Source organism: Phaenicophaeus curvirostris, chromosome 1 (assembly GCF_032191515.1).
Source record: "Phaenicophaeus curvirostris isolate KB17595 chromosome 1, BPBGC_Pcur_1.0, whole genome shotgun sequence".
Lineage (NCBI taxonomy): Eukaryota > Metazoa > Chordata > Aves > Cuculiformes > Cuculidae > Phaenicophaeus > Phaenicophaeus curvirostris.
In genome coordinates this window covers 174946007-175018095 of record NC_091392.1, presented here as the reverse complement: position 1 = coordinate 175018095, position 72089 = coordinate 174946007, and positions in this window count along the sequence as shown.

Below are 72089 nucleotides of genomic sequence, written 5' to 3'. Positions count from 1 at the left end.
TATATGCCAGAAAAGTTTTGATTTATGGTAATATTTAAAAAAACAAACAAACAAACAAAAAACAAGTCTGTGAGGAAAGGCAATATATATTCAACAATGAATGTATAATTAAAATATGACAATAGATAACAGCTTACAAATCTGATTTGATTTGCAAATAACCTAGGGCATTGGCTACATATAACCTGAAGTTCTATGAAAAACAGAAGACTTATTATCAATGAAAATATTGGGTTTATGTCAGTTGAATTTCTAGACAACCAAATGACACATTTAAGAAAATTGTGTTCCACTGTTTCTTTAATAAAATGGGCCTGTTATGTCTCTTATCAGAGCATCGTATGTCATAAACACCGTGGCTTATACCTCTTTTCTACCTAGTACAAAACTGATATTTGAATTCAAATATTGCCACTTCCATGGGTTTTAGATATTCACTGTTCCCCCATAATGATGTAGTTATCAGGAATGGAATTCTGTTTCAAAATTCAGATGGGTGCTTTGGGCACGTGGAAGGCATAAGCTACAGCAACAATGAAGTGACCTTCATGTGATTTGCTCTTCAGTACAGAAGTTCTGCTTTGGATATAGGTTGTTTTGCAAGATGGCAGTGAAAAAAACTAAGGTACCTTTTAATAGTATTCAAAAAATAGTACTAGGTTTAGATTTGTTGTTGATGTTTTTGGTTTTTTATGTCACATGAAATAAAATTGAAACTTACATGCAGTGTTCCAATAAAGAGTAACATTTGTCTCTCAGTTAAAATCTGTAGCTTCAAACAAAATCTATTCTTGAACTCTCTTATTCTTGAACAGAGTTGTTCAAATGAAGTCCCAGATACAGACACTGTTTAAGTTACTGTAGACTTAAACTTTACTTAGAACTGCAGCCTTACTTAGGTCATTGAAGGTTTCACATGGAGTAGTAGGTGTTTCTACTTCCCAACTCCCACTAAAGAGTTTGTTTCATACAGCGCCTGAAGCTGCTCCCTGCTGACAATACATTTAGTAGAGGAGACTTCTGTGAAGTTACCGGTCTTGCTTTCCAGTTGAGCCTTATGACTGAGAAACAGATTAAATGAAATGAATTAAAGACACCATGGGAAAAGGTGAAAAAGAACAAGGACCTTGGTATAGACCCAAGAAATGTACACTCACAGGGATGTGATGGAAGTTCAAGAAGCATAAAGAATGCTTACAGTGGCCTGTAGAAATTTAACAAAATGAGGCTGAACATGAAAGAAAGGTAGGGAAAGAGGAAGTTTCTAGTTCATAGGAGTTCGGTATGCATTCATTCTAAAATGTATTTATTTCATACTATAAATGTTGTTCATTTTACCTAATTTGAGTAATCTAAAAATGAAATAGTGAATTGTCATGAAGTTATCCATGTCCACTTCCAGTTAATGAAGAAAACCAATTGTGATTGAAGTGATTAATTTGTTCAATTTTGAATACCCATCTTAGGATGCTACAAGTCACCTTTTGGAAGTCTTAAGCGGTTTTAAGTCTAAAACTAAGCCAGAGGTATTTTATTTAAGAAACAACCTATTTAAATAGACAAATGAATGGATAATTTAGTAACTAACTAGAATTGGGTCAAATCAACTACCTTAGACTTAGAAGTAAGTATTCCTCTATATCTTCACTGATCAAGATTTACTATTTAATCTGAGCTGTTCACAAAGAATTCTTCCCACAGAAAGTCAGTTTGTATCTTACACTGTTTTCTTCTACTGTGAAAAAAACTTTAAATATGAAGCAGTAAATAATCCCAGGTGACCAGTTTTAAGGAGACCAGAGGCAAACATAGGACTATGTGACATAAGCAGACTTATTTTTCATGTCTGCAAGGACTATCAGTTAAGAACTTTCAAAATTACTTTTTTTGCTCATTGACATGATCATGCTGAAACCCAGCCAATACTGTGAAAGGATATGACTAATAGTTTTGTAGGCAAGTATAAGCAAATTCAGAAGAATACTTATGCTTCTGGAAAAGGCTCATCAAAGGCACTACTTTTTTTATGCATCTTTGCATTTTTCAACCCTATATACTGACGTGAACAAATAATTGACTTGTCATATCAACTGTCTTGTGGCAATACCGCACCAGTTGGAGTTAAAGGGCAGATCTCTAGAGCTATTTGCCATTTGCAGTTCTTCTCCTTGAACCTCAGACTGTGGCTATGTGAGCAATGGGAACAAATCTGCATTCTGTTATTGTAAGCTTCCCAAAGAGCTTAAATGCAGAGCCATTCTCTGACTGTTGTGGCTGGAAATACATTTTCTCAGAATGTGAGACTTTGAAAATGTTTCTGGAGAATAAGCAAAGACAGGAGAGTGATGGACTGCAGAGGAATAGTCCTTCATATCTTGTACTATCACAACCTCACTTGTAAGAAGAATGTTTATTATTTCTCAATGATCTGTGCAGCAATAATGCCTGGAATTGCAGTCAAGGTTACACTCTTGCTGCAGTAATAGTGCTATCAGAATACTACAAGTTTATACTGAAGATAACTGAAGATTCTGGAGAGAGTTGGTTTTGTTTTGTTTTGTTTTTTTTTTATTTTGTCATTGCAATTTTTTGCAATTTTTTCTTTTTCTTCTGTTTTAATTATTTTTTTTTTCCATAATTGTAGTGCAACAATAAAGAAAAGGCAAAAATGTGTGGCCCTACAAGACAAGGTACCAAACTCTAACAGTGTAGATGTAGGAGGTTACTAACCACTCACAATTGTTGCCTAATCCTCTGCTGCTAGAACAACCTTGAAAAAAAGCATGATAGAAGTATATTCATTGATTCTCTGCTTCTATAAAGGAAGCAGAAAGCTAAAGCATATGAAAAATGGAAATCCTCTTTGTTTCTCATGCCTGGTTTGTACAAGGAAATATGTATATTACACGGAAAGACACTATGTGTTTAGACTCTGTTGAAATCCTTAATTCAAGGAAAAATTTTCCTTATGAAAACAGCATTGCTGCAATACTGGCAAGGTCAATGTCAGGTTAGATTTTCTGCTGTATCACTCAGGCAAATTAATCCTGCAATAGGGCTAGCCTAACCTGGACACCTAGACATCTAGTTTTCTGGACCCTTTTCCTTCCTGAATAAGCGTTTCTTTTGTTCACATGGCCTATCCTATCTGTTTCTATCCTTTCCTTGTTACTCCTGTTTTTTAACTCCACATCTTCTTCTGACGGACACACAAAAGCAGATTTATTTTTTCTTTTAATTTAAGCTGCTTACACAACTCTCATTGCCCTCATCTAATTTTCCCTTTTAATTCACCTACTATCACAATACGTCTGTAAAATAGGGGCCATTGCAATCACAAACGTACAAATGGGATATTTATGCACAGTGATTCCATGCTGTTGCAAATGAAGAGATACATTTCACTCTTAAAAGAGAAGCAGTAATATGTTTATTGATATAAAACAGATATTTAACAATGTTTGGTAGTAAATGTGACAGTGATTTAACACTCCATTGAAATCACCTTGAGCCAGATGCAGCCATTATGACTATCGCAGTGTGTTGTGACTACAACTGGTGGCTGTTGCTTAATCAGGATTACAGGAAAAGGTCAGGTTTGAGGGGAACACACCATCAGACATGCATATAAATAGATCCCTGGGAACACAGCAGAGATTAGGTGCTTCCTGATCATCTTTTGACTCAATACTGTTTAGTGAAAGAGATGCAAACAATCTATTTTTTTTCTTTCCTTCAACTATATGAGCACAAGGTCTCCCTTAAATCCTTAAAACAATTGAAACTTACATTCAAAATCAACCAGAAATATAAGCTAAGTAGCGGGAAAGAGTATGTGCACTGACTCTTCCAGTCATGATAAAGAGGTGGTAAAGAGCATGACAGTTATACAACAATATGTATAGCAATACTGGGGCAATTCATCTAAGGTAAACAATCTAAGTTTCTGTTTGCATTTCCCTGAATTTTTTTTTTTTTTTGTCAGATAATTGTAGTGAAAATAAATTTTCAAGAAAATAAATCTGAGGAAGATTTCTACTTTTTTTATATTCAGCTGGCTTACACGTACACAAATATGTCAGCAAACCTTCCATTCAGTGAAAAAAAGATCCCCTCAGATAGCAGCTCCTACTGTACTTCATGAAATCCCTGACTTCAGGGTTTATTACATTTAAGCGTGGTACCTTGCACCAAGCTTGGTACAATTACACACAGCATGCTTCCAGCATCTATGTGCACTGCTGTGGGAAACTGGAGACCAGTCCTGTGGTTGTGTCAATGGGGCAGGGGCTGATGGCACTTGGTGTCGAATATGGGGTCCTGGGCCATAGGTGCATGGGGGGAGCCACTGGGAGGCTGAGAAAGGACAGACAGCTCCTTCAGCGCCCTCAGGGCCATGAAAACTTATTCTGTAATGAAAACAACATATATTCAACATGCTTGTGGATAATGATGCTCCTCTCTTGTCCTACAGGGCTCTAGGTGGTCTAGACTGGGCAAAAGATTTTGACTAGGTGATCTTTTCCAGCCTTAGCCACTCTGTAATTCTGTGATACTGATGTTGCTGTTATCATAATTAAAACCTGGTTAATGGTCTAAAAAATCTGTGACTCTGTCTGGTCATTCAGATAATCTGAGGTACAGACATCCTGTTCTTTAAGGACAAGCAACAATTCAGAAAAAAAAATGGTAATCTATATCAGCAACTCTTTCAATGTTCAGGCCTCACAGCAACTATTTACAGTGCTATTTATTGAAAAAAAACCTATGACAGAACAATACACCTTTGTCATTTGACATCTATGGTTAATTTAATTATTTGCAGGGCCACCAGTAACAGGTTTAATGAATTTCAAAATTATTTGAGGTAACAGAAAGCAATGCACTCAAAGAAATTTCTAAACCAGGAAAGTACTTTTTTATACAAGCTCTGTATGGAAGAGTTGATCAGAGCCTAGCAGATTGAAAGGGCAGATTTATGATACATAAAATGAAATATCACTGAGACTGAAAGATCATTTAAGATGTATAATTTATTTAGTGATAGTGCCTTTATTTGTTGGTTGACATTACCTCTACAGTTCTGTCAGATTATAACTCATGACTCCCATTAAAAAACTTCTAATTATACATATTTGAAGTGTAGATTAGAAGTACCCAAAATGGCAGTCATGAAAGACACATTCTTTCTCCTTGACCTCTGAAAAATTAATTGCAATTTTTGCAATTTATCACCAATAGAGTGTACAATTCAGATTTTATATTCAAATTCAATTAATTAATTTTGTAATTTAATTATTGATTTTCATGGCAGGCTAATTACTTGCTTTTTGGCTTCATTACTATATGAATTTTTTAAACCAACAAGATTTCTTTTGTAAAGGAACGTAAAATCTATTTGAATGAGCAATGTGAAATAAAAAAGTGGAAAAGAATCTGTGGAATTATTACATATGACAGTAGCCTTCTTGTTGAATCCAATGACATAAAATTATCTCGTTCTCACAGAGAGCAATAGCCTAGTCATTGACAAAATATTGTTGACTACTACAATGTCTTATATTCTTTCAGGAGGCAAGAGAAAAGAAAATTAAGTATAAGTCTAAAAGGAGTCAGGATACCTGTTTGAGAGAGGGTATTGGGTTGAGAAGAGTCTGAAGTAACAGATTAAGGAAGACAGTACCTGGAGGAATCATTAAAAAAGAAAAAGTTATTTGACAAGACAGTAAAAAGTAATGGGAGTAGGAGAAAAATGAAGACATGTACACACTGAAAGAAAAATATGAAGTTAAAACCAGTATATTTGGGATATTTCTTAACTTTGATAAAGTATGATATTAAGCTACATATGAATTCTTTCTTCCAGCAAAAGATAGTCCTTAGATAACTGGATTTGCTGATCAACTACAGGGTATGTTATATGTTCTTTTTCTTTCCCTAGATCAACTTGACTAGCCACATATGTGCAGTCTTTTTATGCAAATTTAGCTGAAAAAATTTTTAGGCCATGAAATGCAGTGCCTAATGAAGACAATTTAATTATGAGAGCCCTCGGTTATGAATTTGTGGATTTTATTGAATAAATAATTTTGGTAGGGAAATCCTGCAAATGTATCCAGCTTTGATCATTGCAGGCAAGAATAATCTGCTATATTTTCAAGATTTTTTTTAATGTTTGATGACAGGCTTCATTTTGGAATCTATGGAAACTGAAAATTACTGAGATGTAGAGATAAGTTCAATGTTTCTACCTCATGAAATACATTAACTACAGTCAAAATGTCATCATTCATGTAAACTAAGTGTTAAAATGTCTACTTTTCATGTTGTCTGTGCGTCACACCTAACCTCTCTAAAGCAAAAGGATCCTTGATACTTTAGCAAATTAACTCAGTAGCACTTTCTGCTGATGATAAAATTTAGTTTGAGTGTTAGGAACATTATTCCCATATACGTTCTTTTTAGCAGCTTTTGTTTCTATTGGAATTTTTGAAGTAGTCTACCAGAGTGGATGGAATTCACCATCCCCTTTGTCATTAGATTATCCTCCTGAAGCCTAAGATATTCAATGTCCAGGGCTGAAAAACAACAACCGGAGCACCAACAGCCACACAGTTGCATCATAGAATTTACTTGATGATGCAAGAGGTCTTTTCCAACCTGGTGATTCTATGATTCTATGAAAAAAAAAAAAAATCACACAGAGAAAGAAAACCCCAACTCATTATGTGTAGAGGTCTTGAACATGGGACCTGCTTGGATAAGTATCCTGTTTACGTGCCCTCTTATTTCTGTCTGTTGTCTTTTTCTGTTATGCTGCTGGTAGGCTACATAGGTTTCTGAGCCTGATAAATAGATACACTGCAGTGCTATGCTTCAATGTTTGAGTCTAGTTTCTGCCCTAACTCATGCCTTACTTATCTACTTGGTCGTGTAGGGCTGAGACAGGGCGATATATTTGAACTCATTTTAAAAATATTAGTAGGTTATCTAAGAGTGTTGAAAGGCTGGATCAAATGTTACAGTCCACCAGCTGTTCTATTCCATAATATTGTACATCAGTTGAAGGAAAAGTCAGATTTCATGAGCAGCCTTCTTCATATCAAATCTCATAGAACCTTGAGTTCAAATTACGGATTCTACCAGCCTTGTAGATTTAAGAAATGCTTACATATAGAAATGAAAAATGACCCCCATCTCTCTTAATACTTATAAAATCAGGGAAAAAAAATCATTTTTGTGATGATTCCAGTGTTCTTATGCATGATATAACAAGATAAAACAAATTACATGAATACAAACAGAACAAAATTTGTGTGTGATAGATCTTAGACAATAAGCTTTAACTTTCGGATTACATTGCACGTTACATACAAAAGATGACAGTTGAAGATAGGTAAAATAAATAACCAAGGCCAAATGTGACAAAAATGCATGACTACTTTAGAACTGTAGGAGTTTATACCTTTGCCTAATGTTGTCCTCATGGGTTATGGTCAGTTTTGGATGATAACTTTTGCTGGTGCAATGTATAACTTCAGATGGTGATGTATACCTCAAATGTTAGAGCGCAACAGAGAAACTAAGTTCACTTTTACTATCCTTTCTCTGCCTCACTGTTTTCAAAACTCAAGGTAACAGCCATAATAAGTGTCTGTTCTGTGGGCATCTAACACAGCATGAACTAAAAGAGCCATAGCAGTTCTGGTTTCCACCCTAGAAACTGACCGACTTCCAAAATGGAGTTTTTGAAAACCAAGAAATATAAAAATTTTATAGCACAGGATCAGGGAGGAGTAAAGAAAAAGCTTGTAACTTTGTGAGCCAAGTTGGTTTTGTTAAAATATGACCTTATAACTTGTACGGTACACTTCTAATCCCTTCTGTCTATCATAAGGTGAATGCCTATTCTGAAGCCAGCAAAATATTTCTTTACACAGAAAATAGATCAAATCAAGCATGATCAGACTAAACCATCAGTAACAACAAAAGAAGTTTACAGTTGCTTTGAGAAGAGGAAGATTACCAATTACGTGACAATCTACCTTAATGAAATATTTCATGAATTGTCATGTAAAAGCCAGGAAATGAAGAAGCCAAATCAGTCTTCTGAGCAAAAACTATGATTACATATAGTAATAGGGGAAAAAAAAGTTACTTAGTTAGAATATCAAACATATACTATACAGTTAACCAAGATTTAAAATGAATAATATTGCTTTTAAAGAATAAAATTCTTTATATCTTATATATCTTAAATGCTCAAAAAGATTGTTTCTCTGACTTACATGATAATATATACTTACATGATATTATTAGAATGATTTTTATTTTCCTCATCTAACTTTCCAGTTCCTGTCCCAGAAAAGTTCTAAATTGCATTTTAAATGTGGATAATTTTATCAATTAATTAAATATTCTGCAATAAAATTTGTGAACAATATGACTACTCTTTATAAGCCATGGACATATCATTCTTGACATAAAACTGAAAAAGCAAAGTACATGTCATGGAATCATAGAATCACCAGGTTGGAAGAGACCCACCAGATCATCAAGTCCAACCATTCCCACCAGTCTCTAAACCATGCCCCTCAGTACCTCATCGACCTGAACTTTAAACACCTCCAGGGAAGGCAAGTCAACCATCTCCCTGGGCAGACCATTCCATTGCCTAATGAAGAATTTTTTCCTTATGTCGAGCCTGAACCTCCCCTGGCGGAGCTTGAGGCCATGTCCAGTAAGTTTTCTGGAATTAAAGTTTTAAAATTTATTTTCCTTTTAAAATAAGACATTCTGTAGACATTAGTAAGTAATTCCTTTATTCTTTGTTTTCTTGTTTTGTCTTTCTTCCTTGTTTTGTCTTTCTTCCTTGTTTTCTTGCTCATTTGCTTTCTTGTTTTCTTGCTTTCTCCTCTGTGTAGCCTTGTTAGGAAAGAAGCACTTTATGAAAACAAATTCAGAAAATAATTCCTTTTTAGCTTCTGTTTTACTGAAGATTGATCAAAAAAAAAAGAATATCTTCCTTCCTATTTCTTTCTGACATTTATGACTAGGCTTTCAATCGCATATTTTAGATATCTAATTATTCCTGCAGTGGTTCACTGTTCCTTCTCCTTGAATCTTTTTAGAGTAAAGGCTGAGAATGTTAATGTTCAGATGTTGGTGAATAAATCTTTCTATTTTAATAAAAGGAAATGGCTTATTTCCTTTTATACTAGACTGTCACATTTTCTTTACTGATGTTACTGATGTAACGTACACACTGACCTACGTAATTGCCACTACATATCTGAATACTTGGAGGTATTAGGATTAGGATCAAAGGTGCTTCTCCAGAGGTGCCAACATGTCCTGAAGACCTGTTAGTTGTGATGGCACTACTCACATACAGTTTTAAATTTCTTTTTTATTTCCTTGAGCAAGTGGAACTTTAACAAAGACAGTGATTGCATAGTTGTCAGCATGGGTTTCTACAAAGCTTCTATATCAATATTGATTTAAAAACAAGAAGGAAGCAAACTGATAGCACAAACACTTGGAAATAAAATGTCATTGCAGAAAAAAAAAGACTCCAAACTTGTTTTCTGGTTCTCTGGGCTATGTATTTCTTAGACTACTAGGTACTACAAGACAGTTATCTTTCTAGGAGTCTGTTATAGACTACTTGACCAAGATGAAGATGTAGATGAAGCATTCTACAAGTGACTGGCAGAATCTCACAATCACTGCTTTATTTGTGAGAGACTTCAACTTACCAGACACATGCTGGAAATACAACACAGCAGAGAGGAAATAGTCTAGAGGTTCCCTGAGTGTCTGGAAGGCAACAATTTGACACAAGTGAGCCTAACAATGGAGGTGATATGTTTGACCTGCTGTTCACAAACAGTAAAGGACTGGTAGGAGATGTACTTGTTGGAGGCTGTCTTGGGTTTAGTGAACATGAAATAATGGAATTTTCAATTCTTACTGAAGGAAGGAGAGAAGCCAGCAAAATCACTACTATAGACTTCTGGAGGGCAGACCTTAGATTGTTCAGGTCACTTGGGAAGGGAAAGAGGTCCTGAGAAGCTGGACATTCTTTAAGAAAAGCCTTACTGTATCTTATTTTTGAAAAAAAGTTACTGAAAAACACCTGAAAGACAACACAGTCATTGGTTCCAGCCAGCACAGGTTCATAAAGGGAAGGTCCTGCCTGACAGACTTAATTTCCTCCAATGAACACGTTACCCACCTAGCTGACCTAGAAAAACAAGTAGACATAATATTTCTGGATTTCAGCAAGGCCTTTAGTACTGTCACTCACAGTATCATCCTGAACAAAATGTCCAACATAACACTGCATAAACACATAATGTAGTGAACGAACAATTGGCTGATGGGTCGGGCTAACAGGGTCATAGTGACAGGTGTTACACTGGGCTGGCGACCAGTCACTACCTGGAATTTGCAGGGATTCATCTTGGGACCAGTACTCTTTCATATCTTCATAAATAACTTGGATGCAGGATTCAAAGGTTTACTAACGAAGTTTCATAGAATCATAGAATCATAGAATAACCAGGTTGGAAGAGACCCACTGGATCATCGAGTCCAACCATTCCTATCAAACCCTAAACCATGCCCCTTAGCACCTCGTTTTCCTGTGCCTTAAACACCTCCAGGGAAGGTGACTCAACCACCTCCCTGGGCAGCCTGTTCCAGTGCCCAATGACCCTTTCTGTGAAAAATTTTTTCCTAATGTGCAGCCTAAATCTCCCCTGGTGGAGCTTGAGGCCATTCCCTCTTGTCCTGTCCCCTGTCACTTGGGAGAAGAGGCCAGCACCCTCCTCTCTACAACCTCCTTTCAGGTAGTTATAGAGAGCAATGAGGTCTCCCCTCAGCCTCCTCTTCTCCAGGCTAAACAACCCCAGATCTCTCAGCTGTTCCTCGTAAGACCTGTTCTCCAGCCCCCTCACCAGCTTTGTTGCTCTTCTCTGGACTCGCTCCAGAGCCTCAACACCCTTCTTGTGGTGAGGGGCCCAGAACTGAACACAGTATTCAAGGAGCAGTCTCACCTCTGCTGAGTACAGAGAGAGAATAACCTCCCTGGACCTGCTGGTCACGCTGTTTCTGATATAAGTCAAGATGCCATTGGCCTTCTTGGCCACCTGGGCACACTGCTGGCTCATGTTCAGTCGGCTGTCAACCAACATCCCCAGGTGTTTCTAGACAGACTTCTCCTAGTCTGTAGCACTGCATAGGGTTGTTGTGCCCCAAGTGCAGGACCCGGCATTTGGCCTTGTTAAACCTCATGCCATTGGACTCTGCCCAGTGGTCCAGTCTGTTCAGATCCCTTTGCAGAGCCTCCCTACCCTCCAGCAGATTGACACTTCCACCCAGCTTAGTGTCGTCCGCAAACTTGCTAAGGGTGCACTCAATGCCTTCATCCAGGTCATTGATGAAGACATTGAACAGGGCTGGACCCAGCACTGAGCCCTGGGGAACCCCACTTGTCACTGGCCTCCAGCTGGATTTTGCACCATTTCCCACCACTCTCTGGGCCCGGCCATCCAACCAGTGTTCCACCCAGGAGAGTGTGTGCCTGTCCAGGCCAGAGGCTGACAGTTTCTCAAGCAGAATGCTGTGAGAAACTGTGTCAAAGGCTTTGCTGAAGTCCAGGAAGACCACATCCACAGCCTTTCCCTCATCCAGCAGCCGAGTCACTTTGTCATAGAAGGCGATCAGGTTACTTGTGCAAGACCTGCCTTTTGTGAACCCGGGTTGACTGGGCCTGATCACCTGGTTCCCTTGCATGTGCTTCATGATAGCACTCAAGATGACCTGCTCCATGACTTTCCCTGGCACTGAGGTCAGACTGACAGGCCTGTAGTTCCCTGGATCCTCCCTGCGACCCTTCTTGTAGATGGGCACATCATCAACCAGCCTCCAGTCCAGTGGAACTTCCCCAGGACTTCTTCCAGGTCTGTTGGAAGATGATGGAAAGGGGTTTGGCCAGCACATCCGCCAGCTCCTTCAATACCCTTGGATGAATCCCGTCCGGCCCCATAGACTTGTGGGTGTCTAGTCGGGCTCTGACCACCTCCTCTTGGATCATGGGAGCCTCATTTTGCTCCAATAGCTCCTGGCTTTGTACACAGATGGAACAACTTTCTTTACAATTAAAGACTGAGGTAAAGAAGGAATTAAGTACCTCAGCCTTTTCCTCATCCCCTGTCACTGTTGTTCCTTCTGCGTCCAATAGGGACTGTATGGTCTCCCTAGTCCTCCTTTTATTATTTATATATTTATAGAAGGATTTTTTGTTATCTTTCACAGACTTTGCCAATCTGATTTCTAGTTGAGCCTTAGCCCTTCTGATTTTTTCTCTACATAATCTCACTTCCCTCCTGTAGTCCACCCCAAGAGGCCTGTCCCCTCTTCCAGAGCCCATAAACATTTCTCTTCTTCTTGATATCACTCAAGATCCCTCTGTTCAACCAAGCTGGTTTTTATCCCTGATGGCTTTTTTTCCGGAACATGGGGATGGCTTTCTCCTGAGCTGTTAGGATTTCCTTTTTGAAGAGCTCCCAGCCCTCCTGGGCTCCCTTGCCCTTAAGGACTGTCTCCCATGAGACTTTGCCAACCAGCCTTCTGAACAGTTCAAAGTCTGCCCTCTGGAAATTTAATGCAACTGTCCTGCTAACCACCCTCTTCACTTCACCTAGAACAGAAAACCCTATCATCTCCTGATCACTTTGTCCTAGGCATCCACCTACTGCCACATCCCCCACAAGGCCTTCTCTGTTCACAAACAGCAGGTCCAGGAGAGCACCCTCCCTTGTTGGTTCATTCACCAGCTGTGCAAGGAAGTTGTCTTCCACGCACTCCAGGAACCTCCTAGACTGCTTCCTTTCTGCTCTATTGTACTTCCAGCAGATATCAGGCAGATTGAAGTCTCCCACCAGAACAAGAGGCATTGATCTAGAGATTAACCCCAGCTGTTTATAGAAGAGCTCATCAGCTGCTTCTCCTTGGCTGGGTGGTCTGTAACAGACTCCCATCACAAAATCTACCTTCTGGTGGGCTCCTCTGATTTTAACCCACAGGCACTCAATCTCCTCATCACCACAATCCATCTCAACAGTGTCCAAGTCCTCCCTTACAAAGAGGGCTACCCCGCCTCCTCTCCTGCCCTTCCTATCCCACCTGAAGAGTTTGTACCCCACCATAGCTGTACTCCAGTTATATGAGTTGTCCCACCATGTTTCCGTGATGGCAATGACATCATAGGCTCCTTGCCCTACGACAGCTTCCAGCTCTTCCTTCTTATTCCCCATGCTGCATCCATTGGTGTAAATGCACTTCACCTGATCTGCCGAGCCTTCAGCCCTCTTAGAGGGAACAGAGTTCATTCCCAATTGCCTGGTAACTGGAGTAGCTAGCTCCAGAGTGCCCATATCTCCCTTAGCACCCCCAGGTGTGTTCTCCCCCACTTTCTGTGTGGTGAGGTACTGGTGGTCCACACCAGCACACTCTCTCTGAATCACCATTGCCCCACGTCCAGGCCCGTTCCTGTCTAGCCTGGGCTCAACCCCCTCCCCCTTCACGTTTAGTTTAAAGCTCGATTTATGAGCCTAGGTAGGTTTTTAGCAAGGGCTTTAGTCCTCCTAGGAGACACGTGTCCCATCCTTAGCCAGAAAGCCTGGGGGTCCGTGAGCCACCCCATGATCAAAGAAGCCAAAGCCCCTCTCCTCACACCAGGCTCGGAGCCAGGCATTAATTGAATTCTTCTTCCTGACTTCCAGCTCCTCTCTATTTAGCCATGGGATGGAGCAGAATACTATTTGTGTCCCAGAGCCCTCCATCATTTTCCCAATGGCCCTGAAGTCATTCTTGATGGTTTTGGTCTTTTTGTTTACTAGAGCATCATTACCAGTTTGGACTACTATCAGAGGATAGTAGTCTGTCTCGTGGACCAGGGAAGGAAGTTTTCTAGCTACCTCCTTCACTGACGCCCCTGGTAAGCAGCAGAACTCTCTGTGGAGCAGGTCTGGTCTGCAAATGGGTCCCTCCGTTCCTTTTAGGAGGGAGTCCCCTACAACAATCAGCCTCCACTTCTTCTTGATGGAGGATGTTTTTATCTTTTTCTGAGGATGGTGCAGCCTAGGGAAGGATTCTAGGCTGTGGGAACCATCATCCTCATCCTCATGGTTAGATTCCACCTGCAGCACATGGGACTTGTTCACCAGGGGGATCTTGGGTTTTGATGTCTGGGTGAGGGGAGCAGGATTCCTTCGTCTGGCAGGAACTTGCTGCCATTCCCCATCTCTTGTAACCCCAACCTTGCAGTTTGCAGGTGGATGGTGTTTGGACACACCAGCTCCATCAGGCTGTTGAGTTAGTGAGAGGGCCCTGCTCCACTGGTCTATCTCCCTCTCACACTCCCTGATGGTCCTCAGCCTCTTTACCTCCTCCCTTAACTCCTCCACCATGTGAAGGAGTTCCCCCACTCGAGCGCAGCTTTCACAAGTGGAGCCAGGACCAGAGGCACGAGCTGGTGTGGGAGTGGGGCACTGCCTGCAGCCCAGGGTCTGGGTAGCTGCCTGCACCCACTGTGGCTCTGACTGAGTGGCAGCATCCACCCTGCCTGCTGCAGCACACGGAGCAGCTTTAATCTTCTGCCGGGTGGCCACCATGGTCCTCGGTGTCTTGTGTCTAGTCTCTAGGTCCTCTCTGCGCCCTGCCTTCTCGAACTGCCGCTCAAACTGCCATGCTCCTCTTCGCCACACTCCAGGTCGCGGTGCTCCCAGGGGACTGTTTAAATCTCCCGCGGCGGCCGCCGGGACCGCCCCCTCCCGTCAGGCACCGCGGGACCAGCGTGTGGGGCTGTCAGGACCCCCGCCCCCGGCTGGTTTTTTCTGGGATTTTCCCGGCTCCGGGAAGCTCCCACCGCCTCAAAAAGTCCACCCCACCACAGAACTCACCATCCTGCTGCCGGGTGCTGCCGAAGAAGCCGATGACATGAAACTGGGAAGAGCTGTTGATTCTCTGGAAGGCAAAGAGCCACTGCAAAGAGATCTAGACCAACTGGAAAACTGAGCAGTCACCAACATCATGAAGTTTAACAAGGGCAAGTGTGGGTTTTGTACCTGGGACATGGCAACCCTGGATATACATACAGACTGGGAAGTGAGAATCTGGAGAGCAGCCCTGTGGAAAGGGATCTGGGGGTTATGGTTTATGGCAAGTGGAACATGAGCCAACAGTGTGCCCTAGCAGCCAAGAGGGCCAACTGTGCCCTGGTGTGCACCAAACATGACATTGCTACCTGGTTGAGGGAGGTGATTGTTCTGCTCTACTCTGCACTGGTGCAGCCCCACCATGAGTATTGTGTGCAGTTCTGGGCATCTAGGTAAAAGAGAACGTCCAGAGGGGGACCATAGAATTGGCGAAGGGTCTAAAGGGGAAATTGTATGAGGAGTAGCTTAAGTCACTCAGTCTGTTAAGCCTAAAAGAGGTCCTCATAGCAGTTTACTGCTTCCTCACAAGGGAAGAAAGTGGAGCAGACGCTGATCTCTTCTCTCTGGTGACCAATGATAGGATCCAAGGGAATGGAAGGAAGATGTGCCAAGGGAGGTTTAGGTTTGATATTAGGAAAAAGTTCTTCACTCAGAGGGTGGTGGAACATCAGAACAGGCTTCCCAGGGAAGCAGTCATGGTGCCAAGCCTAACAATATTCAAGAAGCATTTGGACAATGCACTCAGAAACATGGTGTAAATTTTCGGGTTGTCTTATTCAGGGATAAGAGTTGGACTCGATGATACTCATGGGTCTCTTCCAACTCAGATCATTCTGTGATTTTGAGATTATGGGATTTCCTTTCACTAGCCATAAAAGTTTATGATGTATTTTGAATATCAGTAAGCAATGGGCCAATTTCAAACCTGAGGTAAACCTACACTCTACATTATATTCAACAATATTTTGGTTAAATGGTACTTGTTTCCCTGCCTTACATGATCTATTTAATGTGCGTATGCAGTATATGTACTAATATATACAGAGTAGAGAAATACAGTCAGAGTTTAATAGCTTGAAGGATCAACAACACACATAATCAGCGTCCCATGAAAAAGAGAACATTCAAAATACAAGCTGTATTCAGAGCAAGAGAGATCTTCATTAAATGATTATTTGCCTTTTTTTTTTTTTTTTATTCTCTGCTGTAGAGAAACAAATGTTTCCTTGTAAAGAATAGCAGGGCTAATTTTAAAATTAAGGCATACACATAAAATCACTAACTATGTACAAGCACATTGCTGTTTAAATGTGAAACTACAGCTTGTGTAGGCAAATACGAGGTCTCTTGGAAACAGACAGCTTAGGCACTAATGACAATATACAACAATAGCTACTTTATCTTCTTAATTTCCTTGAACAAGTGTAACTTCTGCACTTTAGGACTACAACACATCAGACATTATCCTCTGAATACTTATACAATATATAATAGTGCACTCACTCTAACATCTGTTATCTTGGTGAAACAGTTAGAAGTACCAGGCTTAGCTGGTTTGGCTTTTTCCTGACATGTTTACATGAACATCAGCTGCATCTTTGAAGTGCCATATAGACATACCTTTAGAAATTAAGTAAAAAAACCCCTGTGGCCTAGAATAGTACCAGCCTTTCTCTGAAGTAGTGTTGGGACAATCATAACCTCGGAAGCTGTTTAATTCTGTTGCCATATAATTAGTTTTGAAAATATATTAGTTTTCATAGGTGTATGGGATTAAACATTAAATGCTGCATTAATATATCAAAAGTCATTGTGTTTTGCATAGTAAATCAGGGTAGCTGAATATTCTTACACTACACATTGCAGTACCATGTATGTAGTGTTCAAACAACCTAGTATGTATATGAAGAACGGTGCAGCATTATATAGAGATATACACTTGGGTATTGGCATGGAAGTCGCCTCTTAACAGGACTAATTGTCTATGGCATTTCCTAGAGAGGGAATTTATACTTGTGCTACTAGATTTAAAAAATACAGGTCTTAAAACATTTAATACAAGTTTTTAAACATTATTTAAGTCCAAAGTGGGAGGCGTATTTCTTTGCAATCTTTGTTTATTTGCTTGGCTGATTTTTGACTCTATGTTTTGTGATCTGCAGAAGACTGTAAAGGCTGTATAAAAAAAACAAAAAAAAGAAAGAACACACTCTCCCCCCCAGTAAGATGTGATGGAATAATCTATAGAAGGAAGAGCAAAGCAAACAAATAATAATGGATCAGTACAAAATCCCTGCAAATTTTAGGCTTCTACTCTTTTTCCTGTCCTCTGAAACTCTCAGGGCAGAGAAAGTCTAACAACAAGCTTGTAAAAGTGATTCATGGAATTGTAGAATAGTTAGGGTTTGAAGGGACCTTAAAGATCATCCAGTTGGAACCCCCTGCCATGTATTTTGGACGCTTACTTGCTGTATTTTGGAGGCTATTGCTGGCATTTAGTATCCAGCCTCAGCTTTATAACTTGCTTTTTTTAATTTTTTTTCATATCAAAACAAATAATTTCACTTCTATTCAGTAACAAGATAGGTTGTTTTTTTTTCCTGTTTTGATCATGTTGCATGTGTTATGAATTTACTAGTGGCAAGTATCTGTCACTAGAACATGACGAAGCACCTGTTCTACTGCAGAATGGTATGGTGATAATTTAATACCAATAATCCTCCCAGTGTAAGAAATCAAACAAATCAAAATACTGTTGCTATCTTGAAGGCCTCTCGACAAGCACTCTTTAACCTTTGTAAAATCTCTCATGTTTACTATGTATCAGCTTTAAAGATCTAGATAAATGAATTAATTCAACTTTATCCCCTTGCAAAATACTATTGATTTTTATGAAAATGAATTAAGCATTCACTATCAATTAAGATCTGTGTTTGCTTTTTTAGAAAAACTATCTTCTCACTGAATGAGCAATTTACCTGCCAGCAAAAACGATAGACTGTTGCACTGTCCACATATTGGCATATATATTGGATAAACAAAACACAATTACACTCCTGCTTTTACTGCATCAAGATTACACATTATTTCCAGACCTGTTTTACCAAGGAGCAATGCCCAGCTTAATTGCATCATTTATCCTAGGTTCCTTTATTGCTTAAACGTGTAGAAAATTAAGTTATTGAGAAGCTTGGTCTTGCAAAATAGAAATAAAACAAGAAATATCCAAACTCTTTATGGCTAGATGTGGTTTAAATTTTATTTTTGCCCACTGACCACATCAGTTTCCCTTTTCCATTTTCTGTGATGACAAGTAATGCTTTCCTAGAGCTGGCTTTGCAGCAGTTCTGAAGGATTCCTTTGGACAATCATAAGCACTTCTTTCTATTCTTTTTCTCCTTTGATTTATACTATTAAATGTGATCCTAGATACCACTTTTGCTTGTTGTTGTGTTTGAAGTAATAGTGTATAGAAATCTGGATGCAAACCAGAAAATCAGTATTGCTTTTGAGAGAAGATGAATAATACAAAAATGGAGACCAGAAAGAGACAACAACTTTTAAGACCAGAAAATATTGTATACTAAAAAAAATTACACAACTCTGATAGCAGAATAAGTGGTAGGGTAACCTCAATGAGTGAGACATGAGAAGATATGAAGTAAAAACTCTTGGGATGAGTATGTACTGAACATGGACAACACTACTTAAATAGTTTTCAGAACTACTAACTTTTACAAGAAAATCTTTTAGTAAGTAATTTAAATAATTTTCTCTTCAATTTTGACTTATCCTGAACAATCATATTCTACCATTTATTATCAGATTAATCTGATATGGATATGGAGAAGGCTGAGGGGCTCAACAACCTTTTTGCCTCAGCCTTTACCAACAAGAACTCAAGCTACAGCACCTGTGTTGTGGAGGGCAAAGGCAGGGTCTAGGAGATTGAAGAACCACCCACTGTAATGGAGAATCAGATTGCAGACCATTTAAGGAACCTAAAGGTGTAAAAGTCCATAGGACTTGATGAGATGTGTTGCAAGTCCTGAGCAAACTGGCAGATGAAGTTTCTAAGCCACTATCGACTATATTTGAGAAATCTTGGCAGTCTGGTGAAGTTCCCATTGACTGGAAAAAGGGAAAAAGGAAGACCCAGAGAACTACAGGCTGGTCAGTCTCACCTCTGTGTTTAGCAGGATCACGGAACAGATCCTCCTGGAAATTCTGCTGAGGTACATGAAAAATAAAGAGGTGATTGATGACAACCAACATGATTTCACCAAGGGAAAATCATTCCTGACAAATTTGATGGCCTTCTACAATGGGCCTACAGCATTGAGGGTAAGGGAAGAGTAACCAACATCATCTACCTGGAACTGTGCAAGGCATTTGACACTGTCCCACACCACATTTTTGTCTCTAAATTGGAGAGAGATGGATTTGACAGATGGACCACTCAGTGGATAAAAGATTGTCTGGATGGTTGCACCTATAGCGTTGTGGTCAACGACTCCATCTCCAAATGGAGACTGTTGATGAGTGGTGTTCCAAAAGGGTAGGTATAGTTTACCATCTCTGTCACAGGCATGGACAATGGTATTGACTGCACCCTCAGCAATTTTGCCTATGACAACAAATTGCGTGGTGCGGTTGACATGCTGGAGGGAAGAGATGCTATCCAGAGGGACCTTAACAGACTTGAGAGCCTGTAAAAACCATATGGAGTTCAATGAGACCAAGGGCAAGGTCCTGCACCTGGGTCAAGGCAATCCAAAGTACAAATAGAGACTGGGAAGAGAATGGACTAAGAGAAGCCCTGAAGAGAAGTGCTTTGGTGTGTTGGTGGTTGAAAAGCTCAACATGAGCTGACAACGTGTACTTGCAGTGCGGAATGCCAGCCATATCCTGGGCAGCATACAAAAAAAGTGTGACCAGCAGGTCAAGGGAAGCAATTCTACCCCTCTACTCTGCTTTCATGAGACCTTAAATGGAGTAATGCATTCAATTCTAGAGTTCTCCACACAGGAAGGGCACGGATCTGTTAGAGCAAGTCCAGAGGAGACCTGTGAAGATGATTAGAGGGCTGGACATCTCCCTTATGAGGACAGGCAGAGAGAGATTGGCTTGTGCAGCCTACAGAAGACAAGACTATGGGGAGACCTTCTAGCAGCCTTCCAGTACTCAAAGATGTCCTACAGGAAAGATGAGGAGGGGCTCTTTATCAGGGACTGTGGTGATATGATGAGCAGGAATGGTTTTAAGCCAAAAGGGGAGATTTGGATGAGATATTAGGAATAATTTTTTGTTTGTCTGTTTGTTTTTTACTGAGAGGATATTGAGGTACTTGAACAGATTGCCTGGAGAAGTAGATACCCATTCCCTAGCATTGTTCAAGATCAGAGTAGATGAGTCTATGAGAAACCTGATCCAGTGGAAGGTCAGCATGCCCATTGCAGGGAGGTTGGAACTTGATGGTCTGTAAGTACTCTTCTAACTCAAACTATTCTATGATTCTACAATTCTATGATTCCGTGATTCTATGACTAATCTCTTTTTGTACCTTACTTTATTCTACCTAAAATACTATACTCTGATCACTGTTCATTTAAAAATTTCCATTAATACATAAAACAAGAGAATAATTAGGTTTCACATCTTATTTATTCACTTTTCAATATTCAGAGGCATGTCTGTTTAGAGACATTTTACTTGTATTCTTGATTTGGTTTTTTTTCACCTGTTTCAAAATTTGTGATTTTTGTCAAAACACAGGAGAAAAGACACCATGCAATAAAAGTACAAGTAGGCAGGCTGACAAAAGTCAATATTTCCCTTACCTAGTTCCTTCTAAATACTGAAAAAAAAATCTCTCACAAAATCAATCTTCACCTTATTTGTGTATAGCTCTATTGTCACATAACTCTGTGATCACTGACTGCAGGCTAAAGCTTTTTGTTCTTTCAGGATATTTCAGGAATACCTGACATGACTCTACACTAATTTATATCATTATCATGGATCTTCTGCATGTTTAAGAAGAAAAGCTAATGAATTTTGTCTTTTGAAAGATCTCTCTGCATTAATTACAGAGTTCAGTTAGTTGCCTAACTTATTTGGGCCATCCTATCCTTAAAATTAGTTCTTTCTGCCTTAAGGATGTGTTCCATTCCTGATTTAATCTATGGATTCTAGCTTTAATCATGGATTAGATAGAATTAATTTTCAGCTTTGCTCAGAATTCAAGTACATAAATTCAAGAAGGCATAACAAAGATTCCTTCCTGTATATGCATGTTCTAAGATTCTTGGCATGCCATTAAGCTGAGTGTGCATGTCTTGGGGCAACTCTGCAGGAACCTAACTGTAATCAGAAAAAAAATTGAAGTTGCTCAATTTTTCTATATTTACAGCAATTGAGGGAAGGGAAGGGTTAATATACTTTTTCTGCATCAGTTACATCAAAAAATATTTGTAAGAAAAAAACCTGCATGATATTATTGATTTTATATATGGTATTCAAGATTCTAACAGAAGACTAAGAAGACATGAAGGGATACACATAAATTAATTCCAATTTAAACTGGTGCTCAAACACAGAACGTTTAGTCATGCAGTTTGCCTTGAATTCTTATGGTTTGATGAACTTGTCCCAGGTTCTTAGAATTACTCTGAAGCAGTCTTGGCCGTAAATATAACATTCTAATTCAACAGCATTTAAAAAAAATCTCCATCAATTTTAAGATGATATCATGCTTTTGGGGTCTAAAACGGGCTAATTTTATTATTATTTGTATGGTTTTATGCATTAGGATCTTTAGAGACATTAAAAAATTGCTTTGCTCCAGGAAGAGTTACTGACTGAAGGAAAAACTGTCCATTCTTGTAGGCAGAGCAAAAAATACAGACTTTGTTATCTAATCAATGACTCTGGTCTCTGAATGGATCTGCAGTGTAGTACAGGAGTAATAATGCTGATTCCTTCTCGTTCTCCTTCTCCACTTACCATGTATGAGATGACGGGGAAGAATTACAGTATGAAGTGGAGGAGTCAGATTAATAAACCTCATGGTTATCTGCTCATTTGTAGCCTTTTACCCCACAGATAGAAAACTATGTTGTATCTTCATGTGAGAAAATCCTTACACTTGTATATACTGGAAAGGAAACGCATAAATGACAGTTGATAGCAAACATAGAACTCCATATTTCAGGCTCAGAATGACTGGATCTTGATCATTACTTATAATGATGTTAACAATCTTATTATGTGACTTTCTGGATAGAAAGCTAGTCCTGATCCTTTATTGTCTTTGAACAATTTAAGGTGGCATGGCATATGGAGGTTGGATTATATGACCTCCTAATGTCCCTTCAGAGTTTAATTATCCCATGATTTATAATCAATGCTTAAAAGAAGGAGAAAAAAGTAGCAGTATCTTTTAATTCTAATTCATATAAACTTTCCAAATCATGCTGTTGACTGGAACAAAAATAGTGCAACCAAGGAAAGAGTTGAGTTTATTTTAGTTTTTATGCTGATTGTATAAGAAGTCAAAGATTGCATTAAATGTCAAGTCTTTAAAGATGTGACAACCTAATTTCAATTGGATGTTGATCAATAGCTCAGAATGGCTTTTAAAACAGCAACTTGAAAATATTATGAGGGTGTAAATTATTCTTCACAGAATTCATAGAATCATGCAATCATAGAATGCTTCAGGTTAGAAGGGAATATTACGGGTCATTTAGTCCAATCGCCCTGCTCATATTCTCACTAGATCAGGTTGCTGTTAATTCAACATTGCATTTTTGTCAAATTTACTTTTAGTGGAAGCAGTTGACTATGCTTCTCAGATTTTGGGAGTGCATAAATACAGGCTCATCAGGAATTCCTCCTTTTACAAAAAACTCTTTGATCGATCCTACAAAAAATTCAAAATATTCTCTTTTCCTCTAAAGCCAAAAAATTAACACCTTGCAATTTATGATATAGATACTTTGATGAGACATTGAGATGATTCTTAATTATTGCAAATATTTTCAGAAAGAAAGAAAAAACTTTTAATTTTGAATCGTAGTACATAAACTTTAGTTAGTGACCCAAGAGAACAAGCCAAGCTGAATGAAAACAAACTAAAATTAGTAACATGCTAACAGCTTGCCCATTTCCTTGGGCAACATGTGGCTGACAGATGATGTGATGTTCGGTGACAGACAAATTCTGACCCTCTTTCCCACTTTTAAACTCTATCCACTGACAAAAATTAACAGTTTCATCAGTGTAATCAATAGTACAGTCACTGAAATAAAGAAGCTATTCCTAATTTTAAAGAAGTGAGGGAAAGAAAAGTTTATGATTCAGATTTCCTTATCTGATATCGGTGATACACAGGCTGTAGTAGAGGTAATAGTCCATGCTGATTTTATTACTTAATTGCTCATCATCACCTATCTTAATTTGCATTCTGTATCAGAAAACCCGTCTGTATGATATGCCCTACTGGAAAAGAAATCAATTGTTCTTCAAATATTACCTCATAAAAATTCCATAATTTCATTCATTTCCTCCACTAAAAATTGGAGAATATATTTATTTCTATGCATATATTTGTTACAAGAACATTTGAATTTGCAGATCAGAAAACTAGTACCAAATAAGAAACCTGAACTTACTTTATCCCATTTTTTATTCTGTTTCTTTCTGATGTTTTTCTGTTTACACCTGACTGCATTCTTCCTGCAGAGGAAGTATGTAGAGGTCTCTGCATACTGAAAAAAACTCCTGTTATTTCAAGTGAGTGCAGCTAACACAATACTCTTTGACTTCTCTACTTCTTCTTTGTCTTCTCTACTTCAACACACAGATGCCTTTTTGCACGATAAGAGAACTCAGAGGTGGGAAATATTTTTTCTTTTTTTGTGATAAGTATTATCTATTATTCTATTTATATAATGGGAATGATTCAAGGGCAGGGTCTGTTCTGCAAAGAATTTCTATGCATAATAGAGTTAAAGAACCCTGGCTTTCTACACATCTGTGTCCTGCACTTCACATTCCACTGCAAATATCTCTCAGCCTTGCTTCTACTCCTTTCACATAAACCACTTTTAAGAATAAAATATGGCATGTTTGTACCATGTCTACAATGATATGCATGCTTGCTGGTTATCTGGCCCCTGCTAAATGGAGTACATGATAGCTTGGCTCTATGAGCCTCTCCTACATTGTAGATATATGAGGAATGAGATTTACTACTTTGAATAAAGATTTACTACTTTCAACTAAAAATACCTAATCCAATTGTTTCTGATGTTTTTATTCCTGTTAGATTTGAGTTATCCAGCAATAGTTGAAAATGTATATACATATATAATTTTGGTTTACACATATATGAAACAAGGAAGAAAGCCGAAGAGATGGATGAAAACAGACTGGAGGAACACACAGATCAAAAGATATGGGATTTTTATGTTTTTGGAAATCTAGATGAAGAAATGTTCATACTGTAGGCATATAGCCCTGATTCTGCAAATTCGTACATCTGTGTTTAGTATACTCATTGTTAATACTCCTATTTATGTATAAATTTCATGAGGGCTTTAAGGTCTCACTGATTCCTAATTTCTTCTTACTTTTAGAATGTTGATAAGTGTTACAGAGTTAACAGATCTTTTAAATCCTACTGGCTCCTTAACTTAATCTTTTGCTCCCAGAGAAGCATAAATTTGTTGAAAGAAGGCTAGGATCTAGATGACCAACTCTTCTTGATGTCAAGGTAGGTTAGAAAACAAACTATCTGTTTCTCCAGTCTTATGTACTTCTGAAAAAGGCACCGAAGTTCTCAGGATATTCAAATATTTGGCACTCTAGACAAAAGGCTTCAACATTATTTTTAAAATTAAGCTGATGGAGATGAAAAAATTGAGAATAAATTTCGCTTCTGATATTCAGTTCTCTGAATACATTTTTTTACACGAACATAGGCAATGAAATAACAATGTAACCACAGAGAGAAAATAATGCATGATCTAAGTACTCAGGTTAATGACTTATGAAATGTCAATGAAACCTTTACCTGTAAAAGGTTATAGTGAATTTTATATCAGTAGCAAATTGTCAACTAGGTATAGATGATTTGTCTTCAAAAATATATATATTTTAGCTTAAGAAGGAACTGATTAATAGTACACTTACACTTTTTATTACACAATAGAATAAAATTAATTACTGCTAGTTCCTTCTCTCTTCATAGAGAATTCATTATTCTTACATTCCCCATACGTGGATAAAACACACAAAAAACTCATCTCTTGCCAAGACTATACATGACTGCAGCAGAGCAACACTAGTAGACTGAATATCATGAGTCAAGGTAAAACAATTTAACCTCAATTTATATTAAAAATATATTTATACATTTAAGCTTCATCTTTCAAATAGGATACAAAATTTTATCTGGTTTCTTGAGAATCAGGGCTTAAAGTTATTTTCTCCTAAATGCTGTGCTTCAGTGGAAGCCCATCCCTCCTCTTTCAGGTAATCCAATTGTCATGATTTTTTGTGTCTTTAAAGAATAGATTTCCTTTTCCTTTTCTTGTAATTGAATTGCTAATAGTTTTTCAAAATGCAATTGAATGTAGGTTTAACTGCAAGTAAATTTGCTATTCGGTAATTTCAGCAATTAATGGAAGTTGCAACCATTCAGCACTAGACGTACTGACAGATTGGGAAAAAAATCTACTGGGGTTACTTGCCACTCTCCAACTAAATTTTGTGAAACTTAACAATTTTTAATTGCTTCCAAGGTATTGGTTTTAATTACATTCACTCAAGACAACGTGATGAAGAACAAGGATGTTCAAATTCAATTGCAGATTCTTGATTTATCCGAAAGATGTTAACAACTGTTCACCAAGGGGGTCTTTGTTATCAGTGAGGGAGGGATGCGGCCTTCAGTAGAAGCCTTAAATCATATAGTTTGGAATTCTGCTCTAATTCACTCTGTGGAGATTGTGTGCCAAGCAAACATATTGAGTGTAAAAGTCTGATTTAGACAGAAATTAGACATTTTGAATGTTGTCCATTCTTTCATTATTTTCTGAGCTGTCTTGAGTGCATGCAAATCTACTCATTGTTATCCATCTTCAGAAGTAACAAGTCTCTTTTCCTTTTTTTTTATTTTTTTAAAAAAATGATTGGAAGACTTCCGACTTATGCACTGCATGTCAAGAAATTCCTCAGTAACTACAAAATGTGTGAAAAGAGAGCTGGAAGAATACTGCATGTTCATTTAAGGTATTTCTATATTTTACACAATATTTTATTATCATCTAGTATCACTGCATGTAGAATATGAAGCATTCTTGCAGAATCTGCTAATAAACCTCCGAGCAAATGCTATATGAACATCTGTGTTTTTACTTAATGTTATTCTCCTTGAGACATAATCAGGTCTGCAGAATGTGTTCCATATTTTGCAGGAAGTGTAGGCAGCCTGGTAAACCATGACAATAAAGTTTGAAACAGATCAAGAATTTGTCTTTAAGACCAAATCTAAAACATGATGCAGATGTAAGAATATATTTATTCAGCTCTAGTATTGAAATATAAGAATGAAATCAACAAATTTCAAGCAGAATATAGACAAGAACAATGTCCACAATAAAGAAATATTTTTAAAATGAACACACTGCTGAATTTCATTACTTACATTAACTACTTAGCTAATCATTATTTGTGAAAAACTGGTAGCTGGTTCTTTGAAAAGAGAGAGGTGAAGCAAGCTTCACATAATTTCATAGCTAGTCCTAGAAGTGCATGTTTAACAAATAAGAAGCAAATTTTGGAAGCATCTCAGTCACTTAAAGGCTCAAAAGATCGTTCCAAAACTGCCTTAGAATAATAGTCCTAAAGGTAATAACCTCTGTACCTTAATGAAAGATACTTATACCTTAATGAAAGAAATCTAACCTTTTTTACTAACATAGTGGTTAATTTGTACCAAAGAAAGGCATCTAAAAAAGCTGGGAATGTGTACCTACCTAAACAAGCCAACAACATGAAAAAAAGCAAGTTTAAATTTGTTGATGGGAGAGTTGCTTCAGAAGTTAACAGCATCCATTAGGACTGGCCAATGCTGCATTCAACTAATGCTGTGGAAAGTAGTGATGTCTATACACATGCAACTTAATCCTCACTTTTCTCTTGCACATCTATGTCTTATAACAAAATGTGGTTTTCTCAAGTCAAGGTTCATAGTCCTGAATCTTCCCCTGATTTTAGAGGCAAACATTTTCTCACAAAATACAGATTACAGTTATACTAGTATATTATACAGTGCTCAAAAATATCTGTGGAACTAGAACTGGTGATCCACATTGCTAATTATTTAGAATTGTTCTTGGCACAGTTTTGGCACAGGCCAGCCAGAGGCTTTTTAACTATGCTGGTTTTATGTGACCCCTATGTTCTGGGTAGCAAAAGTATATGATGGTAAATAGATTCATCATTCTGTACTAGATGACCTCTGTATCACAAATTTATCCTAGATGTGTTTTACTCACTAATTATAGTATGATATGTTATAGTGTCATATTATTGACAGAGTATGTGTCATACCTTTAGTCACAGAATATTTTGTATCTTACATACTGTGAGCTCATATGATAAAAAGCTAATCACAGTAAACACAAAGATGAGGGAGGATCAGAGGAACACCGATGGTTAGAAGAAAAATAATAATCTTATCAGTGAAAAAGGAGAACCCTGGCTCAACTGTTTCCTCTGTTCATCAAAGGAGAAAAATTAGACCATGGTTCTTCCAATGAAACCCACCAGGATGAACTTGACAAATGAAAAAAGAAGACCAAGATGGGCAGAGAACAAACAAACACAGGATATTAGAGGCAAAAAAAAAAGTGTAAAGTGAGACTCAGCCATTGGAAACGGTTTACAAATTGGTTTGACTAAGTACTGAGCTTGATCACCACTGTAAGTCCTATATTCTTATGGTATCTTATTTCTCTGTGTGAGTGCTCTTTATATTCTCGGTGCCTGTGCATGTGTTTGTATACATTACATCAGTGGCCTTCAGTTCTTATCAACTGGAGTGGAGGAACAGCTCAGACTACCCATGCTTCCCTGTGGTCATTCTTCGTGAGTACTGTGGATGTTTACGTGAATTTTGGGAAAGGTGTTTTTATGTATGTGTTGGTCTGTGTGGCCATCTGTGTTAGGAGTGCATGTGTCTGTATGTGTCTCTGCCCCTATGGAAAACGTGCTCATCTTCACCGATGTCTAGACTTGAGACAGAAATCCACAGCAGCCTCACCTCTCCTGAGCTGGTACAAGAGGAGTTCCCATTGATCCTGTAGCCCAGAACCATTTGGCTATCTCATTCACTCATTGCATATTTTCCAGAAGCCAAAGAACCCACTCAGAATTTGGAAGACATGAAGTACCCATAAGTAGTCAGAGACAACAACTTTTGGAAGAAGGTTCCAACCAAACAGTTCTCCGGGGATTACTCTTTGTCTCCCAATACTATTCAAACCTTGAAGCTAATCTGCTTTGCATAGAACATTATTCGACTCAGTGGCTGAAAGGAGAAGAGGGTCTTCATGAAAGAGTAATCTATGGAAAATACTCAGGATATAAAGGGAAAGAGAGAGAAAATGGCATTTTCTTTTAAAACAGGATTTGGTGGGAAGCATTCCATCCTTCTGATACTATGATGATGCCATATGTAAGTATCTAGACAGCAGTGCCTGTCTGCCCTCCTGTATTCCTTTTAGGATTTGAATCATCACACTTTATTCATGTTAATAAACACTTAACCCCCACCCAGGTCACACTGGAGGAGAGGGTGTGACCCCAGTCCTTTTTTTCCATTTATATATTTATTTATTTTAACACAGAATATTTTCATCTCTTTCTCTGTTGATTGTACTCATCTATATTCCTGAAATATATATTTGTGGGCTATCATGATTCTTAGCATTCCTTAATGGTAAATAAATTATTTTATTTCTTTAATTTCCTTCTCTATATACGCATGGTTCTGTTGCTTCCTCCAGGAATTGCTTTGACTATGGACAGATAATCTGACCTTCTATTTTGAATCCTAGGTTGGCCAGAACAACTATAGTGAAGAAGCGGTTTGTGATGTTTTCCTTAGTACCACAATTCTGCATTCACTGGGCTTTCAAGGAATTTGACAAGGTGTTATATTGCATTTATATCACTCACTGAAATGTGCTGAAAGTAAAAATGGGGCAGTGCTCCACTCTCAGGGCATGAATTATGTTATTCTAGAATAGTGCCTTTTCAGAAAGAAAATGAGATAAATCATAAATAAATCATACAGTAAGAGAAGGTGAGAACCTAAAGGAGAAAATGACTGAGGCATTAGAATCTGTATGCACCACAGCAGAAATGTCAAGTAATAGTTATAAATGAGTAACTGGGAATTCAGAGAGTTGTCCCCTTTCAAAGTAGCTGAGACTTCCTTAAATTCTGGGGAGCAAATGCAAATTTAATTAGTTTCTAGAGTGTGGATTGCAGTAAGTATCTCTCAGACTTTTTTTTTTTTCTGCTACATTGGGTTATATTGCTTAAGTAGCTGATGTGAAACAGTGTAATATGATTGCATTTAACATGACAGTTACAACTTAGAAGAAAACCTACAATGAATCTCATCCTTACCATAAATTTCAACTCTGAGTTCTTGAACTGATTTGCTGACTATGATGGTAGCAGATATTTATGAAGTGCAGATCCTTGTGGGTAACCATAACAATATATGAAGAGTAACGCATTTCTGTCTTCCCGTCCTTTGAGGCCACTCATGGTGCATTCAATGATGCCTGAACCATACCTATTACCTTGCATAACTGAGGTTTATGAAACTTAGAAAATAAATAAACTAACACCAGTAATGAACATCAGATTTGTGAGATGAAATGAAGCTTTCCCTGCACTATCAGAAGAGACATAGAAAAAAAAAATGGTTCTGAGATTAATAGTTGTAAAGGTCTTTAGAAATAAGTGTGAGGCCCCAGTACTCTAGTCTACTTACCTCTTACATCATCTGTCATGGACCCTGGACATAGTATTATCATTAAAGGAATTACAGTTCCTTATGTTAAAATATGAAGGTGAAGAGAAGTGGAAGATCTCCATAGTGATTTGGGATTTTTTGTTGTTGGGTTTTGGGTTTGGGGGTTTTTTTTCCCCTGAAGGGGAAGTAGGAAGAGGAAGGACTATTTAGGACTATTTTTGCCTTTTTTTTGCAAAGTCCTTGAAACAGCATGACATCCTGAAACACCATTTACTGCAGCAGCTGGATCTTATGCAAAGACACCTGCTACTGACCTAAGCCAAATATGCTTTATGTGCAAAATGATAGTTTGGGGAGTATTGCCCTGAGTTCTGTTAACTGGACAGTACCATTGACTTGTACATTACAAAAATCTGATACATTCTGGGCATCATAAACTTTTCCCACTATTCTGAATCCCCATTTTAAATAATGGATTCCTTATATCCGCTTAAATACCCCTTATATCTTAGAAAACAACAGGAAATCTTATTATATCTAGATTGAATATAACCTATGGGAAATTAATAAAAAAAATACAATGCTGTTTCTGGGTTTGTCTACAATGAGATCCCAGCTGACATAACTGATTTCTAGTAGTCATCACCTGTATTCTGGTTTGTTCTTATTGCTACTCTCTAATGCGTTTCTTCACTTTGTTTTATAGATATATTTAAATTTTTAATGCTAACCTTGTGAACATAAACATTAAGAGTAGAAGACAATCCAAGTTATGGCTAATCTAAATCTGGACGTACTATCAAATAAAGGATAGAGGATGATATTTTACCTTGTCAGTCCATCCTCTAAAATTAAACATAAATCAGTTTGGTTTTTTTTTAATCCAACATTATTACATATTTTGTTTCTTATTTTAGTTGTGTAATGAGCAAGGACTGCCTTTGATGAGAGTCCTGGAAATTATAAAAGACAACTTTCACAATCTGGTTTTAGAGAAATAGAGTGGAATGAATGTTGCTAATGATAAAGTTGGGGGGAGGAACCAGAAAAATTGTATTCTGTGTTAGAAATCACAAACAAAAAAAGGTGAAAACATGAAGAATCTGGAAATAACTATATCACTGGCTGTTATGCAAAAAAGTAGTTCAATAGTAGACAGAAGTTCATTTAAGTGTTGTCACATGTATAAGTGTCATATATTTAATATATATTATTGTACTTTTTTCCCAGGTAAAATGCAAGATTTCTTAAGACAGTCTTTCAAAGTCCCTATGTCCCTTTACTTTTGTTGTTATGTTCCTCAAAAGAACAAATGAATCTAGAATTTAGATGGCTCAGTCTATGAATCTGGATTTGAGGAGAATTAGGTGCTCTAGATAAAGATAGGATGAGGATTGACAGGAAATGGCAGTGGAGTTTCCACAATTATGAAGATGTTGCAGCCTAGAATGTCTGCATCCAGAAACCTTAGATGAGCTCTCTCAGATCATGTGAATACTTAGCTGAGTTATCCAACCGACTGGTTAAGCAGATCAGATGCATGAGATGAAAATGAAAAGTGTTCATGATGGAAGATAAGCTAAAATCAATCTTCAGTATTTGTTTCCTTGGCCTGTTGTGTTCCAGAAGAACACAGCCAGGGGAATGATCCGGCTTACAATTATTTTCCTCCTCCTGATTAGATTCACTCTCTGATAATAAAATAATTCAATCTCCACATACAAAAGCATAATTACTGGCAGCTTTCAGACTTACTTCATAGCACAAGTCATGAAGGTAAGTTAAGCGGCAGTGAGATCACACACTTTTTGATGTAGTCTCATTGTACATCTTCATTTACAGCTCATGGATATCTATACCTTAATTGCCTTCAATATTCCTCTCCTGAGTATGATACTGCCTTCGTATGTATTTTTTACATGAGAACTCCTTTTCTTTTAGGGGTTTTGCTGTTCTTGCCACTGAGGGTCACTATCTGGACAGGATTTTTCCCCACTTTTAATAAAGGTCTTTAAAGTTGAACAGGAGTGTGGGAGGCATACTGGCTTGAGTTGCTCCTCTCCACTGGCCCTGAGATTTGAAGGAGGGTGGTTTGCTGCATCTCACCCAGAACTTAAAACTTTGTTGAATAATAATAGCAGTAAAATCAATAAAAGGATGAATGAAATTTCTGGGGTTTTAAAATTATTATTGTATTTTATAGTTTATGACAACCATATTTTGCTTTCAAATTCTAACAGGAACAAAGGCATGTTAATACTGTATCAGTTATCCCATATTACATTAGTCTCAAAACCAGAAAACCTGATTTAGAGAGCAAAAAGCTTTAAAAAATCAGTATATCCTAGTAAATTCCCTTTGTCTATCATATTAAATAAGTAATTTGCTGTGATGGACAAATCCCTTTTCGTTTAATCTTTTAGGAATTTAGGAGCTCAGAAGAAAACGTAGTTTAGCTGAACATTGTGAGTCAAAAGATTGTACACATTAACATAAGGAATACAAATGCTGCAAGCTTTGTATTAAACATTTAAAAACTCTATTCACCCGTAAAGAATAGATGTATTGTACCTGCCAGACATTTGGCATTGGTGTGAGCTGCAGCTCAAGTCAAGTTAGAATTTAATGTTTGGACAGCATTAGGAGGAGGGAAACTAGACAAGCTGAAATTACAGAGGATGCACACAGTCAAGTAGACCTCAGTTAAGGCAGATGTTGATTCAATATAGAATCACAGAATCATAGAATAACCAGGTTGGAGGAGACCCACCGGATCATCGAGTCCAACCGTTCCTATCAAACACTAAACCATGCCCCTTAGCACCTCGTCCACCTGTGCCTTAAACACCTCCAGGGAAGGTGAATCAACCACCAACCTGGGCAGCCTGTTCCAGTGCCCAATGACCCTTTCTGTGAAAAATTTTTTCCTAATGTCCAGCCTAACTCTCCCGTGGCGGAGCTTGAGGCCATTCCCTCTTGTCCTGTCCCCTGTCACTTGGGAGAAGAGGCCAGCACCCTCCTCTCTACAACCTCCTGTCAGGTAGTTGTAGAGAGCAATGAGGTCTCCCCTCAGCCTCCTCTTCTCCAGGCTGAACAACCCCAGCTCTCTCAGCCGCTCCTCATAAGACTTGTTCTCCAGCCCCTTCACCAGCTTTGTTGCTCTTCTCTGGACTTGCTCCAGGGCCTCAACATCCTTCTTGTAGCAAGGGACCCAGAACTGAACACAGGATTCAAGAAGAGGTCTCACCAGTGCCGAGTACAGAGGGAGAAGAACCTCCCTGGACCTGATGGTCACACCGTTTCTGATATAAGTCAAGATGCCATTGGCCTTCTTGGCCACCTGGGCACACTGCTGGCTCATGTTCAGTCGGCTGTCAACCAACACCCCCAGGTCCTTCTCCTCTAGGCAGCTTTCTAGACAGACTTCTCCTAGTCTGTAGCACTGCATAGGGTTGTTGTGCCCCAAGTGCAGGACCCGGCATTTGGCCTTGTTAAACCTCATGCCATTGGACTCTGCCCAGCGGTCCAATCTGTTCAGATCCCTTTGCAGGGCCTCCCTGAAGGCTTAACTGAAGTCCAGGAAGACCACATCCACAGCCTTTCCCTCATCCAGCAGCCGAGTCACTTTGTCATAGAAGGCGATCAGGTTAGTTTGGCAAGACCTGCCTTTTGTGAACCCATATTGACTGGGCCTGATCACCCGGTTCCCTTGCATGTGCTTCATGATAGCACTCAAGATGACCTGCTCCATGACTTTCCCTGGCACCGAGGTCAGACTGACAGGCCTGTAGTTCCCTGGATCCTCCCTGCGACCCTTCTTGTAGATGGGCACAACATCAGCCAGCCTCCAGTCCAGTGGAACTTCCCCAGGACTTCTTCCAGGTCTGTTGGAAGATGATGGAAAGGGGTTTGGCCAGCACATCCGCCAGCTCCTTCAATACCCTTGGATGAATCCCGTCCGGCCCCATAGACTTGTGGGTGTCTAGTCGGGCTAGTAAGGCTCTGACCACCTCCTCTTGGATCATGGGAGCCTCATTTTGTTCCTCTAGCTCCTGGCTTTGTACACAGATGGAACGACTTTGTTTACAATTAAAGACTGAGGCAAAGAAGGCATTAAGTACCTCAGCCTTTTGCTCATCCCCTGTCACTGTTGTTCCTTCTGCGTCCAATAGGGACCATATGGTCTCCCTAATCTTCCTTTTATTATTTATATATTTATAGAAAGATGTTTTGTTATCTTTCACAGACTTTGCCAATCTTATTTCTAGTTGAGCCTTAGCCCTTCTGATTTTTTCTCTACACAATCTCACTTCCCTCCTGTAGTCCAGCCAAGAGGCCTGTCCCCTCTTCCAGAGCCCATAAACATTTCTCTTCTTCTTGATATCACTCAAGATCTCTCTGTTCAACCAAGCTGGTTTTTATCCCTGATGGCTTTTTTTCTGGTAACATGGGGATGGCTTTCTCCTGATCTGCTAGGATTTCCTTTTTGAAGAGCTCTCAGCCCTCCTGGGCTCCCTTGCCCTTAAGTACTGTCTCCCATGAGACTTTGCCAACCAGTCTTCTGAAGAGTTCCAAGTCTGCCCTCTGGAAATTTAATGCAACTGTCCTGCTAACCACCCTCTTCACCTAGAACAGAAAACCCTATCATCTCATGATCTCTTAGTCCTAGGCGTCCTCCTACTGCCATATCCTCCACAAGGCCTTCTCTTTTTGTAGAGATCAAAATGTATTTCTGTGCTCTGTGGCTTTGTGGGAACCCACTTGGCAAAAATTTTCATATGATTCATTGCCCACATCCTACGATAGAAAAAATTTAGGAAAATACGCAGTCATACTTCCTGTCCAATTTTTCTCTGAATTTTGAGTAAAGTCAGTATGTCTTTGAATATGATTTTTAGCATTGTTTATCTGCATGTTGTATGTGATTAGTGATGTATATGCATTTCCTTCTAGGGTATAAACAATGGTTATTGATGTGTTACTGTGTGTCACTGGGACAAGAACATTACCAAGAAGGGTTTGATATTCTGGAAGTTGCCCTTTATGTGTTTATTTTTCAGTAAAAAAAAAAAAAAAAGTAACTGAATTACATAATGGCTTTTACTTAATTACACTTCTGTGTGTCCTGTGTCTCTTTTTATTTTGTAATTTTGAATTTCCAGGTGCTGTCTCTACAAGTATGCAAGCTAGTCCAAGGTTTCTTTCTGTATCTTGGCAGTCTGCATAAACTTCCTTCATCCTAATATAATGAGGACCGAGTATAAATACTGTTGATACACTGTCAGAGAAGATGAGCTGAGCTAGGCAGGGGGAAATGGGGCTCCTGTGTCTGTGGGTGATGGGGTGCAGGGAAATCTTTGGTGAGACTGGGAAGAGACAATAAGACTTGTAGTGCCTTTAGGGCCATGACATAAACAAAGTGAACAAGAGTAAAAAGAATGAATTTGGGAATGCACAATTTGACACAGAAAAAGATTAACTATTATGTTAGAAGTTTCTTATTTATCAGGAAACAGAATTATTTTTCAGCGTTTAGGTGGCGAAACTTATGATGGGGTGGGGACCCTTCATAGTAAAATTTTACTCTAGCCTTCCATAAACTGGAGGAATTTCTAAGTGTCTGAAAAAGCTTAGTAAAATCTTGTGTTTTCTAGGGAGCAGTACTATCATAAATTTTTAATCTACCTCCATATAAGAAAACTATTAAATATGCTTTCTTTTCATGCAGTGGGTGTATAGGCAAACTTCTGACATATTTTATCCAACATGGTGACATGTAGTAATATCCCTTAAGGTCAGAAAATCTGAGTCTTGAATTCTAAAAGGGAGTTATTCTTGGAGAAATCTTTCTAACAGTGATCTCAAATAATTTATAATATGCAATACACTTTGCTCATTGAGATGCTTTGACTATTAAAGAATTTCCTCTAATCGGTCTGAGAAATAAAATTAAAAAAAGATATCTGTAGTGTAAGCAAGGTCTTTTGGCATCTTATTTGAATGGTATATATTAAACTGTTATTTAAATTTGCAGCAAGTCATTAAAAACAAAGTCACAGGTTCACCAGTACTCTCTGTCTATCCATTCTGAATTTATTAACTGCTCCCTTTTATTTTAAAATTATTTCTTTATTCCTATCCTACATTCTCCTTATTAAAATTCACAGATGAAGAGGAGAAAATCTAACTAAGGTGAACTAAACAGAGTGAGAGTTGTACATTGCTCTTGCCAGCACAGGTCAGAGGTGCAACTCAGCAATTTTATGCCTCTGTTACCAAGGCAGTTCTAATATATGGTGCACTCCAGAGAGGAATGGGGATAAATCTTTGTGGTTTGCTACTCTTCTTCAATAATATTAATCACCCACTCTCACATAATAAATAGCACAGACATCATCTGAAAATTAGATCAGCATCAGAAAAAGCATAGATTGTATTCACCTCATTGAGGTTATGTTTGTAGTCTTGTGTTTTGGAATAACATGAGAAGCATACAAAACACTGGGTACTAAGAGTAGGATTAATCTTGCATAATTTTAGGTATCTAGCCATCTAATCTAAGACAACTTTCCTGTTTCCCTTTACAACTACACGACTGTAGAGTAGAGCAGTTCCATGAATCCTTAGAGGTGATTCATCTCACCTACTATAGTTTCCTGTCGCAGGATGAAATTAATTGCTTTTTAAATATAACTACTTCTTTCCATTGACTATGAAGTAGGCTAACAGCAACCAACTCGGACTTGGAAATTGTTTGTTTGGAACTTGTTTTAAGGAAAAAATGAATTTAATCTTACCTTAGGTTTTCAGAAAATTTGCGTAACTTTTGTTGAGTTTAAGGTTAGAATTTTCCCTTTTTTATTTTTTTCATCTCCATCTCAAGCACGTATGTGGAAGGAAGGCATTCACCTTCTGGCTTTGATGCAGATTATCAAGCTTGGAGGATCAGGTGACTTATTCAGATTTTACCTGGCTTCTGTGTAATGGATGAGTTGGACAGCAATTGGAAGGGAACATTCATTGTCATTTTTGATTAAGGAAAGGATACAGTAGTTTTCCTGAAGTTAACATTAAAATTATGAAATGCAAATTATTATCTTTTGTGAATGGAAATTCAGGATACCTGATTGTAGCATACTTCTTATATTTTCTAATATTTAGTGTAATTGCTGTCTTGAAGTCAATCAAGAAGGGAAATTACTATTTCCCTCTTAATTGCACAATAACAAATACATATCAGAAGCATTTTAATATTTTCATGAGTTGAGACACTAGCAACTATGCACTTTTAAGCAGTCTTATTAACTGCTCCCTTTTATTTTAGAATTATAGAAAGAAGAAGGAAAGGACACATGATAGCAATGAGGCAGGTCTGAGATAAAGTTGAAAAGTCAATCCGTAGGTCAGGAAGAAGGAAATAGTACTCTACTGAGAATAACCAAATCATGCCAAATTGTAGAATTCAACTATGTGTGAATGTAAGAACACATCTCTATAATTTACTTTTACAGTTAAATACTCTTCATGAATAACCATGGGTAACACTATGGCACATTCTAGGCACTTCTCCTACAGCTGCCTTGTAAGGGCTGGTTTTACTAACCCATATGAAATCATTTCTCATTTCAGACACTGAAATGAGTATCCTGAGATTTAATGTAGATATCTTAATTTGGTGATGGAGTGATACTAAAGTGGTTGTCAGATTCACAATCAATTTGTAGATTGTAGTTAAAGAAATTAGAAAAACATGAAGTACTCTAACTACACTTTCTTTTACTGTGCCTCTGTACATATTTCACTAGCTATTTCATAGTCATTGTACAGAAGTTCTGTTTATTACAAAGGTATGTGTATATAAGGTAATTCTACCTATATCCAAAAGGTAAATTGAAGTTATTTATAAACTATTTTTCAGATTTGTCTTCTTTTACATTTTTTAGCAGTTATTTTTACAAATAACTTTCCAAAATATTAACACTCCCTTGCTTTTATAGCTCTGTATATTTTGTTTAAAAACATACAGGTCTTTTTCTTGAGTTTTGTTGAAGATTGATTAAATTTACTTCCTCGGGCTTTGTTAGAGTGTGACTACTCATTCTTTAAAATAATTTTGAGATCTTTCCTTCATACCAATATCACAACTAGATATGAGAAAATACTTGTGTCTATTTGCTTGCTTATTTATTTATAGAAAGTGTGTCTATTCTATTCCCAAAGCCTTTTTTAAGCTCACAGGGTAACTATTTCTCTTTCAAATTTCACCATAAGACTCTATAGACCTTCTTTTGAAATCTTTTCAACTCAAAGAACAATATCCATAGGATGATTTTGTTCATTTTTGTGGGGATCTAGTAAATCTACAAGTGCTCAGATCATGCCTTACAGTGTCACCTTGACATGCCTTACAGTGTCACCTTGACACTGTAATATAAAATTTTATGCTGTGCATTTTGTTCACTAAATTTTGGTTATAATACACAATGAGCTGAGATCCAGATGCCCATTCATTTACCTATAATGCTGATAAGCTGGGTGTCTGAGTTTCCGTTACAGTTAGTGCAGTTTACGGAGTGAAGTCACCTGAGCAAAGTCAGGATGTATTGAGTTGTTTAAACACAGGTGTGCAGTGTGGGAGCACACTGTCTTGGAGTACAGTTGTGACAGTTGAAAATGAAACAGGTTTTTATTTATACTTTATTCATAGGCAGTCTAGCTACCATATGTGTGCAGATAAGCTAATGAATCAGACTGCATTAGATTTTAATGTTTAAGCAGCTGCTTTGAGTACTGGGTATCAATCTTCAGGTGAATCCCACCTTAAATGTATGTGTACAAAGGCTGTAAGGAGCCCAAAATATCCTTTTAGAAGCATCCAAAACTAAGGGAACTTTTGGCACCAAAAAATCCTGTAACTTATAGTTATTGAAGATCAGGCACACTTTCCCCCTCACAGAACACATTAGCCCACCCCCATTTAGAAGCAACGTTCATTTACTCTGGGCATATAATACACCAGTTTTAGAGAGACTGGTTTAAAGAGTCCAAAGAATGCCATCACTATTTAGATGTCAACGTTAGATGGACTGGATCTCAGTTTTGCTTTTTTCTTGTGAAATGCTTATTGAAAGTGGGATTTAATTCAGAACTGTATTGGTCAATGTTGCTCTAGAAATACTTTATTGGTGTTCAGATCCAATCTCCTTTTGAACTTGTGAGACAAAGGAATGAATTAAGGGACATTTACTTATAGTAATAAAGAAAGGTCACCTCTGTCTGATGGTATCCAACAGGCAATGCTTAGACCAAAATAAAAGCAACCTTTTAAAATGAAGGAATGCACGTGACTAGACAATAGTTTGTTGTTTTACTGATACAATTATAAGTTTAAGGATTGGATTCTGCTAATGATGATGGGCTTCTTATAAAGAGAAGGGAAATAAATTTTCCTAGTAAGCTACCTACTTTTAAACTTCGGCTGATTAGATCTCCTCAAAGGTTTGAAATAGGAATTGTGCCGGTGGACATGAATATACATTATGGAGGGGTGTGATAGCATTTTTGAAGTGAATCCCCATAATTACACTCAAGAATGTGTAATCAAACACAAGAACACTCATTTGCATATCAGTCTCTGTACTTCTATTAAAGCTGTTTTTCAAATGTTTCTACAGAGCAAAAGCTTTCTTCTAAATGTTTGCAACAAGCAAACAAACAAATGAACAGAACAAGAGGTACTGAATTGGACAAGCAGTTTCGCGAACAAAATTTACTCAATAACAGAATCATAGAACCACCGAGTTGCTGAGGCTGGAAGACAGTTCTACAGACAGTCTAGGCCAAGACAATCCTGAAATCAAGTTCAGCTACAGTAGGAATATGTTCAGTTAGGTTTTGAATATCTTCAAGAATAGAGACCTCACAGCTCCCTGGAAAACCTCTTTCAGTGTTTCACGATCCTCACAGTAATTTCATTAATTTTAATTTGAGACATAGTCTCCTGTCCCATCAGTGTGCGAAGAGAAAAGCCTGGCTCCATCTTCTTTACTGTCCCTGTCATGTGTTTACACACATTGATAAGATCCCCTTGGGCCTTCTCTTCTCCAGGTTAAACAGGCCCTGCTTTCTCAACCTCTCCTGGTATGTCAGATGCTCCAGTCCCTTAATCATTTGTATAGCTCTTATCTCAACAATTTTGCCAAGCTTTTTTGGCATAGATGGATGATAGAGATAACAAAGGGAAATTGCTAGAAGGGGAATGAAATATCTTGCCAACAGAAAGAACACTTCATGTAAAACTGCAGGTTTTAAGAAGTTGTTTAAAATATACATTTGACTAAAATTGGCTAGCATTTTTTCTCATTCTGTTGCACTTTATTTTTAAAAGAAAAAATTGTTCTACTACAAGGTTTGAAAATCTATTAGAGGTGTGTATTTATGAAAAGTAAGAGAGCAGTATTAAAATTTGAAGAAAATTGTAGTGGAAAAGTCAGTAAAAGCATCAGTTTTTTTGATATCTGAAATCTGTGGAGGAGATCCTATGTTTTTTCACATTTTAAGCAGATATGATCTCTACATTCTAAATCTGTCTCTATGAAAATTTTCAATTTATCAAAATATTGTACCTTGCATTAAAATGGAGTATTCATTCACAACTAGTTGTTCAAATAAAAGCTGTAAAAAGACACATATGCAGGCAAGGAAAAGAACTAAAAATTAACTGTTATCATACCAAATGTCCAAAAAGGTTACTTAAGAGAAAACAAGAGTATATTCATTAATTAAAAAATGATCATGTGGTGTTTTAAATATTTTACTTACTTCAGATTACAAGATTACTGTGAGATGGGTTGCTCATAATTATGATTGGGAAACCCACAAACTAGTTGCAATGTTATGTAAAACCTAAAGTAAACATATATACTAATTTATGGAATTCTTTGTTTCTATAGTGCATATACGTTATATAATCTCCTTGATTTCACTGTAAGATTATTAGAATCTGGCTCATTTCCAACATATCTTGTCAATATTTTCTAAGAAAATAATAATTCTGTCAATATTTTCTAAGAAATAGACAACTGAATTAATTTTAAAAGAGTAATACCATTGTTTACCATTCAGAAAAAGGAACTTAAAATTGATAGTTTCAAGAAAGTTTCTACTTAGTTATTTCTTTTTTCCTAGTGTTTCCCCCCCGAAAAAACACCTATGAACAGCTATGTGTTTGAACTCCAGATTTTTGCAAGAATGTCAGACTGAATTATTTTATTTATTTATTTATATTGCAAGCTGAATCAAATTTGCTGACCCCTATATATTACACATCACATTTTTCCACTGTTCATAGGAAGCATCTAATGATTCTGAGTCCAGAGAACAATAGGAATGCAGCACATTTTCTAGAATCCCAGCCAGTATACATCACACTTTTAGCTATATAATCTGCTTCAGCAACTGCTGTAATTCTTCTTAATTTTTCACCCCATTTTGTAAGCTTTTGTAAACAAATTTCCAAATAACAAATCAGAGGAGGGAGAAAAAAAAAATAGAAACAATAGACAATTAAATCTAGTTTATGTTAAAATTAACATGTAGCTGTTAATTTGCAAAAAAAAGTAAATATTAGCCTTTCCTTTGGTCTCCAACATCTACCTTTTCCCAGTGGAAAACACACTGCTTAAGGCTTCCTCTGCTAACGCTGTTCTGATACCAGGCAAACAGGGATGTCCTATTTTTTTACCACAACCCTTTGGAAAGTTTTGTGTTTAAACTTCATTGATTCTTAGTTTAGAGCAAAACCTTTGTAGAATCTGATTTTGAACAGAAAGCAATTATTAGGCATATTAATAAGCATAAGGTGTCATTTCAAAGAAAAAAGAAACATCAGTTTCTGTCATAATTTCAGAAAATAATTGATGTTAAAAAATTCTAGGTAAATGGTTGATGGCTTTTCAGTGAACAGATATTATACTAACATTTCGAGATGACAGTTGGCACTGGAAGAATGATCACAAGAAACTCCTCTGCAATGATATTTGTCATCAGTTCTCACTTAATCAATACTACTTATCATTTAAGACACATATTCAGCATGGTTATGCTTTAGGACATATAAACAGTCTCATCACCTTTAGTAGCTGCAGATGACAAAGTTGTTGAAAACAAGGCAGCTAATAATAACAATACCTGCATGCAAAACTCATACCCACAGAGGAAGGTACATAAAAAGTGACTCAGCAGGCATTGTTCATGAAAAAGGTTTTATCCCAGTTCAGGTTGGAGAAGGAAGTTGCTCATGGTACTTTCAGTCACATATTAGGACATAAATTGGCCCCTTTTCTTCCATATCTGACTACGCAGCATGTGCCCTGCTTGCATTTTCTGTTTCTGGACTTACTCTGTGCAGAGTTCTGGCTCCTCAAGCACTAGATTTGATCTTGATTCTTATTCCTCTTTTCTTAAGTTCCATTTAAATAAACAATGGGGAGTAGTGGACAAATTCATTTTTGCTTGGCTTCTGTACACAGCTTTTGCTTTTCTTATTAAATTCTCTTTATTTAATTCCATGAGCTTTTCCATTTTATTTTCTTCTCTTGTCCTATGTGAAGAGGGAGCAAGAGAGTAGCTGGGTGAGGTGACTGGCAACCAGCAAAAATTAACCCCTCACATCTACCTACATCAGTCTTGAGATCTTCAGAATGACCTCTAAATAATGAAAAGTGTTGAAATTCTTCAGTGTTTATTAGTAAGACATTTTTAACACTGAACTTGAAAATTGCCTGAATCCCAGTGTTTAGTCATCCTATGCCTAAATTCTACAGCAGACTACAAGCTGTCCACAATCTCCCCTGTGCGTGCTTAATTTTGTGGGAGCTTCAGATCTACCCTTGTATGGAAGTTAAGAATGAACATTGGCTGCAGCACTATTTTTTTTTCTCCAGTATCCTCATGGCTTAAAAGCAATAAACCTTATTAGATATGCTCTCAGGCACCTGATTAACAGCATGGAGTTGTACCCAAATTTTTCTTATTCTGAGCTAGTTGGAGAAAAATAGAAGAAAATCTCTCCCTGTCTGAAGGGGATATTAATTCACTTTATTTAAAGAATATAAAGTTTCCTTAACTAGAGAGACAGAAAATGTGATTGTTTCTCAAGGCTAGCTTATATATGTACATATTTAAATTAGAACCCTTTGGCTAAAGTTTCTGTCCCAGGAAAGACATTGTTCTCAAGTGTGAAACTCATCAGCATGATTTGTGACTGTGAATCCGAAGAAGCACTAACCAAAGTGCTCACATGTGGAACATCTTCTCTGCTGATTTGTCAGAGAGTTTATGCACCGATTTTATGGATACTGATTCACCAGACATCTGAAAAGGCATAAGTTAAGAGTGCAGTGTCAAAAATATAGATGAACAATACCTCTATAATCACAACTTATTTCATTAGGACAGATTCTTCTAGCTAGATAATCAATTACAATGTAGAGAATTGCATGTCTCCACATATTTTAATGACATTGAGAACTCTAGAGATAAAATCATCTCTCCACAACTCTGACAAACATTGTTGGATCTTCTTAGTGTGAAACTGCTTATATAAAATTAGATCAAATGGAAGGAAATGTATGGCAATATGAAATCCATGCTGTTCTTTCTTATGGTTATCATACTGTGACATCTCTATCTGAAGAATTTCTGCTAGTTTTTTCTTTTGTCTCTTCTAATCTGAAATATTTTTCTCTCCCTTTCTGTCCTGCAGGCATACAGGTGAAGAATGGACTCAAAAATTCGGGTTGAGACAATCTGAAAGAACGACTGTATTCATTAGCTTTTTAAAAACAAAATAAAACATCCTTTCAGGTCACAGACTGTATCTGAAAGAATAATAAAACTCATTTTCCTGGTCCTGCATCTGAATATTCCTGACAAGTGTTGAGGTTTAAAGGCTTTTTTGTAAGGGAGTGGGTGCTAGCCTTTCACTAACAATCACTTCTTATAGTGCTAACAGTTCCCTCACTTTTAATGTGGAAAATACACTTTTCACTGCATTGCTAGAAGTTATTATCCTGTTGAACAAATTCAACATATATTAAAATATTATTTGGAAAAAAATTATATAAGAATACTTAATAAGTTAGTTATATGTTTATCCAGATATTTTACTGTGCTTTCACAGAGCATCTAAGGATATTTATTCGTATTTTCCAGAGCTAATATAAAGAAAGAATTTTACATATTTACATGATAATGTTTTTGCCAATATGAATGTCAGTGTTTAAGAGTCTTAAGTCCTCAACTCTTCCTCTCTGTGATGAAAGTTTACAACACCTCTTCCAGGATTAGATACTCATAAAAAGATTTTCTTACAAAACCCCTGGTGTAGTTATTGTGATCTTTCTATTTTCTCCGTCTCAATACATACAGAAATTCATTCAAAATATACAAGATGATACTTCAACATTCATTTTGCATATGTGCATGGGCCATGGATAGTCATTAAGGGAAGCTACAGATCTGACACCAAAAAATGTGGTTGCAGGGCACTTAAGTGTCTCAGGGTAGGAGTAGGGGGTGAAGGGAGTGAGACTATGGGACAACATAGGCAGAATTTGATGGATTTTCCACTTTTATGCTTAAAGGTAATAAGGGCATGAGGTTTCAGTCAATATATATAATTTATCATAAACCACTAAATGAGTCTTCTTGATAGATATTAAACCTATCTGGCCTTTCAATCAATGATAGGTGGTCACTAATGACCACTATTGTGTATAGAACCTTATCATATAGATGTGTTAAATCTGTTCTGAACTGCTTAATGAATGCACTTTAATTGTATGCCAGTGCTTACATATGTACATTTATAGATTTACAAAATATTTTGTATCAAACTCCAACTAAATCCTACATCAGTAATCTACAAACTTTTTTAAAATTTGTCCTTTTGTTCAAGGAGCATGGATTTCCTCTCAGAAATTTCCACTTGTAAGACAGCGATTAATAAGATGGCATTATCTACCTCTTTGATTTTTATCTTTCTTTTTCCACCATGAAACAATTCCTTTGCAAAGCTGACATGTCTAGTACTGTACCTACTGAAGTACTATCAGTTCCCTTCTCTCCTCATCTGGCAATCAGGAACTTACTCAGCAAAAATGTCACAGATAGTCTTAGTAGTTGTGATAGAATCACAGAATCGTTTAGGTTAGAGAAGAGCTTTAGGATGATGAAGTCCAACCATAAATCTATGACTGCCAGGTCCACCACTAAACCATGTCCCTAAGTGTTACATCTGCACATCTTTTAAATGCCTCCAGGGATGGTGATTCAGCCACTTCCCTGAGCACTCTGTTCTATTTCTTGACAACCCTTTCAGTGAAGTAAAATTTCCTAGTATCCACTCTAAACCTCCCCCGATATTTTGTATTTGTTAAAGGCCTGACTGGTTTTAAGGAGTGCTTTAACAGTGTTTACACTGAAGGATGGGACCTTTACCTATTTTGACCTACTGTAATTAAGCATGAAAAGATACTTTATGAAAAAGTAAAAATATTGTCTGGATTTTTAAAAAAGTCAGTAGACTAGATTAAAATTTCATCCTTTTAGGGGAAAAAAAAATCCAATACCAATTCACAACAAAACCCACTTTTTTAAATTGTGAACTTTAATGCATTGTATTTTTGTCAGAAAATCTGACTTTCTGATTTGTTCTAAAAATAAAGCCAAGGATTTCAAAATAAAGCTCTTCTCCAGTGTTTGTACTTCAAGGGGAGGAGTGGAGGGTGGGGAAGTGTTATTATGTGACTCTATAATTTGTCTAAATGTAATCTTTATCACATGTAAAACAACTTCACCAGCTGTTAAACCTAGAGTAAAATTATTTTCACCTCCTTTTGTATGGGTAGAAGTTAGATATCCAGAGTGCAGTTATCTTAAGTCTTTTTTCATGTCCTAGCAGAAAAAAATAGGCAACTCGAGGGGGCAGTTAATGTAGGTGTTATTGTCCAGTACATGACATGAATTACCTTCTGTCGGTGACTAACTGTATCTTAGTAAGTGCAAATACGACACAACTGGAACCTCCTAGTCATTGAACAGTTAGATGCCCAAATCAAGATAGGTCAAAATATGAACTTTTATTTTTCAGAGTTAGATTTATCTGTGTCATTATACTGTGTAATTTTCAGGAAATCTAAGGGGAGCCTGTAACCCTACATTACTTACCTGCATCACACAGTTTATGTGTATGGATAAAATTCCCACATTTTTATACCTCTACCTTAAGACTGGAAGGGAATGGGAAAAGAAGTTAAGGTACTAAAAGAATTTACACCATCCCTCCAATGAGCCAGACAATGCAGCTATATGAACTACTAAAGAATTCTCAAATTAGCCATAGGATATAACAGCTATAGAAAGTAAAAACAGCTTAAATGTTGAGTAGAGATGAGAAGCAAAATAAGAAGTGTACTCTTTTAGGCAGATAAAATTTTACAGTAAAGTTTTACCTCTGTATATCTTAGAACAGAGGAAGCAGGACTTAATTTCACTCATTTGTGGATACCTGCCTTAGGTACCATGTCAACATGGTTCTAATTAACATAAATGCATAACAAAACTGGTCTTGTTATTTTATTAACCCATTTCAGTCATGTTAACCACCAATCTAACTTAAAGTATTTTCAATTTAAGGATAGATTGTGAATATTTTACATTTATAAATTGTGACAGCCTCTATAGTTTCATAAATGTAATGGAAAAATTGAAATTTAAAAAAGGAAAATATACAATGACTTGGATGAAAGTTGTGATCTAAATAGCTGAAGAGTTTCATAAATACGTGTAATCATCTTTCAGTGAGAGCTAACATCAGAGCAATAAAACTTCTCCACCACACCAATCGTAAGACACATAATTTTGAAAAGCAGTTTTTTTAAAGAGTTGCAACTCTCAAAATAAAGTTTCAGCTTCAAGCTGACTAAAAATAAGATATTCCTAAATCAAAGGCTAAAAGAAGCTTTGTAACTCAATGTAACAGAAAAGTATTGAGGACAATTAATTCATCTGCAGTACCATCATGATTTATTTGTATTTATGTTGTGTTTCCCTACTTATGACTCCCCTCTAGTTTATTAACTGAATTCCCACATTGTATTTATAAAATATCCAGTCTTTAGACTTCTCACAATACATAATATTTTTTTTTAAATTAAGACTTAATATGAATGATAATTAATAATGAATCATTTACTGTATGTGCATATATTAGGACAATAAACGCGTACATGGTTATAATCTACCACTGAGGCCAATTGTCTAGACAGTGCTGATACTTTTAAACTCTTTTACTCTCTAAAACATGTTGATCCCATCCAAATTGTTGATTGGGAATGGTCCCCTAGACATGCTGACAGCTGAATCACATGAAGAAATGGCTTTGTTTAGTGCAAGCTGGATGTACGAAAGATATGCAGGGATCATTATAACAATTAGTAGTGTTGATAATCCCATTCACATCAAGAAATAAATATATTCATAAAGGTGCTTCAGTTGGAAGGTTTGACAGACTTTCAGGGGGTGTGTGTGTATTTTCACACTAATATTTGTTCAGATAATATAAACAAAATATGAGCATGAAGTCATGGAGTTATAGCTAATTGTTCACTTTACACACAAATATAAATTCTTTTTCAGCAATAGTTGAAATGTAAGCAAGAACACAGCAATATAAGTAACCTAATGTGTTTTGCTGAAAACTTGCAACGAAAAGTCAACTTTATATTGTAGCACATTGTCTTGTTAAGGCAGATTTGTCTCATGATGATGTCAATATGTGAATTGGCAAAAATCCCACAACCAAATGTGAAAAAAATACCAAATGATATGCTTATTCTCACAGAAGTACATGATGAAGTTGTGTTGAATTCAACTTCAGCGATAAAAACCTTGCTTCTTATGTCTGAAAAATGCTGAATTCTAGTGGAAGTGCAATTGAATCAAGAAGAGATTAAAAGAGACATAAATTTTGTGGCAGACAGAAAATTGAGGAACAAATTTAGTTTTAACATTATTACAAATATTACTAAATTTACAGTCGTGCCATAGTGGAATGTGTGGTGTTGCATTGGTTTCATATTGAAAAAATAGTCATGGAAGAAAACAAAAGGATATTATTCTTTATTTCAATCAGTTTATCATAGAGGACTTCAACTACACCAATATCACCTGGAAAGGCAACTTATTAGGATGCAAGCAAAGCAGGAGAATTCTGGATTGGGTTAAGGACAATATTTTGAAGAAGATGCTGTATGGACAGAAGCTGGGGGATCAGATCTATCAGCTCTGCTGCTTGTGAATAAAAACAAGTCATTTGATTGGTCAACAGCCACCTTCACTTCAGGAACAATGTGATGGTTTAATTAAGTATCCACAGGAAGATGACAGCAAGCATAAATAAAGAGATAGGACTCAGAAGATCAGGCTTATGCCTTTTCAGTAAATTGGTAGAAAGAATACCTTGGATACTGCCCCAAAGGGAAAAAGGGAAAAACAACAAACCAAAACCCAAGAAAGCCGGTTATATTGAAGGACAAACTCCTCAAAGCACAAGGACGGTCCATCCCATTGTAATGAAGTGATATTGACTTGGTTTGAGGCCAGCATGGATAAAAACTCTTGATCGAACTCAAATGCAAATAAGAGGCCTATGGAAGGGGGAAGCATGCAGTGCCTGACAGGAAGAAAACAGAAATATTAAATGAAATGCACAGGTGGAATTAGGCAATTAGGCAAACTAAAGCTCAGCTGCAGTTGAAACTGGGGGATGTGAAATGCAACAGGAAGCCTTCCATAAGTACATTGGCAACAGCAAGAACAGAAACAAAAGATGACATAGGCTTGCTATTAGTGAGGCAAATAACTTGCTGATGACAGAGAATTGAAAGGCAGAGATACTAATTTTCACATTTTGGCAGTTTGTACATTCAATGTGTGCTTTCTGGCCTTATATTTCTCACTAAATGAAGTACAACTTAACAGCAGAAAAATATCAAGTTAGGGATCTTGAAGTCATTCAGAAGTGCTGAGAGACCTGGCAGATGCCATTTCAGGGTCTCCCTCTGTCATCTTCAAAGGTCTGTATCTGTCAAAGGAGTTCCTTGTAGCCTAGAAAAATGCAGTCATTATGCCCATTTTCTAAAAGGGGAAGACAAGCTGAGGTAATACAGACTGCGAAGAAAATACAGCAAATCCTTGTGGAAGCTATTTCCAAGCAAAAATGTAGCCAGAAACAGCCAACGTGTATTTATCAGGAGTGAATCATGCCTGTTCAATATGACTATCTTCAACACTGAGTTATGTGGCTGAGTAAACAAGTGCAGAAAGTTCACCTGTAGTATAACTGCAGAGAAATGGCCTAGAAAGGAGAAAACAAGGTAGGTAAGACTGACTGGACTGAATAAAATCTGGCTCATAAGTAGTCAAAAGTTCAAAAGCCTCTTTATTAGTGATATTTTTTTGGGAATATGGCTGAACCTGTTTGAGAACTTCACAAATGACATTGGGAAAGAATTTATTTAGTGAATTTACAGAAGAAAGCAAACTGGGGAGTAATCAGTACACTGTCATTCAGAAAGTCTTCTACAAGTTGGAGGAATGGACTGAAAGAAACTTCATTAAATTCAACAGATATAAATACAAAATTCTGTGCTCGGGGTGCAATAACACCATGCCACAGTTTAGAGCAAGACTTATGGGAATTTATTTTGTATGAAAGGATTCTGGAGGTCCTGGTTGTCAATAAGTTGAACTTACGTCAGCAGTAAAGCTTTGTGTCGGAGAAGGCTAACCATCTGTCTGCATTAGAAAGTGTATAGCCAGCATCCAAAGGGAAGTGATGGCTTTCCTCTATAAGGCACTTCTGAGGCTGTGCTTGAAGTATTCTTTCAGGTGTAGGGCTTCTAGGGAGGAGAAAGATTGACAAACTGGAGTGGATCTTAATAGAGGGTTACTGTGATGATGAAAAGCAAGAGGAAAACATGAAATAACGAAAGGCTGAGGAAGGTGGGTTTCTTCAACATGGAGAAGAGAAGGCTAAGAGGCAACTTGTTTGCTGTATCCAGCTCTCTCTTGCTAGTTATAGAGAGGAAAGCGCCAGTCTTCTCAGCAGTGCAAAGTGAAGGGTTGAGAAGCAATAGTCAGAAGATGTCATAATGAAAATTAAAACTAAAATGTATATATGATTCACAATGAGGACAGTCAAACACTGCAACAGATTCTCCAGAGAAGCGGGGTAATCTTAATCTTAGGAGGTATTAAAAACTCAGCTGTACAAGGTCCTGAGCAACCCAACCTAAGTTACAGCAGGTGAGATCAGATGACCTTCCAATATAAACTATTTTGTGTTTCTTGTAAAGTATTTTACTTAAAGGGTTAGGGTTTTTTGAGTTCTCTTTTAGGATATTTTGAAGTATATTGGTACTGCACTGCTGTTTAAATTTCTGTCAAGACAATTTCTTCTGAAAAAGAAACTGAGTTTAGTTTCAATGCATTATACGTGCCTAATGAAAAACATGATCTTGTTTAGGAGCAGCTCAAGAATTTGGAATCAATGAACTAAGATGTGCTTGTACACTGTTTTAACAGAAATAACTATTTATAGTTTAAACTTAGTTATTCTAGATGGAAATAACCATCAACAAGCCCATTTTATTATTGCTTGTTATATACCTGCACACCACCTCTTGATCATTGTTGCCACTTAGCATTAGTATTCATAGCATGTTATCTTGAAAACAGAGATAATAAAACAATACCACTGTGGTCTTCCCCATACCAGAGTCCTGCAAGAGTTCTGGATCTCTGAGAGTCCTCAGTGATTTGCAGTGAATCTTATTCTATTGCTTTTCTTTTCTACTGCTAAATAAAAAGATGTTTTAAAATCATAGAGTGAAGTTAGAAACCTGTCAATAACAGATTCACTTGGTGATTCCGGAAATCATAACATAATACTTTGTTTACAAATAAATAAAATACAAGAGAACTATCTGTCTTTCTACTACATGTAGGAGTACTTGCTATTAAAATCTTTAATATTTCCATAATACCTAATTAGTGGCTGGTGCTACTTTTTCAGCCAGGGAACAAAAACTCTGCCAAGGAAGAACTGGAATGCATTTCAATTTACTGATGAAGAAATTAAACTTCAGAGACCAGATATGACTTCCCAGGGTCCTTATGGCAGAAAGGAGGACAAAGAAATTATTTAACTTTGTTTATTCCCTATGCCTTCATTGACTTTCATGTCACAGTACAAAGGCTGAGGAAAACAGCATAGGGGTAATCGTAGTACAAGTTCAGATACAAAAGAGGTGTCTCTAGGGCAGCCTGCAGAGGATAGTACGGTTAAGATTTTCAGTAATAATGAAAGAGACAAGATAGGCTAGCTTCTCTGACAGAGAGGCCTTCAGCATTATTCGTAATGTACCAGATAGGTCTCCACATAGGTTCAGGATATGGATGTGGTTGCCTGCTGTTGGTCTGCGCTGCACATGCAGTGCTGTGAGAAGTCCATATTCTCCAAGCCTTAAGAAAAGACCTCTCAATCCCTCAGACAGAGTGAATGTCCTGGAGTTGAAGGAAGAGTCCTTATCAGTTACTAAGTACAAGTAGAAAGCGAATTTGGTCCTTTGGTCTCCTGTCTCACACAAGAGTCTAAAAAGAATTATATTGTCTGAAAGGAAATATTGCTCTAAGAAGAGCAGTTACAAACATTTGGAATTTTTATTCAGTTTTCTAATGGTGCATTATTCTCATCCTGCATTCCTAAATGGTGCTGTGGATTTTTGGAAAAAACAGGTTACCATATTTGCTTTTAATTAACACAGATGCTCAACGATATTTAAATACTTGGCATAGGGACACTCTATGAGGAGCATGATAGCTACTACTTTTTGCAGTACCTTTCGTGTAGTAACAAAACTCCTTCTTTTTTTTGTGTTTTATTTTTCCCCCACTTTATGCTTAGAGCTCTACAATTAGACAGCAAGTGTGGGGTGGTCTGGAGCATGGAATTTACTACTTGGGCATGTTAGAATACATGTTCTTTGTGGACCTTGAGAACATGCTCTTTCTCAAAAGCTCCTGAGTAGAAATGCAGATGCCACCATTTTTTATATATGTGGCTTTTACATTTCAGGAATAATAGCCATTACCACGAGAATTCTTCTTTGTCTCTGTCAACACAGAAAAGCTGGAAAATGTATCAGGATCTGGCTCTGACTTTCTCAGTGAAAGAACTAGATAACGGTCGACTATAAGCATTTAGCTTTTTGTGCATATGATACTTGACTGAAAACTGATGAGATAATGTGTTCTGAAAAAATGTACAAGGGATTTAACTTTTATGAGTACACCAAAAAATTACAAATTTACCTAATTCCTTATTTTTTTAATATTTGCAACAGAACTTGAACATAGGGAGTTTTAAAATTATCAGAGCTTTAATGCCAGTTTTGTACTAAAATAATTGGAAGCTCAATAGAGAGAATACACAAATGTTATTGTAGTGTTTCAATCAAAAAATCCACATTGAGACTACAAATGCTACTTCAGTTTTTTCATTCACCCCTTAAATAACTGCAGTACCTATCTCTGAATGTCTGTGAATAAAACAAGTCACTGTACATTTGCATGAGGATGTCAGGTGCATGACAGTGGGATAATAAAAAATACGAAAAACCCCCAAATTGTAGCTGGCTTCCATTCACGAATCTTGCAATGAAATTAAAGAAAAAATCAGATTTGTACTGGTAGATCTATTGGTAGAATCACGTGCAAAGTATAAGAAAGATTTGATTTTTGAATGCTGATTATACTGACTACTAGAATCGCTCTAAACATTATTTCAAAACTCATCCATGAACAGCAGTTCTTTTCCATCCTCATCTATTAAAGAAAAAAATACACAAATGTATATTTTAGGAGCATTAGCCCATTTGCCGGCTTAAGATGTTAGCAAAAACAAGTATGCAGTACTTATACTCTCCTAAATCAGCATGAGAAATACTATATCAAAATATAGTTTAAAAAATTTATTTAGAGAATTAATCATGAGCATTATCATTTTGATCAAAGAAAAAGAAAGTAACCTTACACACAGATAAAAAGCTTCTTAAAATTAAATATTTTATTTTTATATATATGAATTCTAGATTATTTAAATATTTAAAGATATATTACTTGAACAAAAATAGCTTGTGATATTTGTAAAATTAAGAAGCCTGTATTTTTGCAGATACTTTTTCAAAACAATTAACCTAAGACAGTTATAAAAATCTTTTCATAATTATCAGAGCTATTCAGGCATAGCTATCTGTAAATGCCACATGGTGAATCTTCTGCATGCTTATTTAAAGCCAAGTTATGTTCTTATGTTCAAAAATTACATGGCCCTTTTGGACTTTGTACAACCAATTGAATACTTGAGGTTGAACGGCTGTTTTTTTTAAGGAATGCATTTTTGTGCATATCTGTTTACCCAAATTATTTGTAAATGGATGCTCTGCAAATTTGTTCCCACAGTTTTGTTGAATACAAAAGGGTGAAATAATAATGTACTGGTAATTAAAAACATGTCACTGTTTAAAACAATGTTTCCTGTTTTACCTTTGTTTTCTCTACTGGTTAGTATATTAACCTTATCCACTATAATTCTGATTTCTTTAGATACATTTTATTGGTCTCCAGAAAAAGAGATACTTTTATTGGCTATAGTCAAGTTTACATGTCACTGTAAGCATATGTGACTGATGCTTTCATCAAATGAGCTGCTGCATTGCCAGACATATCTATAAAAAGAAGAGTAAAGGAAAGGTAAATCATCTATACATAATAGGGACATGATTAACAGTTTTCAGACTTTGAATTAAGGAAGATGTATTAAGAAGTCTTATTAAAATTATAGAGCTTATTATATCAGCTGGACTTGGAAGATCTGCCATTTAGAGCAACTTTGACACTAATTATGTCCTGGATGATCAAGCCTAACAACAAAAGAAAAGATAATCATCAACCCATTGCCTCTAAGTAGCTAATAGAGATCAGAAAAACACAGGCAAAATGGTTATTTTGTGAAGCTGTTCCAGAAAGCCAATCTTCTCATTTGCTTCCAGGCTTTAGATCAATGTATGCTTGAAACATGAAATAAAATACTAGAACAGAGCAAATCATTAAACAGAGAAAACTGCAGGTGTTATTATGAGTTAAATTAAATAAAACCAAGCATACACCTCTGCAGATTTCTTACACTTCTTTTCAGTCTAGAATTTGTTAGTAGCAGAAATAGTCACTCAGTCATCTTTGGGTACTTTGGATAATGTCCTTCTTTTCATAAATTCTAAGGCTTAGATCTTTCTTGATACAAAGAAGTACACTTCTCTCAGGAGTTTCCTAACTTCATCATGATGCAAAAGACCACAGCTTGCTGTATTCCTGCTTCTGTTGCTCTGCTCCCAGAAAGTTCTTCCAACAAGACATGGACAGTTTTACATAGTTAATTTTCTCTTGATCAAAAAATCAGAAACTGAGGCAATGCAAATATCTAGCCTTCTTCACTGCTGCCTAGACAGAAATCATGCAATATTTAGTTCTTGTAAACACGCCTGTGACCTGTCATAATTTCCGTCTTAGTCCTGAGACTCAACAGCATTGTGTAATACTGAGAATTTGACCCTGGTGGCTGCACAAATACAAGTACATTTTTCTACACCCTTATTGAATCAAAATTCCTCTAAGGGATCCAGACTGGAATTCAGAGTAGGCTTGGGCAGAACAGCCAAACCAACAGTATGGAGAACTCCAATCCAGAAGCTCTCATCTTATTTCAGAGAATATGAGAAAATTTTCCAGGGTACAGCAGTTTTAGATGCTTTAATTTGCTGCCTTGCCTTAAAACTTGGGATCCTCCAGGACAGTATATCTCGTGTTACTTTGTCACCACCATCTCTTTCCTAGGCCAAGAAGAGTGCTGCTATAGACATCACCATTCACAGTTTAGGCTTGAGCTAGAAAAGCAGCATTTCACATGACAAGTGCTGGGTCAGAGTATTTCTCTGCCTCTTCTCCAGCACACAAAAGAGTAGTTGGAGCACTTAAAGAACCAACATATATATTTGGGGGAGTATCCTGGTAAGTTAAAATGGAACAAGCTTGGGTCTGGGAGTAGTAAGGACACAAATAAAACAGTAAGAGACCAAATTTTAGCTCATATATAGTCACAGACTTTTTGTAGGGCTTTTTTTTCCTCTATTCCTTATGGAATATGTTACGTAAAATTCCCTGTCTGAATACAAATATAGTTCATGTCTTAAAATGAATGTGTATCAGTCTAGTTTGGAGATAAAAAGTAATTATATGATAGGTTTGCAGGAATCCCCCTGCTTATTGAATGTTAAAAAATACGTCAACAAAAGCTTTAGTATATTTCTATTTAAATGATGAAAGCAAGAAATGTTTTCTTAGGATATATTCTTATCTGTTGCGGCTACTCAGGTGCCAGTGCATTTACGCTACTAGAGTTTCTGGGTGACTAGGACATTTTTTCCTTTCCTTCTCTCCAACAGTTTTTAGTATGATAATAAATAATAGAGATAACACCAAAAACAGGAAAACAAACAGACTGCAATAAAGGTATAAAACCATGAGATATGATGAACAAAATGGTATTGCAAATTTTATTCTGAGTCAGAGACGTTAATTACAAGGATGAGGAGTAGAAATCAGATTTCCACATGTCTAATAAGTGCAGTAATTATGCAATACTCATTTATTCATGAAGAATGCCCTGCAAAATATAGGGCACCATGCTAAATGGCTCACACAATATGATTTTCTCTTCCTTTTGTCTATCCTAGAGAACTGACAAGCTGCATAGCATATTTAATTATTTCCATAGTAAGAATGTATCAATACAAAAAAAAACATGTCTAGAAATGCATCTAGATACCAACAGAATTTCTGTGCTGTATCTCAGCAAATTTTTTGAACATGAACAAAGTTTCACCGTATGAACTTGGTTAGACAAAGCACAAAAATGCCACCCTCTACTTAACATTCCTCTGAATGTCATACTCTTCAAAATAATTAAAATATTTACTTTAGAAACTAAGAACAGGTGAAGTTTTATCAGGACTGAATAGTAAAGCTGGAAAAGAACAGGGAGTGAAGAGGAAGCTCTAATATTAAAAGAAAAAAGAGCTTTGTTTAAAATTGATATTGAATGAAAGGCTTAAAGACATCATATAAAAACCAATGACTATTTTTCCTTTTAAAAAAGGTGAGGGGAAAGATATTAACTCCAGAGTGGCATTTGGCTAGTGATTACACGTGTGAGATTACCCTGAAAAATACTGGTTTGGCTCCTGGGAGGAGACACTGATCATTAGCAAAAATGTAAATAAAACTGGAAATGAAAGGTTTCTATTGATCCGCATAGATACTGTTTTGAATTTAATTGAACCATGTATGTTTTTATTGTTCTGTTTTTCCTTTTGCTAGAGACTATAGGAAGGTACTCTGTCTTTCAATGTCACACTTCCAGCAAGAAATTTTGTTTAGAAGCTGCAATTAAATAATTCAGAAATAATTAATTCAGAAGACAACCCATTAAATTATAACCCTCCCCAATGGTTAACTTGGTGTCAAAATGTATTGTTTAATTTATCATTCTTAGTATTTTTAGAAGGCCTCAAGGCAGGGAATGAAGCAATAATAAATAGGGAATAGTGGATAATTAGAGAAGGAAATGTGGAACAAAATTACTAAGGGCTTTAGGTGAAGTTCATTATTACTATTTAATAGTGCCCAAGAGCATTTGATCAAATTATGGATCATGTTTAAAAGTGGGCTGAGAGAAATCCTGGTGGAGGAGAGTTTTCTCACTACTACTTTCACAATTTTGCAGTAAGTTTTACAGGATTTTAACAAGCAGTTTAAAAGCAAAATCATATTGACCAAACCTACCTCATCACACATAGTGCTCTGGTGAGAGTTAAAGAAGACAGAATTAATCCTTTCTCTTAGATGTTATTCAAGCTGAGACTATTACATGATTAAACAGTAAAGCATGAGTGATAAGGTAGCATGTTGTGAGTACAGGTCTTCCAAGCACAAGGTGAAGCTGCATTTTTATTTTTTTTAATTTTAAGGGGTCTTGCTGTGAACCTCATCTTAAAGGAACCCTATTTTTAACACAGATCTTTCAAGTTGATCTGAACTTTCAGTATGTTTATTTTGATTATTTATTTAATAATTTTTCTTATGCAATTCTGGTTTTTGTCTATAGTATAAAAAAAATCCTAAATGCATTTTTGTACGCAAATATGTGTAAAAATGCAGAATTCACTTCACTTTTGTATCATGTTAAAAATTGAGAATTTTACTGTCTTCTTTTTGTTTGGAAGTCTTAAAAAATTAGAAAGCATGAGATCTACAGCAAATAGTACATTAGAACATTTAGTTTAAAGAGTAAGACAGTGCTTAATTTATGAAGTATTCTTTTTTATCTAAACATGTTTTCTCAAAATCTGTACCATTGAAATAAAACATATGATTGATGTTCCACGGTAACAGAATGGGAGAGTAAGAAAAAATTATTTATGAAATTTCCTTTCTAGGGGAACAACTACATTTTCATATACATGTTCAGACTCAAAGTCAATTGATGTCTGATAAGTATAAGAAATTTTGTGGGATGGAAATTCCAACCATTCAGCAGTTCTGATAATTAGAACTAAGAACTATGTCTTTAGATATTTGTTTTCATAGACAAAGAAAGAGGATTTGGGGCATCGTATTCCTTTTATTTCTCACAAACTTTGTTAAACAGCAAAATTCAAGTTGATTTATCTTCGAAATGATTTTTTTGTTACTGTCCAGGTTGTTTGATGATTTTTTTTTATTTGCTGTTCTGTTAGTGCATATAATCACTGGCACAATTTAATTATTAATTCTAGTGGTAGCAGTACTAGCAATAATAGTAAAAATAAATCTCTATTTCCACTGTAAAAATTCTCCTAATTATTACTTTAAGCAGAGAAGCAGGGTGTTTACTGCCTCTGTCAACATGGGAATGATTAAAATTGAATACTGACCTGTATCCAAAACTTTTATTTATGTACGCATTTTGAGATAGCATGAAAATGAGGTAGGAAGCACCAACAGATAGTCACTCAGATTCACACATAAAATCTTTAGAAATGGGACAGAATTTAAAAAAATATATAAATCAAAAAAATAAAATAAAAGAGGTCTAGCTGTCAGCCAGAGGAAAGAAGTCAACTGTTCGAATAGATTTTGCACCTGGGTTCTACAGCAATGATTGCTGAACACTCATTCTACTAATCCATGGTACACAGGAAGAGGATGATGCAGTTTTCCTTGAGATTGTAGTGCATCTGTTGTTTAGCCAATATCTTATTTATGGATACCAGACAGACAGGCTACAGCTCAGTCTGTTGTCAAAGCCTGTCTTCTATAGCTTGGACGTCCTTTCTCTGATGTATTCTCTGATTTCAGAGGTGATTTCTGAGCTGCTTGTTGAATTGTGTAATGAGAGTCATGTCATAACCTTGGAAATAAATTATTTACTTTGAAGGTTGGCTGTGTTTTATGTTTAAATCCCTCCACTACACTTCCTACTGCATGTGAGCAGGAACTTGATATCTGACTCATCACACATGGAAATTGTATTGCTTAGACACTTTTTATTCAAAACTCATATTCTTTCTAGATGGAAAGTTGAAGAAAAAAGCTAAGTAGATATCTCTGAATATCACAGACCAGATTAGTAAAAAAAAAAACCATTAAAATATCAATACAAATTTTAACTGTTTGGACTGCTTTATTTTGGTCTTTTTCATTTGCTTGAGAAATCGCTATGACACACATCTGCAATTATACCTTCAAATGTGCTAAAACAAAGAAATTTTCCTTGTGTTCTCAGGAGGAGCATTGGGCTTCTATGTTAATTGTGGCTGAGGGCATCACTGCAATTTAAATAATGTTTTATCAATAAGATTTAAGTTGATTTTTCTATTTCTTATTATTTTTTCTCTGCAATTCCTTCTTCTGAATATTTCTACAGAGAAAATATATTTACCTCACCATGATGGAGATAACATTTCTTAAGGGATTGATTCTTGCTTTTTGATGCCAATTTATTCTTTCTGAAAGTTTCTAGACTTACTATTTTTTCTGTACTAATTTTGTTTATATCCTCTAATCATCCTTTAGTCTAACTACCCAGATCATCATTTACTTGTCTTTTTTTTAACCTTTTTTATTTAGCACATAATTTGTTATTACATTCTATTACTCTTCCATTATCATATTCACCTGTGTGTCCTTCTGTAGTCATTGACAACGTTCAGCTAGAAATCTAAGCTGTCAGGTAAATGGCTCATTTTTAAGAGTTTAGTGAACTCCAGAACAGATTTAAGAAATACTACCACTACTATTTTGCATTTATAACATCTTTTAAATGAAGATTACAAAGACATTTATGATCATAAATTAAGCTTCATAATGACCTTGAAAACCTGAAATATAAATGCCTGTTTTTTCACATTTTGCTGCATAAAGATCATTCAACTGAGCAAATAAAAAAAAAATAAAAAAGAGCTATGATTTTGCAATAGTTAAATGAATATTCTATTTTTATGAAGGAAAAGTCACCACTACTTTTAAAATCAAGATGACTTTACATATGAATTATTAATCAAAAGCTACAGCCAGTCACTTTTAGATATAATTTACATTACACATCATAGGATATGTAACTGTTACAGTCTGCTTAATAATTAGGTCAATAGAAAGACAGTGCCTTCCAGACAAGTATAGTTTTGGGTCAGCCTGTAAGGCAATTCATCAAACTTGGTGTAGTGCCTCCCAGGCAAGTAACTATTCACTTCTGTCTGAAAGAGAAGACAGAATGCTGAGGTGTCTCCCAGGCAGAAAATTAAATGGGTCAGCCTTGGAGGAAGCCCACATAGGTGACTGTTCAGCTTTCCTTGAAAATGGATTAACATGCTAAGGTCATTCCTGAGTACATAACTATTGGCTCCTGCTAGATGACAAGTCATTATTCATGGACATCCTTCCATTTGAAAGGCTGTTTATTGTGACTTATCTTAAAAACAGATTATGAGCTGATTAGCCTTTGAATCTAGTAATAAACTCCCATTTGTGAACATGAATATATGTTTTACCTGAACATAAATAATCATTGACTCTGTAGGCTGTATCTTTGCTAAGGACGCTAAAGGAGGTTCAATTTTTATTGGTATTGTAGAAACTGAGGCCACATGTTGATGTATAAGAACAACAAAAAGTTTCAAACAGGGAGGCTTATATATACATCTGCTTGTATATAAAACTTCAGCAGGTTTAAAAGTTTGATGACTATATGTGTACCTGGAATGCATATGTTCCTGACTTGGAAGAGAATGTCTAGAGCTTTGGATGTTTAAACAAGACTTTTGCTCATGCTTATCTGAAAACTGTTGATACAGTGTTATTTGAAGAAAATGTGGTGGGGTTTTTTTCTGAAAAAAAGCCAGAAAAACTGAAGAAAAAAAATCCCACAATTATTAAAGTAGTAAAGCAATCCAGACTCTTCAAAATAGGAAACAAAGACGTAAAACACTTGACCAAACAGAACAGGAAGCCTGGGAGGAGACAAGAAGAGTAGCAGACCAGTACACAACAAGGTTCCGTATTCTTTTTCCTCTTGATAGTTTCATTTCTTTTTCATAAGCCCTTGTCAGTTTGTTCGCATTGTGGCTTTAAGATTATAAATGGAATCATGGTATTATTTGAGGAGAGGGAGCCAAGTGGAGAATAGAGGACATCCAATAAATTGGAGATTCCAATAGATCTTTCTGAGTGCCAAATGACATCTGTGTAATTAACCACGCTGAAGCAATGTTGGCAGTAAAAAATAAACTTGACAGAGGTGATTCAGAAAAAGGGCAGTTTTGTATGGGAATGCTAAGAGAGAGCACGTAGGCAATGGGCCACATAATGATAAGCTGCACAATGCAGAAGGTGGTTAGAGAAAGTGGAAACTTTGTGTCAGGATTATCTAGGAAGATGCCTATATTTACTCCCTGTATAACCCATGCCAAAAAAAAAGTATTAAATACTGAAAGCCAGTGCTCTGAGGCTTGATAGTGTTACAGTTTATGTTTTAAAAGGGATGTTTAAAAACTACAGATAATCAAGAAAGCCTACCTCAATCTCAAAAAAACCCGAAACATTAATAGCTATGGTCAGTGAATATTTCAAGGCAAACAACTTACTGTAATATCTGTTTGAATTTTGCACACTGCATGTTAAATGCACATGCTTGAGCTCTGCCTCAAACAGACAACAGCTCTCTTTTAAGTGGATGCTTTCATTAGTGGTTAAAATGATGTCATATATATTTTCTTCTTCATGTGGTCCTATAAATCTCAGAACCAATACACAAAAGGAAAATAGAGCAACTCTATTGCTCCATTTTAACCCTACCTTCTCCTATTGTCAGTGTTGTTTTACCTATAATGTGTAAAATGGAGGTGTGGATAACTGATTGCTGGTCTCATTTCATGTCTCAGCGTTTTAAGGGTAGGTTGTTTCACCAAAAAAATGATGAATGTAGAACAGCCCAACTGTGTGCTTTATTGGCGAAAGAGTGAATTTCCTTGAGTGGGTTTAAACTCACTGTAGAGGTCTAAATTTTATAATCACTTTTATAAACACTTATAATCACATTTTATAACAACTTTTATGATCAAAGAGGAGAAATAAGTACCAGCAGAGTGCCATTCATCAGCCATTTTTCAGATTCTATTCTAGAGTGAGAGGAACCACACTTGGGAAGGGCCTTGAATTTTCTAAATAACTGAAGATTTACTGGCTGCCTGACAGCCAAATGCACAAGCCTTTATAATGGTAAAGAGTTCTTAATTTGTTTGGTGTTTTGTTCCCAAAACATTCTTGAGAGTCTTAAGACCTCCTGAGAGGTACTAATCTGTAGTACTTGTTATTAAAAAAATCACGAAAATGATTGAAACTTTAAACTTTTCAACACCATAAGAAATTGTCCAGAGTTCATGTGTTCTTACCTGCTCAATCTACAGATGAGAAATTTATATACTGAATACCACTGTCTTAAAACCTTGGCTGTCATAGCAATGGGATGGGGAAGATCTAGTACTCAGTTACACCGTGGATTAACGTGTAACACATTTTAACCTGAACAGGTAAACAAATTAATCAAAAATAACAGCAAGGCTGTTGTGGCTATAGAATGTAATTGTATCTTCCTTGAAGATACAATAAGAAGTATAATACATGGACGGGACTACAGTCTCCTATTCTGCTCTGTCTTTTACATTCTTATTATCTAGAGCCTGCAGGTAATAAAGAAGTAGATAAACTTATTAAGTAATAGAATTAAATAGGAAAGTAAAGGTTCTGTGGGCACAAATATCCTTACTTCTACTGAGTGACTTCCTTGATAAGTAGGCACTCAGCACACATCTGTGAGCCATTTATACTTTAAATTGGCATGCTATTATGATTATCATTTAACTATTTCAATGTTGTGAAATTCATCTCTAGTTTGTCCATGTTTCTGTTGTATTTCCACTGAAGCACTAATCTTCCTTTCACAGCTTTGGCACTACAAAGAATGCTTCTGAGTTCTGCTGAAACATTAACAGGAACATGAATGTTAATGAATAAAGTGCTGTGGAAAAAAAAAATAAAAGCAGCAACAACAGTAAAAAAATAACTCTTCGGATACTAACTGTGTTTCCATTCTTGTTAAAAATTGTTGCTACAGATGAAGCTACCATGACCTCTGCCCCTATATTGAAACTGAGTTAGAAGCAGTTTAAAAGGACTTTCAGGCAGCTGAACCAAGAGATAAGGTGTCACATATGTAACTTCTTTTACTGAACCATTCCAGCCTGAGATCACAACAGAATCACAAGGTTGGAAAAGACCTCCAGGACCATCGAGTCCAACCATTCCTATCAACCACTAAACCACATCCCTGAGCACCTCATCCACCCATCTTTTAAATACCTCCAGGGAAATTGACTCAATCACCTCTGGACTGAAGCAGAACAGGTGTCTTCACTACTGTCAAAGTTCCACCCTGATTACTTTCAAGAAAGGAGAAGAATTTCTGAACAGTATGAAGAAATTTAATGGAGTAGAAACTACACAGAGGTAATTACAAAGTAATATACACAATTATATCTTTTTTTTCCCTTTTACACTATTTTTTGAATAGAAAATCTGAAATAGAATTATAAACCATTTCACAGGTATATTCATGGAAGATTCAGAAAAGAGAAGATTTCCAGGGACTGGATTTGTCCCATTTACTTCAGTAACAGATACTTAACAGTAAAAGAAAGAGCTGGTTTTGGTTTTAAACAAGCCCAGACTTCAAAGTATAATTCATCCCAGTTATGTGTTCACTGCCCTCAGAAAAAAAAAAACCCAAACCCCCCCAAAAAACCCAAACCAAACTCCTCTTTTGTCTTCATAAAGAAACAAGGTAAATGAACCCCTAACTTTAATTTATAAATAGATAAACTAGTTTTACATATAACTGTTATAGCAGAGTTTTCAACTCTATCAGGATCCAAATGTACATAGATCCAGACTTGCACTATTCAGCCTTGTAGATACCACTGTGGGTAATAATGCAATCAAAGTATAGCAAGCCAAATGATTTCTGATTTTGAGACACTTCGGTAACAATTAATCTAATAGCACATGGCATGGGCCTGAACACTGGCATGCAGTCACCTATGCTGCAAAATTGCTAGGATAGTCCCTAGCATGTCATCATTAGGATGGGCTAACAATCTCTCAGACAAAGCCTGAGCCAAGGATCATTCTCAATAGCAGTTTAAACACAGCTGGTCTATTTAGGAGGGCAAGAGAGCTTAGCAGTAAACCATTATGCTGTGCCAATTAGCCTGAGGTACGCTGAGTCTCTGGACTATCTTATTTATTAACATAGTTCGAATCTTAATGGTGGTGTATGCAGTTGTATTTTTCTACAGACAGTTTTCAGTGATAGATCCTTTTCTCTTTTCTCTTCTGAAAAATTTATAATAATTTACAACATTTATTGAAATTAGTAGAGAAAAATCTTACAATTCTTGCTGGGCCTTGCGTGATTTTTGATTTCAGCTGTATATATGGCTGTGTTGGTCTTCTGAGGTTAATGTCTTTATTAAAAAATTAGAAACCTAACTTCCCTGTCCTTGTTCCATATAAACAGAACTGGCTGACCGTCAAACAGGAATTACACTGAAGAAATACAGACAAACGTATGATCTGATAGCAAAAAAAAGACCCACATAAACAAACTAAAAAAAAAAAAAACAAAACAGACCAGCCCTGAAAACTTCTTTGATTTTTCATAATTAAAATTCCATTGTATTGAATTTCATTACACAGTCATGACAGCCTTTTACAATTCATAAGATGTATGTTCAATTAATTAAGAAAATTTACTTGCTATAGACTTCCTCAATAGAAATAAATCGAACAAGAAAAAACCCTCATTGTTTGAATCTGAATAACACAATTAAATAATACAATATTTGAATTCCTCCTTCATGAATAGCAAAAGGAAAACAATTTAACCTGCAACGTATAAATGACAAATCATTTTAAAACCTGTTTTTCTTTATCTTTCTTCCTCTTCCTTGATTTCAACCTTTTTCTTCTAATTTCTTTCCTTCCTCTTTCTTCCTTCCTTTCTTCTTCCTTTCTTCCTCTCTTTGCTACTTCCTTCTTTTTGTCCTTCCCTCCCCTCCCCTCTGCTCCCTTTCCCTCTCCTCCCTTCCCTTTGCCTCTTGCATTTTCACCCTCTTTCTCTCCCATTCTTTCTCTTAGTGTCTTATGCCTTTCTTTCCCTGCCCCTCTGCATCTCTGCCATTCTGCAACCTGGGTTTTTTTGCATTGGTTTGAAGCAAAAAAAAAAAAAAACAACAACTAGTATTTCTCCCACGAGTTTCTCTAATACATTTTCCATCTCTACAAGACAGATCTGTGCTCTGTGACCAAATGAAAATGGTCTTGGGAGCCAAGCTTATGTATGCAAATAGAGAGGTGAATGTTATTACAAGGATACATATCCTTTCCCTTAAAATCCTCTTAAGAAATGGGTGTTGTTCTGCAGTGGCTATCTCCTGACCTGCAGATGCTGAGGTAGATTGTTGGTGAGCCATACACTAATGAAGTGCAGAGTGCCAATTACTGACTTGTTAATTTCTTCTTTAATGAGGAGAAAATGTGTCCCAGGTGAGAATTTCACACATTAACATATGACAAACCCTGTCATGTATTTTGTTACTTAACATTGTTTCCAATAAAGTACTTACTCTCTAAATATGCTATTAAATTTTAAATTACCATCAAGCATGAGTTTCTCATTTTAAAATTGTGAGATTGTATTGTATTGTATTGAAGATACAAAAGCATCTCTCTGGGGAAATGTGGATCATTTTTCTAAAGGAACTTTAATTAATTTACTTAGATTTCATACCCACTCTTTTATTCTGGGAACCCTTGACATAACTTAAAATGCAAATATTAAATATTCCCTTTATTATGATAGCACTGCAGACTTTTCAAAGTGTGATACATTTCTCTAACCCCAAAAGACAAACCATATAAATCAGAATGGAAACATTTCTCCTTTTGGAACAGATAAAAATCCTCTTCTTTCTCCTAGTACTGCAAAGATACACTGAGTTCTAGAATTTCCCCCTAAAGACAGGGCAAATGAGCTGTTTATTAAAAAGAAGGAAAACCCAAATAACATACAGAGAAATACTGAATTTCTTTCACATGCAGAGATGATGCGCAGTGTTCACGTCCAACTGTGTGCCCCGATGGAAAATTAAATGTTCTTAGTCTGGTCAACTTTCAACACTAGCTTAACAAGTGTGCAGAAGTGCAACAAGAGTATGGTAAGAGGAGAATTTAATTTTAGCACATGAGAATAAGTTGGTTATGTATTTGGAATCACAGACCTTGAATTTCTTTCCTTAAGATAGAATTCATTTCAGCTGAGTTACTGTATCTAAATATCAGACTCCTGAGGTAATCACTTCCCTTTGTGATCAATAATGAGAAGCAGGCACATCTGGAGAGTGATTTATTTACCTTATCTCAAAAATCAATCTTAAAGTGGGAAGGATCAACCCTCAAGATAATTGCTTGCTTGCAGTGAAAAGAAGAAAAGTTTATTCAGAGCTGGTTTTTCAAATTAAAAACACATAGGGATTACACCAGTGAATATGACACCGAAATGCATACAGTCATGAATTCTGTATGAAAGGTACAAATGTTTCCTACCTTCATCCATTAGTTCAAAAACAGTTTCCCTAAACTATTATAACAAGTCACTAGATCTAAAAATAAATAGCTGCCTGCTAAAAAACTTTCAGGTGAAAATTTTTTGTTCTCCAGTTGGAAAAAAAATAACCAAACTATTTCAAATGAAAATAAATTGCTTTCCTTGTTACTGGAGTTACTGGGTGCCTAAATTATTTCTGCATAAAAAGGGTATATTCCTATAAACACTGCCACTACCTGTGTGTCTCTTTAAACATCACATCTTTTTACCGATATCAATTGACTGCCCAATAAGTCTTTCTTAAAGAATGACTGGCAGAAGTAACACCAGTGATTATCCCTTCAAGCTTAATTTTAACAGGTTGAAACAGACTATGAGGATGAGCTTGATAGAGCTCTGCTTAAGGATTTATAGAAAAGCTGACACACGTACAAGAGGAATATGCAGCTCTTTCAAAAATTTCAATAGTAGTATGGAAAGTATAACATTTTGGGAATAGTCCATTTGAATTCGACACGCATAGTCAAAGGAAGAACTTTTCTTTTTCTGTTGTTTTTTTCCTATAACTGCATTTCCATTGGATATCTGCTCAATATTTTACTGAGGTTTTTTTGTTGGTTGGTTTTGGATTTTGAAGGGGTGTTTTATAAGTTTCTATTTTGTAGAAGGCATTCAAAATCTGAGAGTCAGATTCTTACAGTTGCATTGCAACTAATAAATCTACTCAACTAATAAAACAGATCTGAAGAACATATAAGTGAACACAAACACACGTTTAGTAGAAAGGATTGTACCAGTAACACAAGAATATATTAATATTTTTTGAAAAAGAATGCAGAAAGGAAGAGATATAGCTGATTCTTTAATCTTGTCCTTCTCTGTGTAGTTACATGTGATCTTATTTTTATCTGAACTGGCAAAAACAGTATAAGCAAAGAACAATGCACTATCAGTGTCAAAAGAAGTCAACATTCTTAAAAAAGGAGCAGCTGATTTTTACAAAATTCAAGCTTATGAAAACGAATCATCACTATTTCATCATTATGCAAGATTAGAAGCTGGAAGATTTTTCATGACCATATGTGTTTCTTTAAATGTGGTCTTAATTTGGTGGTGAGTCACATTTCAGGGAGCCGTTAACTGTGTATCATTTAGAACTCTACCCTAGAAAAAGTCACTATGGGCACTGAACTGTGAAAGCTCCATGTGTTGCCATGACTTGGCACCCATGGACCCTAGTGCTGTTTCAAGAACAGCAATATTTTACAGTGCTATTCATACAAGGTGTCTCTCAGTACTTTATAATGGGAAATAAAGTAACAGAAGCAAGAAGGTAAATAAACACTCTGCCAAAAGACCATCTGAAAGTATCGAGTTTCAATCTATCCATAACAAGAGGCAGAGACTCATAGTTTTTGATGATTAAAGACTTTGATTCTTGAAGTATGGAGGTGCATAATGGGGAAGAAATACTGTTTCCCCTGAATTGACTTTAAAAATAAGAGGTTGAACTTTCCACAGCCTGTCCTCTGCCAGAGCCAAGAAGGACAATGGGGAATTATGAATTCATGGATAATGAAAAATACAAGGCCCTTAGACAATGAAGGGGAAAAAAGATAAATAAACTGGAAGTGCTTCAGGCAATTGTTGTAACTCCAGTTCTGGAGTAATATACAGAACTTTTTTTCAGTCTTAGTAAAAAGCTTTATATAGCAATTTGTATTCAGAGAAAATATTGCATTGATTTTCTTAAAAGTCTAGAAAAACAGAGAGAAAGACAAAGTTACTCAATATCACCTAGTGTGATACTTTAAACCTATAAATGGAAAGGAGAGAAAAGGACAGGGATTCGGAGGGAAGCCAATTTTTTTAATGTACTTAAAGGAGGAATTTTGTGCCAGGATGGTCTGGATTATTTGAAAATGCCGAAATTATTTTAGCTGGAATCAACTGGAACGAAACTTAAGGACAAAACCTGTATTTATGGTAGTTAAAAATTTATACCATACTGATAGAAGAAAAAAAGAAAATTCCTGCAAACTCACCCTGTAATGTATGACCTGTGCTGCTGAAATCATATATTTGAGGCACAAATTATATATTTATGGCAGAAGTGATTGACTATTTCAATCAAATTGAAAATTTTCAGTGAATTGAACATTGAATACTTGGGAACAGCTTTCTGCTGTTGTCAGCCATTGCAGTTTTGCTGAAGACCAGGTTATTTTAGCACATCAGATTAACTGAAGACCCATCCTTAACAGCTTTTCTTTTTCTTTAAGGTAGTATACATACAGTTTCCTGTTGTGCGATGTGATCAGGTTGTTTGCAAGCTGGAGATGGAGTGAAACTTGTTTTCGTAATTTCCAAGTAGAATGTAATCCCATTGACAATAATAGTGAACAGCCATGATATAGAGCAATACCTAAATTGTTCAAATTTATGCAAGTGAAGGAATACTTTGAGTTTTAAATATCAGAAGCTGTAACCAACCTCTTGGTAACTTTGTTCCCAACACATACACAAGAAGAGTCATGAAGAACCTTTCCCAAATCATTTTAGCTTTACAAAACATAACAATCAGTACATTATTTTTCTCCACAGAAAATAAATGCTGGAGTCCTTAGCTTGAAAGAAGAACATTTATTTCACACCTTGTGAAATAGATGACCTGTATTGATCTCAGATCTGTTAAAGAAATGTTCAGTAAGTAAATTTTAGTTGATTAATGAGTTATTATCAGAAACTTAGCAAACAAAACCAAAATCATTGTTTGAAAGGTAGCAAAAATAGCATAGCAATGTAAATAAAGGTTCCTTTTCATCTTATTAAAGAGTTTTCTGCACTGTTGAGTGTGTTAAGTCAATGTATCAGTCAGAAGAGTATCTGCTAATTCCTAGTGTGTCCACCTCCCAGTGACCTATTCCCATCCTACAATCCTTGCTCCTTATTCCATTTCGCTGGAATTCTCTCATGCATTATTGTCCCAATAAAACCCTTAAAAAGCTAGGTCAGAATGAATATTAAATTATTTTAATTTCTAATGAAGCAGAGAATAAACAACACTCTGGGGATTGAGAAACTCAGTAACAAAGAATTGAGGTCAATGAGTTCCTAAATTTCTGTGGACCCGGACAAGCAGAGCACTTGCATCGTAGAGATTTTTCATAGACAACATTTTTCCTCTTTTATGTTTCATAAAAGCAATAGTAGCTTCTTGTGATCCATGAGCAACATTAGGAGTAAGAACTGATGTCCTTGAAACAATATCTATAGACCACATATTTGTGTGGGAGAATACACTGTGCACCTAAATAAAGCAGGAAACTGAGAAAACAAATTTCCAAATAGATTTGTATATTTGGAATATTACACAGAAAAACCCACCACAGTTCAATCTGTAAACATTTAAGCAATACAATAAGTGTGAGACTTTTGGCTGATACAGATTTTTGTGAAGTTTCTTTCTGATGTTTTTTACAGATAACATACAGCAGTGATCAAAACGCCAGCTGTGTCAGAACATCTTGAGCAGCAATTTAATGTCTAAACAGGTCACACAGTCAGGCGAATAGGTTAAGAAACACATTGATTCTTTGGTTTTGACTCAAAATAGATGGAGAAATATAGTGTGTTTATTTGCTCACATTGTGTTTGTTGAATGTTACTTTAGAAAACTGCAATTCCTGCTCTTAAACATGATGGGTCTTATAGCTGAGACCACAGGCCAATCTTTCCTTTTCTCGTGCAAGGTGGTATCAGGCAGTGCTCTTCCAGCTCTGTGTGCCTAGCAGATGACATCAGCTAACCCACCAGCTAGCAGCCTACTGAGATGTCAGCAGCAACATGTTCTCCTTGATAACTTCAGGCATTTTCATTTCATTTACATCTTTACTGCTTAGTAGAGGAAGCAAAAGACAATATTTTAAACTTAATATAATCAGTCTTATTCTGTATCTTCTACTTTTTCTCTGTCCAAAAAATACCATAAATGTCAAGTAATGCTATCATATTATACATGGGATGAAACACTACATCGGATCACTTTTTAGCCCAGCGGATGATTTAATATTTCCAAAGACATATTGATTATAAAGCATTACCAGTGACTCTTGAATTTCTTCACGATGACACTGTAACCTTTATAAGCGGTTGGCTTTTCGTGTTAATGATATAGGAAGTGAACAGATGTGTTTCTCTGGTGAGAAGTGGTACTTTGGATGGTTGCTTTTTTTATGGTTTGATCCAAAATCCATTAGTGCCAGGAAACTTCTTTCATACTCAAAGGTCAGCATGCTCCAAAGGGTTTGCAATACTGGGCTGGATTACTAGGCCAAATATATCTTTCAGGTTATTTTGAAGAATTTTATGAGTTCCTAGTAAAAATTCTATGATGTTTTGTCAAAAGCCTTAGCTAACATTGAGAATTATAATCTACAAAAGCACGCCTAAGATTTCTAGACTTTTACTTCAAAATAATATTAGAGCATTGTTAAAAAATGCTTAGACAAAGTGATTTTGTAAGTACTTTACTTAAATAAATAAAAAAATAGAAAAATATTTAAAAATAATAAAAATGCAGTAATTTCCCTGTCTGAATGCATGAAGATTTGCAATAAAGATGTCAACTAGCCTACAAACAACATCATGTTATATGTCTCTTTTCTAAATTGTAATTTATCAATTTTACTTCCTTCATTTTATTCTGTATATTTGTTCCTATGAACAATAAATCAGATCCAAGTTAATGCTAAAAAGCATATTTCTTCAAGATTTGCCCCATTCTCTGAGATTCAAATATGCAAACTACTCTATACAATTTTACACTGGAATGGTAAGAAGCATACGAGAATTTGTCTTTCTATATACCAATAGAAGAATAGGGATACACAAAAGTGTCTAGCTAAATTGCTAGTTGTAACCACCACAGATTTTTTAAAAAGCTTTGATTATGTTTGATTGGACACACAGGTCACATGTTATATGATTTGATATTTTATTTCATGATTGACTGACTGCAGCTCTTTATAATTAGATTTCCAGCGTACAAACTTTTTAAAATGAGCTTGTCATGAATATGTTTAATTCTCAATTAAAAATTAATGTTTCTAGGAATACTCCCACTGATAAACTTATTAATTAGAATAAGCATCAGAAAAGTGGGAATTAGGGGTCTTAATCAAGAGAATATAATTGTAGTTTTTATGGTTTTCCATTGAATATTCACAGTATTTTTATCTATCACTACTGAAAATTGTTTTTTGTTTAAGCTAGACAAGCAAGAAAACAGTGCATGTTACTGAACATCCATGAAAGCACAGGAAATATAGACAATTTATCAGAACACATTTAGGAGCAGCAAGCTTTTAAGGCTGTACTGTAATAGCAAACGAATACAGAAATGAATCTGAAGTCCCTTTTGGCTTCAACAGACTAAATGTGTGTGTTTAAGTAATTTCACTGTTCAAAAGGAACATGGTTCAATGAAAAGTGTAATGTTTCTTAAAGATCTTTTCATTGCATTTTCTGGCTTAGTAAAAATATCTGGAAACTAAATGTGTTAATGATATTCCTTAAGTTTCTA